This window comes from Phaseolus vulgaris, chromosome 2 (genome assembly GCF_051622355.1).
Source record: "Phaseolus vulgaris cultivar YP4 chromosome 2, ASM5162235v1, whole genome shotgun sequence".
In the NCBI taxonomy this organism is placed as follows: Eukaryota; Viridiplantae; Streptophyta; class Magnoliopsida; order Fabales; family Fabaceae; genus Phaseolus; species Phaseolus vulgaris.
Window position 1 is genome coordinate 14,960,971 of NC_143499.1, and position 72,089 is coordinate 15,033,059.

Consider the following 72,089-nt stretch of genomic DNA (forward strand, 5'->3'; position numbering starts at 1 on the left):
AACAGATTTGGGTTTTTCACAACTTACTGATTTTGAAAGAGTTGAGATTGCTTAGAGATTGAGTTTGATCAAAGAGTGTGAGTTAGGATTTTCTCTTGTATTGATTTCTGATTTGTTCTGTAACAAGTGTAATCCTTGTATCTGTTGAAAGAAACCTTGTGTGTTCTTGAGGGGATCAAGATCAACATTCTTAGTGTTGGTGTGTTTGACCAAGAGAAGTGTGTGTCTTGAGGGGATCAAGGTCACTTCTTTGGTTGTGTTGTAAGTGATCTAGGGTTGATTGCTTAGTGGATTTGCCCATTGGTTTCTGGGAGGACTAGATGTAGCTCTGGGTTTAGAGTGAACCAGTATAAACCTCTGTATGCATTCTCTCTATCCTTAATCTCTTTAAATTCAGTTTTGATATTTGCAAACTGGTATAAACAACCGATTGTTTATGCGAAACAACCGATTGTTTTTCTGGTGCTGTTGTTTTTGCTTTGTGTTTTGGCAAACTGGATTCCTTATCATTTGTTTCTTGAAGTAATTTCATTCTTGGCTTAAAAGTTTGCGAAAACTCTCTTTAAACCATTCACCCTCCCTCTAGTTTAAAGCCATCCATTCTAACAGGGAACACTCGACATAGCAATGCATCATCTGCGGTATACAAACTGACTTGAGTTATGTAGGCGTCGACATGCTCATTTGGATCAATGGTACCATCGTACTTGTCTAGTGTGGGGTTCTTTGTGGTACTCGACAAGGGACTTCCATGATGGCTTCCACTAATGGGCTTTGTCGGGAGCTTGTTCCCAAGGTGCTTACCGATGTTTGCCAAGTATTTTCTTGATGAGAGCTCCCGACTTCTTCAGTTATCTGGATTGTGTGTTGGGTGGTCTTAGTCGAGGGGTTGTCCCCTTCTATAGTTACTTGAAGTGTTGGAGTCTCATTAAGTTTCTGCTTCATGAGAGCATTCTCCTTCTTCAAGGCTTCAATCTTTTCCTCATTTTCCCTCTTCATTCCTTGGATTTCTTCCTCGTTTTTCCTTTTAAGCGTTTCCAACTCCCTCCTCATATGTACTATCATCGCCATTGGGTCAGGTTGGTTGGTCTCCGTTCCTCCCAACGTATGTCTATCATTACTCGTCATGTTCCTCGTTGTTACCATGTGGACACATTGAAAGGTTTCTTCTCGACCTCATGGTGGATGCCAAAATGTTCTTACAGGGCTGGATTCCTCCTAGAATGACTTCTTTATCCTCTGCTTTCGGTCTTCTCGATCTTCAGATTGAGTGGTCCTTCATTCTCGATCCTTCCACTTCTATAACCTGCAAAGATATTTTGATGCTCAAGTTAGTCTGAATAGGATCTGCAGGTTGTGTTAAAAGTTACATGTGACGCTTGGTTGTCTTTGCTATTTATACCTTTTGGTTGGATCCTCACTATTATAAACCTGCTCATAGGATCCAATTACGCCTTAATCATACTTTACAGATAAACTAGCTTAATGCTAATTAAATCATGTTTAAGGGTTTTGTTTGGATATAAGAGAACATAAAGTTCGTTAGCTATGCAACCATATATATATATACACTTTACACAAATCCCGTATCCAGAAGCATAATTATTTTTCTTTGAATATTTAATCACCAAAAAGGCAATTACTAGTTTTATACTATTAATATATTTAGATCTGGTTTGGCCCTTCTAATTTATTAATAATTTGACATATTTGAATTATTTTAAACTGTGTTTCTTATATTTAAATCCACAAATACTTAATGAAAATGTTTTTGGGTGCCCCGGCATGTTGTAACGGGTAGAGTCACAATAATTGAATCAAGTGTTCTTATAGCTGGCACAAATGTACAAATTATTAGGTATATAGACATAAATGCTTAGTTCAATTCAAACTTTAAAGTGATGCCAATAACACATGTGTATGAGAATTTTCTTATGTCTCCATGACATGTATATGATGTATACATGACAAGAATATTTCTTACTTTCAAATTTAAATATAAAAAGAATATCTTATTAATTATAGAGTATTTAAATAGATTATTTATCACACACTTTATTTATTTCCTAGAAGAAATAGACACGTTACCTGTTAAATATATTTTAAGAAAATTAAGAAAAATATAAATGAAGAGACATGTAATTATAATTACGGTTTATATATCTACACTCCATATGTTCCAATAAGAAAAAAACAATAGTAAGTTACTTTGAATATATTTTAAAAACATTGTTTTAAAAATCATACTTCAAATTTCATATCTATAAAAACATTTATTGTTAGTTTTATGAAATAAAAAAGACATCAATAATAGAGTTGTCAAATAATACTATCTGATTTAACGGATAGTCTAAAATTTTGTATCGGGTTGATCCAATACTACATCATAGAACAAACTAAAAAGAATATTTTGTTCTGCTTTTAAAAATTATAAAATAAAAGATTGAATACATTTAAATAAAAATTTAAATATATATTTTTTAAATTAAAGTTTTGAAATGAAATTTTAGATATCAAAATTTGATATATAAATAAATATAAATTATAATACATTATTAACATTATTCTTATCATTGTTATTAATATTATTGTTATGAATATTTTAACAATGATAAAAATAATAATATTATTCATATTTTTATTATTATTAAAATTATTATTAATATTATTATTAGCATTATTAATATTATTATGAATATTATATTAATAATAAATTTAATAATATTAATATTAATAATAGTAACATTAAAAATAATAATAATAATACTATTATTAAAAATAATAATATTTGTAATAAGAAGAATAAAAATAAGAATAATAATTATAATGTGATTAGTGATTAAAAGTTCTATGTTATTAATAATAATAATATTATTATTATTATTATTATTATTATTATTATTATTAATAGTAATTGTAACAATACTTTCTTAATTTTTTGAATATATTTTATTTTAAACTAGATCAGTCCATAAGTTTACGGAAGATTTAAATTCACTGAAATCATATTTTAATTTAGATCACAATTTTTTGTCTTCTTAATTCATTTTGTAGACTATTTAGACCATTTGGTCAAGTTAAACTTATTTTCACGACTCTTTAAAAAACTCTAACTACTCACAATTTTCTTTTACTAGGTTGACGAATTAAAAAAAAAATCTAATGAATTACGATTTTATTTTCCAATAACACATTTAGAAAAAAGAGTGTATGTTAGAAAAAATCAAGAATTAAATTACTAAATTCAAAAACTATTTAAAAAGTTATACGACTATTAGAAAATTATGCTAATATATTTTTACTTTTAATTATTTAAATTCAACATAAGAATTCAAAATTAATGGTTTTTATTTGTATAATATTTAAATTTAAATAGCGTGACCTAAATTAGGCAGAGAACAATTAATTCCTGAGAGAGGTGAAGAGGTGAAGTTGATTGTATGGGCCTGCCTTCAGTAGCTTTCACTCACTTGATTTTTTGTGCAGCTATAACGATGTTGAAAACTGCTCCCAAACACACCACAACCACACCTTATTTATTTATATATATATATATATATATATATATATATTAGTTAATCATCAGCTATGGTTTGTTTTAGAGTTTAGAGCTCCAATTTAATTTTGTCTTTCATTTTATTTTTAAAAGATGTCTTGGAGAGTTAAAATAGGAAAATGCATTTAAGTTATCCTTGAGCTAGACTCCTAATTCATATGAATACTTTGATCTCAAAGTCATTGAGATAACATTATTAAGATCGATCACCGCATCTGAAGTCCTTTTTGGAGCTTCAAGTTCCATCACAATTTTATCCTTAAAAGAAACTTCGGGATTAAGGAAGAAAGATGTATCTAAATTACATTTGGCTTTGACACCTAATTGAGGACTAAGGGAGTGAGAGTTTCGTCAAGACTAAGAGAGCAAAAATTCGTTTTTCGAAACACTTTTTCATTCTCAGGCACACGTCAATGTTCCAATCTCAAGTCTATTGAAATAATATCACTAAAATCAATCAAACACTCCATTTGAATTATTGTTTGCTATTGTTTGCTTTAGAGTTTCATCAAGATTTATTTTAAAAGACGTCTTAAGATATAAATGAAAAAGAAATGTATTTAAATTATATTAACCATAACTTTTAATCGAGGTGAAATTATTAGGGGAGAAAGTTTGTTAATAAATGAACTTGTAAAATATTAACTATTTTTTTTGTATGTATTATGAACTTGTAAGGCAAATTATGGCCGGAATTGGACTTTTAAAAAGTTAACCCGTATTCAATATTAATTTAATAAAATAAATTGGATTTAAAATTTAGAATAGTTTAATTAAATCAAATTAATTTTGGAATTTTTAATTTAGATTAAATTATTTTTCATTCATATTCATTTGAACTATTTAGTGTATATAAAACTGATATTAAAACTGAAACTAAAAAAATTTAAAATTAAATTTTATTTGAATTAATTTAGTTGATATATACATTTTCTTTCTAAAGAATTAAGATCATTTCTAGGGTTAAATTGTTGGTTTTAAGGTAGATGTAATCATATACTGTAACTAATAAAATACAAATATCAGATGATTTTGATTAATTTTTTCAAGTGTTAATTTTTAATATTTTAAACTTATAAAACTTTTTTGTTATTTGTTTTATCCATGATAATAGGAGTACATGTGTATGTTCTGCGTGTATTTCCATTTAATAGCCTCATATTTACTAACTTATTTTAATATTAATCATTAAAAAATAAAGAATAAGTTTTATGATGAACAAAACTAATTGAGGTAGTTAAGTTTATTGACTTGTTTGTAGTTTTTTATTTATTTATAATTCTAACCGCGTAAACAAACTTTAAGGTCAAGTTAGACTTTAAAATAAATCATACTTAGACTCTAAAAATAAGTTTGTAATAAATAAATTAGCTAACCATATTAAGTTTAAAGATATCTTGATCAAAATCATAATGATGCTTATTAGTTTGAGACTACGTTAGAATTGTCTCAATTATGATCCAACTCAAATAGATATTTTGTAAATCAATTTAAAACTATCTTGACTAAAATCAACAAAAGTTTATCCCAATTAAGTGTTTTAAAGATGAAGATTAGTTTTGGACTTTTTTAAAATATAAAAATATTCAATTCATATTTGTTTTAAATCTAATTAATTAGATAAAATTTAAAATAAAAAAATATAGATTTGAATTTCAAACAAATTTAGATTATTGTAATTATATATGGATCCAATTTTGAATATTTAAATATTGTTGAACCCATTTTTTATTTAGCTGTCATAATCACAATCATGGAGTAGGAGGCATGCTATTTTAAATCGTATTGTTTAACAATACTGAAAATGAAAAAAAGAAATATTGGAAGGAAGGAAGATAATGAAAACAATTATGTCTTATGTCTGCAATAATTGACATAAATGATTTTTTTTAAACTGAAGGTTTGTGATTGGACGTTGGTTTATTATTGGTGCTTCTTCTGAAATTGAAATGAGTGAATTCGATGGATATTTTTAAATAAGTCTTTTTAAGTTGAAAATTTTCAAAAATAACTTTTTGTTAATATTAGTGTCATATAATCACATACTTTTTTCCTCCTATTATATCAAGAAAAATGGTGTGTGCGTTAGTTTAGATTATATATTTCTTAATTAAGGTAAATATTTTAGTTTTTACTCAAAAAAAAAATAATAAATTTATAGAAAATATATATGTTCTCACGGTTGAGAATAAACGCTACGTCAATCACTAGATCTGAAATATTATCTTCTTTGAAATTTGGAGTTTCATCACTTGATCTCGACGTTTAGGTGATATAAGACTATATTGAATGTACCGGAATAAGTCATCTAGTCGAGGGTTAAGAGAACGAGTTTTTAATATGTTTTGACCCCAAGTCCGTTGAAAAGACATCAGAGAATCAATCACCGCATCCGAGATATTGTCCAAGATTTAATAACGATAAACATTAGAAAAAAAATATTCACTTGTAATTATTTTACTTTTACAAAATTCAAAACAAAAATATCTTTTTGAGAGAGAAGTTTAGAAAAAGAAAAAAAAGGAGTCTAAACCATAACTAATAAATCATAAACTGAATATGATTAGTAAAACGAGGACTCAAGTGAATGAATTAATCTTCAACTAGTTCCTTTAATTAAGCAATATGTGAAATTGCAGTAGATTATCCCATTTTAACAAATATTTTATTAACTTAACCCTATCTTAACGAAGATTAAACTTTATACCATTTGATCATAGAATTCCTGACATAAGCGAGTTTTCTGTAAGTTTTTATAAAAAATAAAAATAAAAGTAACTTATTTATAGGTTAAAATCAGTTTGAATATAAACTAATTTTAGATAAATTCTCATATAATTTTTAATTTTTATTAATTTGTATAAAAAGAGAGCCTTGTTTAAACAGTTTTAGATTTCTTTGGACATATTTCTTTATTAGGAGAGAAATAAGAAAAAGTAAAATAATATTTTTCTAAAGATGAAATTAGATTTTGTGTAAGATATTACAAAATTATTTTCATATTATTTATTGTACTACCCGACCATGTTTAAGTGGAGCCGTTAACAGCATAAATATTAACTTGTAGTTCATCTCATCATATATTTTAATATATTTTGTTGGTAACCATTTTAAAGCATTTATAGCCTGCAAAAGTTCGGCACCACTACTTGTAAAATAAGCATTTGTAAGTCTATAAATACAATTATATATGTAGAGTATTTTTTTACTAATTTAATATTTTATATTCACTTATTATTAAAAAAATGTTATATTTTTACGAACTTGAGTGTTAAAGAATTTTATAAATTTTTTTATGATAAAAATTCGACAATCATTCAAGAAATCAACTATTTATTTTTAATAAACTATTTATTTTTTTAGTTTATGTATGAATTAATTTCACTTCATAAAAATATTTATTTAATTTTGTTATTTTTCTCTTGAAATATTTATAAAAAAAGGTTGTCTAAACATATCTATAATATAATTAAGAGTATAATTTCCAAATACACATAAAATATCTACAAAGATGATTTATTATTTATCTCCAAAAGAACAACTTGGAAAAGAAAATTAATATCTTGTTCTCAATTAAAAACACAGTAGAGAAGTTAATCTAAAAATTAAAAGGGTGTTGAAAAACAAAAGGGAAGCATGATTGTACAATTGTACTAGGAGATTCCCTTCTGATCCAATATAAAAAGTGAACAGAAAATAACCTGAAAACCTGTCTTTACATAGATATGGCAATAGCAAGTTATTGTGAGGACAAGTGGAAGACACCATTATCACATTCTGCATTATGCTATAATGACATCTACCAAATACACTTCAATTGCTCTCTCTAATCATATCCCCTCATGGCTAAGTCTACTCCCAGCATTTATTATAAATTAAATGTATTTTGTATAGATATAATTTTTGTTTAAGTTAAATATAAGTGTTACGAATCATAATTTTCTTCTTTTATGTGTATTTAAATCAACTATGTATACAAACTCAAACTCTATTAGTTTAAAGTAAAAACACCCTATACTAATTCATACATGCATAAAATGATTGCAAGCTTTGTTTGAGTTCATAGTGGCAAATCTATTAGCTCTACCCATTATATTTTTTTGAACTAAGAATATAATACGCATCACCACTATCAATTATGCAAACTCAATAAAGTTGACTTCAAATTTGATCACACATTTGTAGCATAATTAAAAGAACAAACAAACAAATATGATAAGATCAAATCACTTTTCTGTGATAAATTTATACTTAAAATAAAAGAGGCTTATTTTTTACAAATTGATCCTAATAGTAATAGGCATCTATAATATAATTCCAACAAAAGGAGATGTTTTTTACCAAGTTATTGATCCCTATAAGACTACTCAATGCATCTATTTTCTTCTTAAAAATAATGTAGGATATTCTACAATAAAAATATGAACAAATTTTAAGAAAACATAACCATCCTTTTATACATGTATGGTCAAGTACACCCACTTTATAAAAAACATATTGAATAAGAAAGTTTCTAAAATTTAACATTCAAGAGTGACCTGGATGATTTCCTGTTGTTTCATCCCAATTCTACTACTTTTGGTAACATAACAATTTAAGTTAAAGAACTTGAAGATAGAAAAACCTCACATACAATTATTCATGCACCCCCTTGGACCTTGTTTTAATTATGTAACTTGCAAATTGTAAAAAGAAGAAGCACTAGAAAGTAAGATGTCACGGTTCTTTCACCAATTGAAAGGGAAACCCATCATCTCAAGGGATTTCCCTTGAATAATCAATTTATAAAAGAAATAAGATAACACATTTTTTCTTAACATGTTTTTGTTATTAATTAAATTTATTTAAGACATAAATAAAGTTTATTAAATTAAATAAGAAGTAAATTCACAATTTTTTTTTTAATATTGTTGGTTATTGATTCTGATTTTATTATTATTAATTCTGATTTTATTATTCTTAAACTATTTTACCGTTATTATTGCATTAATAGTCAGTTTAAGTCTCTGTTAGTATTTCTATTTTATAGTTTCTAGTAATTGTAATTTTATTATATATATTATTGAAGTAAATCAAAATGAATGAATCAGTTCAGCAGTTTTGCAATTTTATGCAATTACGTTCAATTAGTTTATACAATATTTTGCCTTTTGTTATTTCCTTCAATTAGTTCCTACAACTGGTGTCAAGAGCCAGTCTGTTATCATGAACTCTACCCAATTATCAATCTCTATCCTTGATGGAAAAAATTACAATCGGTGGTGTGTGCAAATGAGAATTTTGTTTGATTATCATGAGTTATGGGATGTCGTTGAGAGTGGAGTGTCTACATTAGCTGATAATGCAACTGAGGCGCAACGAGTAGCGCATCGTGACCAAAATAAGAAGGACAAGAAGACTTTGTATCTCATCCATCAAGGGATGAATGACGAGACGTTTGAACAGATAGAAGGAGCAACAACTGCAAGTGAGGTTTGAACCATTTTGTCAACCAATTATAAAGGTGATGACAAGATCTGGAGGGTGCGTCTTCAAACCCTAAGACGCCAATATGAACTGCTGCAGATGGAAACCACGAAGACTATTGATGTCTATATAAATAAAGTTCTTGCCTTGACAAATCAGATGAAGAGCAATGGTTAAACACATTCGGAGCAGGCAAAGGTGGAGAAGATTTTGAGATCTTTAACTCCCATATTTGAACATGTTGTTGTCGCAATTGAAGAGGCCAATGACATTTCAACAATGACAGTAAGGTTATTGTCTGGTTCCCTACGAGCACATGAGCAACGAATGAATGACAATAAGATTGAAAAACCAATTGAACAGTCTTTACAAGCACAAGCCTCAATTGGTAGCTCCAATCCTAAACACGGTAGTTCACAAGGCAGAGGATGGGGACATGGTGGTAGTTATTCCAGCAAAGGTCATGGTGACCAAAATTATGGAGGCGCTGAGCAAAACAACACTGGTTTCAATCACAATCCAAGTTCAAATAACTCTTGCCGCGAAGAACGTGATCGCGGAGGACGAGAAGGCATTTATAATAAATCAAATATTGAGTGTTATAACTGCCATAAACGCGGCCATTATGCAAATGAGTGCATATCAAAAGGTGATAATCATGCTGCCAATTGTGCTCAAGAAGACAGTAATCACGTACAAGATGAAGAGGATCATGCAGTACTAATGGCAACCACATCAAATGAAACACCAAACAATCAAACTTGGTATTTGGATACAGGTTGCACGGATCATACGTGTGGTAAGAAGGAGTTGTTTGCATATTTGGATGACTCATTTCGCACAAAAGTGAAATTTGATGATGGCAGGTTCGTTCCGGTGACTGGAAAATGGCGAATTCTTATCACATTGAAGAATGGTGATCACAAGTACATCTATGATGTTTTCTATGTATCTGATATGAAAAGTAATCTATTGAGTATGGGACAGTTGGCCGAAAAGGGTTACGTGATGCACATAGTTGAAAATAAATTCTCAATTTTTGATAAAGGAATGCAAATCCCAATGACAATGGAATGCAGCAGCTGAAATAGATTAAAAAAACGATATATTTAAGTTTTGAACAATGATGTGGAAGATGAAGTTACTCTTGAAGCACCTACAGTTCAACCTGAAGCTGCAGTTCAACCTAAAGTTGTAGCTCCAATTGCAACTATGATGGAGCGACCAAGAAGGCAGCAACGACAACCTGTACACTTTCAAGATTGCGAAGTAAATCTTGATGATGAAGTTGATGACAATGGAGATTAGTTCACTTTGCTTTTCTTGCAGAATCAGAACCTGTGAGACTTGTAGATGCCATTCAACACCCCAAATGGCAAGAGGCTATGAAAGAAGAATTGATGGCAATTGAGAAAAACAATATCATGACTCAAATTGGTTTTAATCTAGATGTTCCAATTAAGATTTATGTTGACAATATCTCTGCAATTAATCTTGCAAAGAATCCGATTTTTCATCAAAGAAGTAAACACATTGATATTCGATATCACTTCCTACGAGACCAAGTTGGGAAGAACATGATCAAATTGGAATACTACATATCAGAAGATTAGATTGCAGATATTTTCACTAAACCATTGAAGATCGATATTTTCATCAAGTTAAGAGATCTGTTGGGCATTAAGGTTGTTCCAAATCAGCCAAATCAGAATTAAGGGAGGATGTTGGTTATAAATTCAGATTTTATTATTATTAATAATTCTGATTTTATTACCCTTAAACTATTTTACCGTTATTATTGCATTAATGATCAGTTTACAGGCATGTTAGTATTCCTATTTTATAGTTTCTAGTAATTGTAATTTTATTATAATATGTTATTGAAGTAAATCAAAATGAATGAATTAGTTCAGCAGTTTTGCAATTTTGTGCAATTACGTTCAATTAGTTTATACAATCTTTTTCTTTTTGTTATTTCCTTCAATTAGTTTCTACAACTATATTAAAAAAATTTGGTATTAAAATTTTCCTTTAACTTAATTTGGATTTTTACTCAAAAGAATTATTTTAGTTCTTTAAGTTTTAATTCCAAAATTTACTGTAATGTGAAATTTAAACTCACTTTGATAACATATCCATTTTAAATTTGTTTCCAAAGAAATTTTCCTCTTTCTTTTGTTTTTGCTTTTTGGTTGTGACAAAAAAAAATTAAACTCACTTCCTCGTATCTTATTTTGAAACACAAAATCACTATAACATTAATTAACTTTGTTTGTATATATTATATATGTTGAAGATGGTTGCTGCCCCTTCAAGATCGTGTTTGATGAAGACTTCTATGTACATTTCATTTGTATTTTGCTTTGCTTTAAGTGTGTCTTAGGTAGTGCTTAGAGGTTGTCTAAGAGTGGGCTTTTTGCTGAGTAACTCACCTCATAACCACTGGCCATGTGATAAGAACAAGCATAAGTTTTCTTAAACTGTTTTTCACATGTTTTACTAAAAACACGTTTACTGCATAAAAATAAATCTGTTCTTTCCTAAATAAACAGATTCATTTTTACACTGATGCCTTGGCTAAGTCTTGTGAAAATTTGATTTTGTGCATCATGTATTTTGACTAAGTCTTCTATCTTTCAAAACGACTGTGTTTCAAACAGTTAAACTTTTCTGTTTTCGTTTTGAAAAATAAATCTGTTCATCTGTAAATGAATAGATTCTTTTTGTCTCTGGTGCCATGTCAAGCTTAAACGATTTTCAGTTTTATCTCAGCACCAGAATGGTTGACTAAGTCTCCTCACTTAACAAATTCTCTAACCGCTTTTGAAAATAAATCTGTTTTTTTTATTTTCAACCTGTTCATTTTATAACAGCTTTAACTGTTTTTCAAAATTCTGTTATAAGTTGGTTTTCTATAAAATGAAAACTTGTTTCTGAGTTTATAAATAGTTCATACATTTGCAAAAACAAGTTTTGACAGCAGAGAATTAAAAGTTTACAAAGGATTAGCATTTGTTCTTCAAAGATTTCGAAAATCACAAAGTGCTTGTTCTTGGTTTGGTTCCAAAAGCTTGGTGTGAGGTGCTGCTACTGTTCTAGCAATCTTGCCTACTGGTATAAGGCAGATCTTTGTATCCTCAATCAGGTGTAGTCGTTTCACTTCTCATTTCTTGTAATAGTTTGGTTGAACACTCTTCTTGATAGGTTTTCTTGAAGAGTGTGTGTGAGCTGAAATAGGTTTTTTCAGCAAGAGTACCTAAGTTCTTGTGGGTTTCAAGAACAGTGGGAATTGTGTTTGTTTGTATTGTGATTTAGTGAATTTCACCTTGGTTTTAGGTGAAGACTGGATGTAGCTCAGTTGAGTGAACCAGTATAACTGCCCTGTGTTCATTCTCTCTCAATCTCTGCAATTAGGTTTCTGCATAACTGTTAAAACAACAAAGAAATAAATCTGTTCAATCAATAATAAATCTGTTCTTTCTGGGCTCAGTTCATACTGTTCTTAATTTCTGAAAAAGTTGTTTGATTCTGATAAGAACATATAAATTTTTTTAAAAGCCACTGGAACAGATTGACTGTGATAGGTTGCTCAAGAAATTGTCAAAGCTATTAATTGAACCTTAAACAATTGCTTAAAATTGAAGCTTGCTGTTCTGTGATTCATTGTTCTTAATTTCTGGAAAACTGTTTGATATCAAAAAAGAACACTCATAGTTTGTTAAAAGCCACTGGAACAGGTTGATTGTAAAGGTTACTCAATTAATTGGCATGCTATCAATTGAACCTTAATCACTTGCTTGAAATTGAAGTTTGCTGTTTTGTGTTTCACTGGTTTTCGTTCTAATATCAGTGTGTGTGCATATGGAAAATCTATCTGCATAATCTTGTGATTAACCTTGCTGTATAAACGATTTTCAAACAAAAACAGTGCTGAAATAAATATGTTCATTTTCACATAAATCGATTTATTTTTTGTAAACTGTGTTAAACACTGTTTCTGCGAAAAAGTTTTAAAAGGTCAATTCACCCCCCTCTTGAACTTTGACACTATTAAACCCAACAATATATACATATGCATACATACCATATATATATATATATATATATATATATATATATATAAGTAAACTAGCTACTATTAATAAATAATATTATAAGGACTTATGTTTTATTTAGTAAAATAGGAGTATAAAATAATTTAAAAGAGTCAATTAATTTTAAAATATACTTAAGAGTTAATATGATAAAACATTTATTTCTTTTTTATGTGTTTGAAATTTGTAAGACTTTTTATCTCAATAAAATTCTTTTATCCAAACTCAAAACTATAAATTCAAAGAATATTCTAACCAGGGTTAATTATAAAGACATTTTTTATGTTTGACACTTTCAATTTTTTTTATGTGAGTTAAAACTCTAATGTGGATTTCAATGATGTAAACATATGTTAAACACAATCTTTAACATAAAAAAATTGATATTTAGGTTGAATCATACATTATTGACATAAATTTGTACAAGATTAAAAGAATAAAAGAGTGACAAATTTCTGTCAGTCCAAACACCGCTTGACATAAATTTGACACTTTTTTTTTTAATTGGTTTTGGTTATAAACCACCAAAACCTAACAAATAGAAAATTTCTAAACAAAATATATTTTTCAATGAAAAATTTAATAACAATGTCTAATCTGACCTAAAAAGAAACTAAACAATAACATAAAGCCTAAACCCTAAAATTTGAATAAAAAGATCTAATATAAATCTAATTAGAAAACAAATTGAACAACCAAATAACCTAAACTACATTATGCTTGTAAAAGGAAGGTTGTTCATTGTTCTCTTATTTGGTTAATGTCATGCTGTAACAATGAAGATTGATCATTGAAAACCTGAAACATTTTACTTATGTTATTATGCAATACTCATGAAAATGAAATATACTTCAGTCCATGTTATAAGGTATTACCTCTGTCCATGTGTCAGTAATACCCTTCCAAATGATGGTTTTCATCTAGTACATGATGTAGCAGTCACATTCAAACAAATCAACTTTCCTATTACACTAAAATGACAAAGAAGTGAAGCAAATTAATTTCATACAACTTGTACATAAAATAAAAATTGACTATATCAAAATATGTCTAACCTTAAGGTACACAAATTATAGGGACCTTGTTAGGCCCCTTCCACGTAAAATGTTTGTCTTAGTTACAACTCTAATTAAAGTCAAGACATATAACGAAAAATATACCATTTACCCTTATAATAAATTTTTCAATTCATGGTTGGGTTTTCTTTGAAGAAAAAGAACCACACTACTATGTAATCCCTAGGTATAATTACAATTAATTGCCAATAGGACGGGTGATTGACAAACAATTAGTTGAAAAATTACCAATATTTAATAAAATATAATATCATTAAAACTGACCCTTCAAAGTATGAAGTCGGGTAAATATGTCTCTGTGAGTCACTGATCCATGTTTGCAAATATTGTTGGATCTAGACCTTTGTGTTCTTAGATTTCAGAATGGACTAAGGCTCAATACATCCATATATTTTGAATTTCCCTTACTCCAAACTCAATTTGTCCATGTACATAACAAAATGAATTATAAGTTAGATGTAATCATTGTAACATGGTAAGTATATATGACATAGTATGACTTACATGGCCTATAGTTGAATGACAAAAATGTTTAACATGGATGTTTCTCCCAACAACCTCCAATGTATCAGGTAAGGAAATGTATAGTGGGACATGAGTAGTATCAACTCCAAATAGTCTGAAGTCCCATTGTAGCTTCACAAGTTTTCTCATCAACCTAGGTAATATAGTTTGAAGCTTTGAAATGGGATCATCCTCCACGTTTATCATGTCATCATCATTAATATCAGGTTCTTACAAAACCTGCTTATCACAATGGGAAAAATCATGAGGAAATGAAAAAATGTTAGTTCAACATTGATTTAAATTATAACAATAAAAACTAAACAAAAACACAATGTAATACACGTTCCTGTACTGAGACTGGCATGTCTAAATGTTTAGGCCAAGACAAAAATGTGCCTATAGCCTCCCCTACCAATTGAACCTCTATACTGGGCAACATCTTGAGCTTCATCAACCATTACACATGTCCAATTGAACTACAAAAGGATACCATTGATGGTTAACCCTCCTTCTATTTGTTGTCCGATTATGACTAGACACAGGGGATTATCTTGAACATATAACTCGTACTGGTTTGGTACAACAATGTGAGTGTAATACTGAGGGATTTGCAACAACACATGAGCCTTTGTTGCTTACTCGAAACATCTAAGAAACAATATAACTTATTCCTTTAGTTTGTTGTGAACGAGCTAGAACTCTAACTTCTAACCAAACTCTTGTTGCAAGCACTACCAAATTCGATTCAATTTTTCTTCAAAATGCATATTCGTCTTTCATAAGGCATCCTGACTACTAAAGGATACTTCTTAGTTGTGGTGGACTGGAGTAATCTTGAACTCTCCAATAACCACAAGTGCCACAAACACATCCTAAATGTTCTAGTCTCCCAATAGTCGTCGTTTGTATGTTGTCTCAACCATAATGAATAAATGAGCCCCATGTGACCTGCTCAACCAAGGAATTCTACAATATATGTTCAATAATTAATTCTAAACCTAATTGTTTCACCTATGAATGTCGAGAAATGAAAATGTTAATATGTATGTTTATACATACGATTTTTTTCATAAATGAGTGCAAACTTCAAAGTTATTTGCCCATTGGATTTAGTACGAGCAGCCTTCCACATATCATATCAAGGAGATTGAGATACAAGCCTAGTAGACTTAAACTTTTGTTCATTTACTCGAGCCCTCATTAGGCATTTCTGCAATAAATCATACCCCCTCGCGATAGTAAGTGGGTGAATCATTCAACTTCTCGCATTCCTAGGGGCTAGTCCTTTTTTCTCAACACAAATTAAACAATGAGACAACAAAAATTTGTAAGTACAAATTTGTGTCATTATAAGAATTATGAAAAACAAGCCATTCAAGAAGCAACCAGTCGCTGACTAGCACAAAATGCCATCCAATCCTGCTTAGTGATAAGTGTCATAATTCAGTAATATTTCATACAAAAACATTGACACTTAAGAACTTTAATTGATAAAATAATTATAATTCAACCCCTAATTTAAGAACTTGAACTTTTTTACCTATTTTTGGATTATAAGATGAAGGTGAATAGTTTATTCCCAAATTTGTGTTAATTTCAGGATTCTAAAAGAAAATGTAGAGAAAAGGGCTAAAGGAGAATGAAAAGAAAAAGTTAAAACATTGAAAACTTGCGCAAACCCGCCCAAGGCTCGCTTAAGCGAGTTCACTCTAGAAAAATTTGGCTTTTTCTTGTGAAACTCGCTTAAGCAAGTAATATCTCACTTAAGCGAGATGTCACTTAGCCCAAACCCAATTAGGTTAAATAGAAGGCACGAGGCATAACGCTAGACATCATTGGGGAAACCAATGAAAGGAAACCCTAAAGGAGGCAACCGTCAAAGAGAAACACTCTAGATATTCTTTTCTTGTTGTCCATGCTTGTAATAGCCACCATAAGTGAATAATTCTTTCCTTTGGGATTGAGACTAATATGTTTAAACTCTTATATATTAAGGTGATATGTATCTATAATATTCAGTTCTTGATTGGTATTATCATTTTATTCTCAAAGCTTGAAACTATTCATGACTTTGATCCTTAGATTTGATTGAAAAGTACTTCTAAGCATCTAACCTAAATGATAATGCTTAACATATTTGAATGCTAGGAATAGATTTGAAATGTTAATTGCTTTATAACATTTGTTCGTAATAAGAAAGAGTTTTTATAAATATCTGAGGAATCGATATTTAAGAGACTCTCTTAATAATTTTGTACACAAGGAATCAATATGAATGATTTTTATATGTGCATCAATGTCAATGAAGATGAAATGTTATATGTTTAAAACTACAGACGAGTGAGAATGATTAATCGCATGCACAATTTTCTTAATTGAAATCTTTTACTCATTTACTTTACTTTTATTTAATTTTCATGCAAATTATTTTTAATATCAAATCAAATATTGTACATATTCTTATACTTAGTGAAAGCTACTATTAGGATTTAAATAATTGTTCCTTGTGAGTTCGATATCCATCCTTAGGGACAAATTATTACTTCTAACTAGGTACACTTGTTGTAAAAGAGTCACCACTTAGTGATATGGTACTTCTTCAGATAGAGGCTATCATCTTTATGCTTTTCAAAAACATATTCTCATGTTTGAAAAGTTTTAAAGTTCCTCCATCTGGTGGTTATAACAGGTAAGACCTTCTTTCTAACCACCAGGTCTTTGAAATGTTGAAATTTTTCTATACAAAACAAACATAGGATCATATATATATATATATATATATATATAGGTTAATAGTGAAATTAACTAATATTAAATTAATCAATAAAATAGTCAAATGCCTGAATATCCCACCATATGAGGTCTTTCTCTGTCTCTTGAACCTCATCCTATGCTAAAATGACAATAGAAACATGTCATCGAGCTATGAGTTCAAAATAATTGATAAAATTAACAATATTTGTGATAGATTTGTGCCTTCTTCTTTGCGGTTTTTGAGTGAATTTGCGGAAGCTCCATGGATTGGTGGTGGACCAAGGATCTCATGTAGAGAGCTGGACTCCTTGAAGGTGCATGCTAAGTATGAAGAGTGAGTGGTGAGGCCATCTCACTTGGAAGGTGACAGTAGGAAGATTAAAGGCCTAATCCTAAGAGGTTTTAGGCAAAGAGTGAGAATGACACAAAATTGGCAGCATTTCACTAATGAATTAATCTTGTCAAAACAATAGCCAAGGCACTCCTTATATAGAACTTTGGAGGTCGGTCTTATAAAGAGAAAAGAGAGGGGAATTCAAAAGGTTGACATGTGTAAGTGACGCCTAAATTTCAACTCATGTGAAGGTAGGTTCTAGAATCCTTCCATGTGTGAAATGGTCTAGAACTTACACTCCATGATTTCTAGGTGTGGGTCAGACCTTAGTTTAATTAGGAAATTCTAATTAAACTAAGGTTTAGCCTTCTAGGTACCACTTTGCATGTTTCAACACAATTACAAATAGAAATTAAACTATGCCACTTTGACAAAAAGTAAAATCTATTCTACGCTTGATTTAGGACATCTTGGAACATGTAGAGGTAAGTCTCTCTGCCATCAGTAGCAGTGTTCCAATCCTCCTCAAGCCTCTTAGCCATGGCCTTTGTGGTTGGCCCAATATGTCTTGGTGTTTGGCTCTCCTTTGGGTTGGTGTTAGGCCCTCTTCCATCAATTTGGGTCTGACGGCTTACCAGAATGAGAATCTATGCCATTTAGCATATTCTCTTTAACAATCCATCTTATAGATATTCGAGGTAATCGGGTGACAAATCTACCTGGTGTGCTCTTTCTGCTACCTAATTTGGAGTGTTCTATACCTGAAAAAATAATGTTATAAATTCATTTGATAAAAATTGTAAGAAATACACTATAATAATAAAAAAAAATAAAAGCAATAATAGACAAAGACCAATTAGAAGCTATGTTTTCCCATATCCCTTCATTATGATCACTTCAATTAGCATGCATGTCGTCAACTACGTTGTCTGCATCAACAAGAACTGTTCTTAATGAGAAAGACAAAGTCTCATGAATATCTACATAGTCTTCATCGTGAATTCTATGCATGATTCTTCCTTTCAGAACAACTAACCATTTCTCGTTACATGGATCAATGACATAGAATATTTTCCTTGCTTGATATGCCATAATAAATGGTTTGTCCTTATAACCGACCTTTTTAAGATCCATTAAAGTAAATTCCAATTCATCCATCCTCAAACTCAAATTGTTATATACCCATATACACTGGCAAATTAATAGATTAATTTTGTAATCAAGAAATAATGTTAGAAAAATTTAAACCTGTTAAAACAAGAAACAACAAATTGAAATTTTTTAAAGCCTTTTTCAACACACAAAACAACAAGCACAATCAAACATAACACCAATACAAAGAAAAGGAATTTTACAATTTATAAAGCAAATACAAATTTCAGAAAAAACAATCAATTATTTCATAAAATAGACAATTGTATTAATATCAATGTTTATTAACCATTAACTAATACAAATGATAGAAAAATATATCAAAGAGTCAATGTACCCATCAATACTAATTATTTCAGTAAAACTAAATCAACATTTTTTTTTAAATAACTGATTGATTGTATCAAAACAAATTGTTATCTAGACAATTTTTAAAACAGAATAGAGAACACAGAAACACCAATAATTTTATATTGGTTCACTCTTTCTCAAGAGTTATATCTAGTTCCACCTCACACCAAGGTGGTTTTCACTAAAAAACGAAATCCGTTTACAATAAATATGCCAAATTGTTATTGAACACTACAAGAATAAAAATACACACTGCAATATCCTATTATAGCATAACTAACTACCAAGAAACTTTATCTTAGCCAACAATACAATATAGTAAAGAGTGGAACGAATTAACTTGAATTGTGAAACCAGAAACACAACTGGATCTTTTAATTTCACAAAAGTAGTGAAATATCCTTGTCTTCAACAAGATGATGAAATTTTTGCTCCAAGAAACCTCAAAGAATTTTCAAAAAATAATTCCTTGCAAACTTGATTCGCAAAAGTTCTATCTCAGATGTAAAACTTTGAAAGTGTACGTGTAAACTTTTCGTGATACAATGCATACCCTTTTTATAGAGAATTAGCAATGCAGATTTGTTAAAGGTGTGAAGTTTAGTAAAATAAATTTGTTACAAAAACTCAAAGTAATTTGTTGATTTTACTTAAAGGAATATAACTTGCATTATGAATATATTAAAACATGGTTTTCAGTATATAAAAATATTTCAAAAAGTTATAATTTTTTTAAAATATTTTTAATCAATTGAGCTAAAAAATAACATATTAAAAAACTATAACTTTCCATAAATCAATTTAGAAGCCAATTGAAAACTTTTTAACCAATTAAATTTTTTTTACTTTATTCATCATCTCATAGATCAAAAGATAACTCACACACACAAGACAAAAAAAAAAAAAAAAAACTTGACTACCTAAACATGTAAGGCAACAAAACGCAAGGCTTCATCAAACACATAAGTTGGATCCTTGAGATTCCCAACACATGCATAATATATGTTCTTCTAAATGTGGAAGATTAAGAAATATTTATCTTTTCTTCCAAATGTTCTTCTTAATGATCTTCTTTTGTGTCTTTCAGTGTACAATATTAATATTTTGTACCTGCTCATAGGGTGTCGATGCAACTTCATCATCTTGCCATCTATTAAATACTTTCTTCATTCTATGATAAGGATGACTATAAGGAAGGAACTTTTGATGTCTAGTGTACACGGTCTTTTACCCATGCTTCAATTGAGTATAATGAGTGTTTCCTTCAGATATAGGACACACATAATAACCCTTGACATTATAACTACTCAAGTTACCATATGCTGAAAAATAATTTATTGAGCAAAATAACATTGTACGTAAACGAAAATTATCTTCATAGCATGCATTATAGACATCAACCCACATATATACCAACATCCTTAAATTATCAATCTAATGTTTGAGATACACATCAATGTTATTTCCTGATTGTTTGAGTCCTGATATTTTCATAGACAACATAATATGTTTTCTCTTCATGCACAATCAAGGAGGCGGGTTGTAATCATCAACAAAACTAGTCATGAATTATGTGTACTACTTAAGATTATTCATAACATCTATAGCAAGTACCAGTCTCAAGTTTCTTGACTATGTACCAAATGCTAGAAATGTTTTATCAATTTTCTTTCATTGGAGAGAATCAATTGGATGTTGAAAAAGATTGACACATTTTCTTTCATTTGCATGTCATGTCAATTTCTTTGCATCGTCGAATAATTATTTACATATAAGTATTATTGACAAGTATCACAACACTCTAGCCGATAGACTCTCTCTTTCTTCCTCACCTCTACTTCCATTTAATTTTTTTAAAGAAAACACAACTTCAATGTAACAAACTCATTTTTGTACAATACATAACCATTAATGTAATAAGCTCATCTTTGTACAATACATAACTATTAGGACATGTAGGTATTTTTTATCAATTTTAATTTGTCAAATTCTTAATTCAAATTTTAACCATTTTTCTTGATCACTATTTTCTTTCCGTCGAATTAAATGGAGCCCTAATTTTAAATTTCTGTATTATATTTATATCATATCATATTTGATTGCAGATTTTCAACATATCAGAAATATCTAAACTGTTGTGCTATCGATATCATTCTGAATTCAAATAGAATAGCTTATCGTAATATCATGAAGCATGAGCAACTTCCACCTTCTTGATTGCAAAAGTTTGAAATATTCTTTGCTGTCTTATTCAGCAACATTGTCAGCGTTTCGACATCAATTTCTGCAGCTTTTATAATTCCATTATAAATATATAGATTAGTACATTATTACAAGATGTTTACAGTTCATTTTTTAGCAATTTAAAAAGAAATGAATGATTATCTATGCAAATATAATCCCTACTGAAAATATAACATATGTTGTAATTTAATAAGCATAATATTAACCACAAATCAAAATTAAATTTGAAAATTTAGTGTAAACTATGAAGTTTATTTAAAATAAATTTAAAATAAAAAATATTCGAAAGTGTATAAATAAAAATTAAATATTCATTTCTTATTTTATTATAAAACAATATTTTTCTAAAACTCTTTTAGTTTTAAATTTTTTAAGTTTAAAAATTACCAAAGATTTTCTTGTGCTGTCAAACACTACAAGAAAATCATGAAATAGAAACCAATTTTTAGAGACCAAAATAATTAGTTGCAATAGTAACTAAATTAGAGACCATTTTAAAAACTAAAAAAAAATTGGTTTATTAATTAGTTTCTATTATTGTTAAATAGTTTCTAATTTGGTATCTAATTAGCAACCAAGATTTTAACTACCAATTATTTAGTTTCTAAATTTGGTAGTAAAAATTTTGGTTGCTAATTAGATACCAATTTAGAAACTATTTAACAATAATAGAAACTAATTTAGAAACCAACTTTTTTTTTTAGTTTCTAAAATGGTCTCTAATTTAGTTACTATTGCAACTAATTATTTTGGTCTCTAAAAATTGGTTTCTATTTCTGATTTTCTTGTAGTGAAAATATAACTCCATAGAATGATATAGTTCTATAATTCGATTCAATTTAAGTTTTGATAAATATATCATTTTCTACCTTAAGTTTAAATTCTTTTCCTTCAACTCTCTAATGATTTATTTGGATGGGATGAGAGTGGAAAAGGGAAAAAAAGAAAAAAAGGAGACGAAAAAAAAATAGAAAGTGAAATTGTTTAAATATAAGAGAAGTGAGTACAAAATAAGTGAAAATAGTGAAAAGTTTGTAGATGAAGTGATTAATGTAAGTGGAAAAATAATAAGAATTAAATGTTTAATTTAATCATTACTTAAATATCTTTAGATTTATTTTATTAAGATTAATTTTTAAATAATTAAACTCAACATGTACTTTTATAAATATATATATATATTATTTTATTTTTGAAATAGAGAAAAAATTATGGAAGCAATATTACAATTTAATTTTCAAAATTCGTTTTCCCAGAAAAATTGAATATACATTTAGTTAAAATTATAAAATTTTATATGTCACCACTAAAATTTCATAACACTGTAAGAAAATCATTAAATAAAAACTAATTATAAAAACTATAAATAATTACTTGTTATATTGAATAAATTATGTATTATTTTTTACTAAAAAATTTATTGGTATATAAATTAGGTTCTATTATTGATAAATAGTTTCTAAATTGGTATCTAATTAGCTACAAAGGTTTTAGCTAACAACTTTAGAATCTAAATAATTGATATATGTTTCTATGAGAATTTTTCATAATGTATACATTGATAAGATAATTATATATGTTTAAGATATATGATTGATAATAATACGCGTGAGAGTATGTGTATGATGAGTGTTGAAAATGTGGTATATATGTATGACGTGAAATGTGTATATGTGTGTGTTATAATATTAGTACATGGGATAGTCTCATACCTTATGTGACAATATTAATCATGTTACTTCATTAAGAAAAACGTATATTTTGGCTTAACTAGTTATCCAATCACATAATTTAAGACATTAGGTAGTGAGAAACTAAAAGGAGATTTGTACATTAGGTTTCGATAAGTAAATGCATAAGTTACCCTAACTCAGTAATAGGTGTTAGTTTCAAGTAGAGCATTTCAAGAAAAGTTATGTGATAACTATATTATGAAATGGGATGTGACTATGGATTTTGACATATTATGACAATATTTCAGTTGATCATGTTTACCAGAGATTTTGTTTGAGAATACAATAATGTAACTAGCAATGTGATTTATATTATGTTGATATTAAAATAGTTCATTCGTACATGTATGCTTGTTTATTGGTATAATCGTATTGGGTATAGTAGTGGAGAATCTTGACCAACAATTTTGAAATAAAAAAAATAGAACATAATTTAATATAACTAAAACTATAAAAATCACATATATTTAAAGGACATCCCTTCATTCATTCAAATTCTTGAACTCATCATTAATTCAACCAAAACTAAAATTTTTAAACACTACAAAAAAAATTACTTTTAGCGACCACCAAATTCAGTCGCTAAAATCACTATAATCGGTCGCTAATCATATCTGCGACCGAAACAGTCACCAAATAAAGATGGAAGCGAAAACCCTGGTCGCAAAGCTGTTAGCGACCGAATTATAAAGTGGTCGCTAATTTGCAACCGACATTTCAGTGGCTAAATCGGTCGCAGGAAATTTGGTCACCAAAATTTAGAAACTAAATTAGCCACCAAAAATTCGGTTGCCAAATTTGTCGCAGATAAATTTAGTCACCAAAATTTGAAAACCAAATTAGCAACCGAAATTTCGGTGACTAAATCGGTTGCAGAAAATTTGGTCACAAATTCAAAACCCAAATTAGCTACCCAAATTTCGATGGCTAAATCGGTGGCTGAATTAGAAGATGATAGCGACCACCATTTTCGGTCGCTAAAAAGAAATCTTTTGGTGACTATTTTGGTGGCTAAATGGAGACTTCTACAGCGATAGATTTGATTTTGGTGGCTAAATAGCCACCAAATCAATTTTCGGTGGCTATTTTTATTTGTATTATTAATACCTATTTAAAATGGGATTTTGACCATTTTATAAAAATATTCAGACCTGCATATAGAGATACTAAAAATTCAATCAAACTAAATTGTAATGAACTTCAAATACATAGTTTAAGAAGAAGTAGTGCTCAAATTAAAGGTAAATCATACTACACAACTAAAACTGTTGAAAACTAGTTAAAAGAGTCAAATCTATGATATAATTCAACATATAACTAATCTTCTTCTGAACTGTCATCTCTACTCTGGTCTCCTTTATGATGTCCACTGGTAGTAGGATCTGAAGAGCTTGATGCGGGATTATTCATTTGAATGTGTTGTAGGATGAGTTGCATCTTCTCATCTTGTTTGCGCATGCGTTCACTTTGCTCTTCATGAGTTTTCATCAATAGCTCCATCTTTTCTTCAAGTGTCCGCTCCTTGACACGTTTTGTCATAAGTTCATCATTTAGCTTTTGAATAATCTCACGCATTTCTTCTATTTGATGGACTACTGGAGCTTGACTTGCAGCAGAGTGAGCACTTGTTGAACTATTAAACCTTTTGCTCAATACACCAAGACCATAGACATTCCCTTTTTTATTTCCACTTCCAACAACATCGATGTATATTTCATTGTCATCAATAGAGGCAACATGAGAGTTTTGCGAAGATGCGCTTTCAAGCATTTGCTGTTGTTGGGCTTCTTCTCGACGTTTCTTATATTTCTCCTGAAAATGAAGTCAAATTGATTATTGCGAAGAAAACATATAGTAAAAATTAAACCATAACAAATTTTAAACATACCGCAAGGTCGCGAGTCTTGTCATTGACCCATTGTCCAGTCTTCAATTTCTTTGTTCTTTCTACAACCTCCCAAGCAGTTGGTTGTCGTTCAAGCTCTTTAGTCTACATAAATTCAATAAAAAAGATATCATAGATTGTATTTAAATTAAATATAGAAAGAGAAGAAATATAATAATATTACCATTTTCTCAAAGTGAGTTGCGGTAGATATGGAACCACCACAGTAGGCTGAGGCTCCCTTCTCAACAGCCCGATTCGCCTTGGCAATAGCACTCTTGTTCTGGAATTCTGTAGAACTCCAATGCTGGTCCAAGGTTGCTCGAACAAGTTGTGGAATCCAGGTCCCCTTATCTTGACCATGCCTAACTTTACTCATAGCATTTTTAAAGATACGGGAGGCTTTTGTATCAAAAATGGATCTAATGAGTTGGTCTTGTTCCATATCCCACCTATACTCTTTCTGCATGTAAAATAAATTAGAAAAAAAACATTGTAGAAAAATAAAATATCATTTTAAATGTAATCATAACTCAAATTACCTTGAACTCTCCAAACCATCTATCTCTAAGCTCAAGACGAACCTTCTTCCAAGTGGGACTGGGTTCATCATATTTTTGCTTGATGATTCGTGAGATTACATTGGAAGGTCCATTTGCAGGTGAAAAACTATGTTTAAAATATATTGTCAAAATGATATATGAAAATTAGATCATATTTACGAATTACAATTAGATTAAAATATACTTACTCTCCTCTTTCTGCATGAAGCCAGGGTCTTTGATAAACTACATTGCCAGACTCATTGTCAGGTGTAAGAGAGTCTTGTATCGGTGAAGGTTGATTCATAGTTGGCTTTGTAGAAAAGGTAGTAGGATTTGATTCTCCTACATGATGTTCAATATCTTGTCCGTGAAGTGTAGGAAGTGGGGCGGCTCCTTCATAAATAGGATGTGTAGACTCCATAGTTGTTGGAAGAACAAATGAAGGGGGAATGTTGGTATTGGGTAAAGATATATCATCAACACGAACACCTCGACCACCACGATTAGGTGGTCTACGACCACCACCTCTACCCCTTGGTGTCATCTGCAAGTAAAAAATATTACATATATAAGATGTAATTAATACAATAATCAAAGTGGATCAATCAATTTTGAATAAACAAATAAAGTAATCATGATCAAAAGACTCAAACCTGATTGTGTTTTCTACAACCAAATATGTCAACCAAATATGTCAGTCATCTTCCCTGTTATTCACTACAATTATGGGAAACCACAATAAAAGTAATGTTAAACATAATTTGGACAAGGTATACAATCAATTTTAATGCATGAATTACCGAAGAGGTATCTGTGTCACTGAAATCACTCTCAATGTTATCCTCACTTGAAATGTATTCCTCCTCGTATTGTTCATCTATGTTTGTTTCATTTAGTAATTGTATATCTACTTCTTCTCCCCCCCCATCAACATCAGCAAGAGAATCATGAATGAATTCTGGATCAACATGTAGCACTACTTCAAGTTGTAGAAGCTCATCATCTTGGTATGGAGTGTCATGCTCAACCTCGCTTACTGTGTTATCAATGATTCTAATACGAGCTTTTGTTTGAATTACTCCCAACCAACCTTGATGTCCCTCTGGATATTTGGTGTAATAAACTTGCTCTGCCTGTTGGGCAAATATGAATGGATCATATGCTTTATTATATCTCCGTGATTCTTTTACTTGAACGATCCCATAGTTCTTATCTACTTTGGTTCCTATATTAGGAGTATTATCAAACCATTCACACTGGAAGAGAACTACATTCATTATTGGAAAGCCAGTATACTCCAATTGAATAATATTAGACAATATTCCATAAAAATCTGACTCTGATTGACCATTGGCTCCTCGTACATAAACACCATAGTTAGTGGAATTCATGCCTTCACTCCAAAGAACAGTGTGAAATTTGTATCCATTGATAACATAAATAGACCATGATTGAACTTTTCTCTTAGGACCCCATGCTAAGTTAACCAATAATGGATCTTCAATATTATTTTCTGGATTTAGAACCTAAACAAAAGATTATAAAATTACACAATGTTTATCTAAAATTAAAATTTGTATAAAAGGCAAATTAAAAACTTACACATTGTTTGAACCATGTAGCAAAATAGGATGAAATGTATTGGCCAATTTGAGCTTCTGAAGCAGTAGGACTAATCTCTCTTAAATATTCAACATAAATACTGCAACAAAGAAATTGATTATTCAAACCTCATGCAACATAATTAACTTTCTTTTCAAATGAGTGAACATTGTCTTACTCAAAGTATGGTTGAACCTCTTCACAGTTTTGAAGAACATACAATTGGGCAGCATCAAAGTCTTTTTGATTTAGATAATATGTCATGCATTTTCCGATTTCTCTTCCTGGATAATTGAAAATTGAAATAGGAGGAGCACGTGAAGAACCCTCGCCTACTTCAAGATTACGAGGGATCCTAGTCCTTCTTGTTTCAACATGATCAAGATAATAAAATGAGGCAAATGTAGATGTTTCCTCCACCAAGTAAGCTTCACAAATAGAGCCTTCCACCCTCGCTTTATTTTTTACTTTTTTTTTTAGGGAGTGTAAGAACCTAAAAATGAATATGGATGTACATAATTTTAAATATTAAATAAATAAACAACAAATATTATAATAGTGATTAGTAATTTTATACCTCTCAAATGGATACATCCAACGATATTGGACTGGACCACCAACTTTTGCCTCGTAAGGTAGATGAATTGGAAGATGTTCCATGGAATCAAAGAAGCTTGGTGGAAATATTTGTTCCAATTTACACAATAACACATGAATATTTTCTTCCATAACTCTTAGGTGTTCAACATTTAGTGTTGTCGAACTTAATTCTCTGAAGAAAAGACTAAGTTCAATAAGAACTTTCCAGATTGATTTTGGTAATGCGTCAAATGCAATTGGAAGCAAACGTTGCATGAACACATGACAATCATGACTTTTCATGCCATGTAACTTGCCTTGATTAAGGTCAACACATCTACCCAAATTGGAAGCATATCCATCTGGAAGCTTCAGTTCTTTAACCCATTTACAAATAAAGACTCTTTGGGATTTCGTAAATGTATATGCTGCTTTTGGTTTGATAAGTTTGCCACCACCAATGTCTTTCAACTCTAGCTCTTTTCGATTGCATATTTGTGCTACATCCAATCGAGCCTTGTTTGTGTCCTTAGTTTTTCCTTTGATATCCATCACAGTGTCAAACACATTCATAAACACATTTCTCTCTGTGTGCATAACATCAATATTGTGACGTAAAAGTTGAGTTTTCCAATATGGCAACCTCCAAAATATACTTTGTTTCTTCCAATTATGTTTAATACCATATTCAGGAATATTTGTTTGTTCTTGTAATTCAGTGCAAACTGGTAAGTGTGCAACCCTATTCCAAATGTCAAGACTAGACAAACGTGGAGGAGGGGGATCAGTCTCAACAAACTTCTTCTTGAATGCCTTTTTATTCTTCCTAAATTGATGATCAGGTGAAAGAAATTGACGATGACAGTCAAAAAAGGATATCTTGTGGCTATGACTAAGATAAAAAGCCTTTGTTCTTTCCATGCATATAGGGCAAGAAAGTCTACCAGAAGTCATCCAACCCGATAACATGCCGTAAGCTGGAAAGTCATTAATTGTCCACATCAAAGCAGCTTTCATCATAAAATTTTGCCTTAGTGACACGTCATAAGTCAATATCCCTTCAGTCCACAAGGTGCATAAGTCATCTATAAGTGGTTGCAAGAACACATCAATCTTATGCTTTGGATTTGAAGGACCTGGAACTAAGATTGTCAAAAACATAAACTCTCTCTTCATGCACATGGAAGGCGGAAGGTTGTATGGGGTTAGGATAACTGGCCAACAAGAATAACTTTTTCCATATTGACCAAAAGGATTAAACCCATCTGCACATAAACCTAATCTGACATTTCTTGGGTTTTGACTAAAATCTGGATGCATTCTATCAAAATTCTTCCAAGCTTCTCCATCAGATGGATGAGACAAAATAGACGGGTCCCTTTGATTCTCACTATGCCATCTCATGTGAGGTGTAGTTGCCATTGAAGAGTATAACCTTCTAAGTCTAGGAATGATGGGAAAGTACCACATTTTCTTAATAGCAATTTTCTTTTCAATTCCCCTCCTAGTGACTGTCTTATAAACCGTCACTAGGAATAGGAATAAACCGTGCATGCACTATGCAAGTAAAAGTGGGATTTTCGTAGATCTTCACTTACTGTTCATTATGAAAGGTTTCTCTTTAGGACAAGGAAGGGTCAAGTGTGGAACGATAGGGCACTTAATTATCAAATCATCAAATAAATACTCCAACAACTTCCTCAAACCATACATGCTGCCCCTTAATTGCTATATATTAACTCATTTCTCTAACACTATAAAGTCAATAGTATTTTATAAAAGAAATATCATAACAGGTAAAATATAAATATAAAAAGTATTGTTAATTAGATTAAAGTAAACTTATAATGATAAATACACTGAGTATAACACTTTAGTAGGAAAGACGTAACATTGATCACACAATATACTAGAAAAAATTGACATTAATGAACCATCAACTGTTTATATAATCACATTATTTCCAACTCAAAATATAATTTTTTTAATATATAATAATGTTTAACTTTCTCACTTAACGTGACTTACTAATATATAGATAAACATCATCCACATATTTCCGACATAGTGCATGACAATGAAATGTAGTCGTGAGTTTTGATTAAAATAAAATTCATGAGTGGAACATATCCATGCTGCAGCCAACGTAAGCATGATCCAATAAGTATATATTATCCCTTCTGCACGTTTTAAAGACACAACAATGAGCTTAGACTGTTCAGAGATATAATAATGATATTTTAAAGTGATTAATTACTAAATGATAATTCAGTTTTTCTATTTGATTTAAGATTTTTTCCCAAATATTGATTTCTATAGGGAAATTAAGACAAGCCATTAAATAAAATAAAAAATGACATTTTAATCCATAATATTTCCAACTTTTCTGTTACTTCAACATTTAAACTTTTATTTGTGAGACCTTAGAAAATTGGGTTTTAAGCTTGTTTTAAACAATTTTTTATAAATAATATGACTCCACTACAGAAGGCTACAAAGGAAACAAAGGGCATGATTATAGGCCACAAAAAAGAGCACTGGAGCACTAAGTACTCTTTACAACTGTTGGAACTGGATGCTTCTGGAAATAGACACATCTAGAAGTTGATGCAGTTGGAGATTTGACACAGCTAATATTGGAGAGATAGTGGTCAACCTGTGACTGGATTAAATTGGGCCTAAACTCTAATTGCTGGGAAGGCCCAAGCTAGACAACTTTAACCTTTCTACTCCTCAATGTAATGACAGAAAAAATGAAGCCCATAAAAGGAGTCAAACGGCCATATCACACATGTAGGGGAATAACAGAGAACTGGGCAGAAACAAGCTTCAAATGCACACTAGAAAGCTTGAAAAAGGTTCAGGCTGCAGACTATTAACCTAAGGTTTCACTACCAAACTCACAAATCCCAGAAGCAACTGGCTTTCAAAAAATTTCAACAATGACTATCACTATATCACCAAATTTCAGTTTCCTCACATAACACACTAGTGATATCATTAGTTTTCTTTGGAATAACCTCATAGCAGCAAAGCCAATATTATGCAAGGCTTGCTGCATAATTTTGTACACTGTAAATTTAGTGATTGAAATATTAGTTATAACTTATATGTATTATTACAAGGTGAGACATATATCTAAAAACTGACAGCAAAATCTGCCCAACCCCACCTTTCCATGTGGTTTGGGTGGAAGGAGCTTGTTGAGTCCATAAGGTAGGCCAACACACATACATTGAAAGAAGATCTTTTACTCGAAACAGAGCAACACAATACAACTACAGTTGAGAACATAAGATTACAACTTATATAAGGTAGACTTGCTCAAAACTACTAAAACCCTAAAACACTGCAAACAATAATTCACCCAAACGGCCTAGAGCATATGCATGCAATGTGAGATCTTAAACAATGAAACTAATAAGTAATAACGCTCATTAAACAATGAAACTAACAATGAAACATACTAAGAAATCAGAAAGAGGCAGAATTGATGGAAACAAGATTGGTAGAAGGCAAGCTAATCCATTTGGGGAACAAAACTATCAAACATAGAAAAGAGTTAACAAAACTGAGAGGAGAAATATCCTCTGTTCGTACCTCCGCCTCCGCTCACCTCCGCCTCCGCTCACCTCCGCCTCCGCTAACCTCCGCCTCCGCTCACCTTCGCCTCCGCTCACCTCCGCCTCCGCTAACCTCCGCCTCCGCTCACCTCCGCCTCCGACCACCTTGCAGCTTCCTCCCCACCTTTGCTTACACCATGGACCAATTTTGAGTATTTGGTGCCCTAAGCATCTGCAACTTCAAAATAACTTTGAAACTTAAAAAAAAAACAAATCTCCAATTTTATCTAATTATCACATTCTTTTTTACTCCTCTTCATAAATAATATTAAAAAATGTAAAATTAAAAAATAACTATTAAATAAGTATTTAAATATTCATATAATAAATGTGGATATTTTAATCAATTAATTATTTTTCATAATGATACATTTTATAATTTCTAAGGCAGATACGTTAATAATTTTTAATTAAACAAAAATAATTTAGAAACAAGTGATAAAATTGTTATTAATAAAAGAAATTAATAATTAAAAAATTATTTACAATTTAATTTGGAAAATATATTTATTTTTAAAAATTAAAGTTATTTTAAAGAAATCATTTTATTTAAGTTTAATTATATAGTGTAATCTATTTTTTTTAAAGGATTAATTTTATTAATAATAATATTGTGTTATATAATTTTATTTAGAATTTTTATTTGAGCTGCTATTATAAAAACAATATTTAATAAATTTTATTTAAATTTAAGAAATTACAAATATAATAGACACATATTTTTTAAATAGAAAAAGAAATTAGTAATACAACTAATTATTTTTTAAAGGGATGAGTACGCATTAATATTCAAAGTGTATGTGATCCTTCTATAATTTTTTAAATATAAAAATGAATTATTATTATTACTATTATTATTATTATTAATAGTACTAGTAAAATAAACAATTATATTTAGCGACCAAAAGAAATTCGGTGGCTAAAAAATAAACGTATTTGGTGGCTAATTCAGGGGTAAAAATAAACAATTATATCTAGCGACCGAAGCAAAATCGGTGGCTAAAACATAAATAAATTTGGTGGTTGATTCGGTAGCAAAAATAAACATTTATATTTAGCGACCAAAAGAAAATCGGTGGCTAAAATGTAAGAATATTCGGTGGCTAATTCGGTGGCAGAAAAAAGCAATAAAATTTAGCGATCGAAATAACAGCGGTGGCTAAAAAATAAACATATTCGGTCGCTAATTCGGTTGCAGATATATTTTTCCTAAGTTATTTGAAACAGCCACCACTTTAGCGACCAATGGTTTTGTCACTCTCATGTTCGGTCGCGGATTTGGTCGCAAAACTAACTAACATAATAAATAATTCATTCGGTCGCTATTTCGGTCGTAGATTTGACACTACAGTTATTTGGTGGCTATTTCAGTTGCAAATTGCGACCACTACTTTTCGGTCGCTAAATTCGGTGACTAAATTGTTATTTCCTTGTAGTGAAAACCATAATTATTAAAATGTAAATCTATGATAGATAAATCACACTTAAAAACTAGTTATAAAAAAATATATAATATAAGATTTCATTTTATGTTCCTAAAACACTCCAAGAAAATTTACTTTTGACGAGAGTTATATTTGGAGTTTCTGACAATTTTAACCCCCGTTAAGTACGCTATCCGCGATTTGTTTTTCCTCTGGAAGATCTAGTGTCGCTAACGGATTATCGACGGTTTTTACAAACTCCTGGAAACCCGTGTTATTCCCAGTGGTTTGGAAACCCCTGTTATTCTCGGCGGTTTGGAAACTCCCGTTATTCCTTGGTGGCTGGTGCCTTCATGACCGAATTTCTTTATTGAATTTTGGATGGAGTTTGCGGAAGCTCAATGGAAGTGGCGGACAAGGATGGCTCCAATGGAGCTATGGTTTCCTTGAAGGTGCATGATAGGTAGGAAAAGTGATTGGTTGGCCATATCACTTGGAGAAGGTGAAAAAGAAGATTAAGAAGTTTATCCTAGAAAGGCAAGAGAAGAGAGTGAGATGGCTAGCAATCTTGGCAGCAATTCACTCATTCATTAATCTTGAAAATTCACGAGTCAAGCACCCCTTTATATAGGTTTAGAGGTTCGACCATTCATTACAAAAATAGGTGAGAAAATTAAATGGGTTTGAAAATGGTGCCTAAAATGACCTCACAAGACAAGCATGACAAGGTGTGCTCCATGGGACTCTTTTAGGTCTAAATGATCGACCTAGGTCAATTAAGAGGTTTCTAAAAACCCTAATTTAACTAAGGTTAGTTTTTAGATGTCTAAATCCAACCCTAATTACAATTAAGAAAATTACAAGTAAAGTTCATATTCTACTTTTGACAAAAATAAATTCTACTCTACACTAGGTTTATGGCATTTTTGAACATGTATAGGAAAGTTTCTCTGCCATCAGTAGCAGAGTCCCAGTCTTCTTGAATCGTCCTTTCCATTGACCTAGTTGTTAGATCTGAACTTGGGCTTGAGCTTGGCCTTCTTCCATCATCCCTTCCCTCTTGAAGAGGATTTGTCCTCAAATCACATGTTTTTGCCTCTTCATCTTCACTACCTGTAAAAGGTGTTAGTTCCATAACAGTAAAGATAGTATGTACTCCATATTCCTGGGGCATGTCTAGTTGATATGCATTATTATTGATTCTTTTAAAGACTTGGAAAGGACCATCTCCCGGAGGACTAAGCTTAGATTTCCTCTGATTAGGAAATCTATCTTTTCTAAGGTGAAGCCAAACCCAGTCTCCCTCTTTAAAAATCATCTCTCTCTTCCCCATATTGCTATATTTCATATATTTGTTTGTTTGTTGTTGTATTTGATTTTTAATCCTCTCATGCATTTTCTTTACAAATTCGGTTTTTGTTACTCCTTCCTTATGCACAAATTCTTATGGATTAGGTAGAGGTAACAAATCCAAAGGAGTAAGAGGATTAAATACATACACAGCCTCAACTGGAGAATAGTAGTTTTATGAACTACTCTATTATATGCAAACTCAATATGAGGAAGGTACTCATCCCAAGATTTGTGGTTTCCTTTCATGACTGACCTAAGCATAGTGGAAAAAGATCTATTTACAACTTCAGTTTGTCCATCCGTTTGGGGATGACAAGAATTTGATAAGTTCAACTTAGTTCCTAGCCTTTCCCAAAGAGTTCTCTAGAAATGGCCCACAAATTTAGGATCTCTATCCGAAACTATGGTCTTAGCCAAACCATGTAATCTTACAATTTCTCTAAAGAAGAGCCTAGAGATGTTGTTAGCATCATCCACTTTATGGCAGGGTATAAAATGAGTCATCTTGCTAAACCTATCCACTACCAAAAAAATGGAATAAAAACCTCTTTGTGTCCTAGGGAGTCCTAATATGAAATCCATGCTTATATCTTCCAAAGGAGAACTTGCAAAAGGTAAAGGAGTGTAGAGTCCATGAGGAATTGTCTTAGACTTAACTTTTAAACATGAAATGCAACTATCACAATGTCTTTGAACATCTTTCCTCATGTGTGGCCAAAATTTGTCCTTTTAAAAGCTAAAGAGTTTTATCAACTCCAAAATGGCCCACGAGTCCTCCTTCATGTGATTATTTTACAAGGAGTTTTCTATTTGTTCCTTGGGGTATGCAAAGTTTACCTTCTTTAAATAAGTACCCCTTAGAAACATAAAAACCTCCTTGTGCTATATGTTGGCACTTTGCAAAAGTGGGTGCAAAATCCCGATCTTCTTTATAAAGTTCATGTATGTTTTCAAAACCCCACATAACTTTCCTTTCTCTCTCTCTCAATCTCTATAAGTCTCTCCCTTCTCTATTCATTTCTCATTTCATAGCTCATACCTCATCTATTGTAGAATTTGATTGTACCACGTTGTAGCTGAGGAGTTAAGGAACATTTCTACTCGAACATATTCTCAAATAGGGTAAGTTCATTTTTGCTCTAAAGATCCTTTATTATATGTTTTTCTTTAGGATTTAGCCATCAATCTTGATGGGGTCAGTTGAGAAAAGTAACCCTGACAACATATTCTACTATTTATTGAATGTTTGTTCTGTTTGGATAACTTGCATTAGGCCCTTAAATCTTGAAGCTTATCCAGTCTGAGAGGATAAAATTCTAGAGGTGCTTGGAAAGCAAGCAATTAAGGTAAGGGAAGTTAACTATAATTTTTAATAGCACCCTAGGCTAGAAGATCTGGATGTGGAGGGAACGTGGTCCCAATATTCAATTTATCTTGCAGAGATGTTGCTTGTTTATATATTGTTTAAACTTGTAAAAATATTATATTTTTTAATATTTAAGTTTTGTTTGTTATGTTAAATAGGACTTTTAATGTTGTAGATTACGTTTTGAATGGTATTGTATGATGAAAATTGTATGGAATTGAAGTCATACATTTGGGATAATATATGGAGTAATGTTTGTTTGTGTATTAAGCATTGATGCATATGTGGTAACAGAGATCCTCAAGCTTCACTGAAGATCTAAGTCACATAGACTAAGTTATCAAGTGGTGAGAAGCTAACGGGAGAGCTCATGCACACCGTCACATATGAGATGCATGACTTAGGTTGTATTGAACTTACCCTAATCCTTTTTCTTTGATTTGTTGGTTATCTAAGTCTTGGGTATTGGATCAGGTGTTAGTCTCTAGTAGGATTTACTTAATATCGGTCTTCCGAAAGACGTCAGTTGTTATTCTGTTTGTTGAACATCCTGGATGTATATATCCATGTTGGAATTTGAAGAAGATTGAGTAAAAGAAAAATTGATCCATGTAATTTGGTTTGCTCTTTTGATTGAATTGTGTATATTATAAAATTTTATTTTCACTAGCTTACCTTTGTTTTTCTTGTTGTGTTGTGAACTGCAATGATGGTAATATGTACACCAGGAGATGATCATAAAAGTGTCAGAGGTTCTGGAGAGTTATAAGATATGATTTTGAATCTTATATTATAAATATTTGTATTTCTATACAAACATATAAAACTTGTATAATAATATAAACATCTAAAGTCCATAAAAAAATCCTTTCAAAAAATATAACACCAATTATAACAATAATAAAAATAATATATTAATTTTTTGGCCATTTAATATTTTATAAAAATACATTAATTGTTTTATAATTTATATTACTTTATTATTTAATATAGCCTACGGTTTCTAGTTTTAACTTTGAAAAATTATAATTGAACAATCAATAAATTCGTACGGCAATATGTTAATGAATCTAATGTCGGTCTAACTTTCGAACATGAAATATAACATTAAATACCGAAATACTTCTCCTCGTATATTTATTTTTAGATTATGACATTTTTGTTGCCTGTATGTTAATAATTTTTTTTATTAAATACTTATTCTACAAAATAATATTAAATAAGATTAACTTATAAAATTAATTATGCGACAAAAAAAATTAAAATACATAAGTGTTTCCCTTCTCTTTTTTCACAACTCAAACAAATATAATGCCATTTTTTCAATTAGAACAATATTAATAGCATACATTTCACTTCGCACTTAATTAGTTATTATCTCTTAAATTTGTAATCTGAGGTGTCCTAATATCAAAAGTAAAATAATCCCTTATTTATTTAAGATTAATCTTTCATAAAATAATATTATTTTCTACATGCAAACTAACAATCGAGCATCTAACCATATATTTAAGAAACAAGGTTATTCGTCAACCATCTACTACATGTTACCACTCAACCAATTATTTATTCCCCTATGTCCCTTCACCTCTCTTTCTAGCTAACAAACTGTTTGCTAATTTTTTGCATAACTATTGGTCAAACATTATAATTATTAATTAAATTTATTTTGAATAAAAAGTTAAAACAATTCTTATAAACACAAATAAATTCTAATTGCATATTGTGATTAAATCTATAAGTGTATTTTAATTACAATTATTTTATAATAATAATAATAAAGGAATTATATTTATTTGGAACACGCTTAATAAAATGTTGGATTTAATAGTAAAAATGTGTATTCTTGTGAAACATATGTAACACCCAGAAAATAACGTCTAACTATTACAATACAGGTTCTACATATTTCTCTACAAGCTTAGAGTTTTTCAAACCTAATACATGATTAGGACATATAGAAATACAAATATTTACAATATAAGTTTCAAAATCAACATCCTAAAACTCTTCATATCCTCCGATACATGTAAGATCATCTGCTCGTGTACGTAGTACAGTCATCGCAGTTCAAATACAACAAGAAAAGCAAGGGTAAGCAAGTGAAAATAGAATTTTATAATATACCCAATTAAATCAAAAGAGAAAACCAAATTGCATGATCAATTTCTCAAATTATTCAATATTCTTCAAATCCCAACAATAAAATAATCACATAGATCTCACATGGATCAACACATCCAGGATATTCAACAAACAAAATAACATATGACGCCTTCCGGAAACCCGTATTAAATAAGTCCTATCAGATACTAACACATGATCTAAAGATTACCAGCGAATCCAACAGAAAGGATCAGGGTAAGTTCAATACAACCCAAGTTGTGCATCTCATATGTCACGGTGTGCATGAACTCCTACATCAACTTCTCACCACTTGATATCTTAGTGTATGTGACTTAGATCATCAGGAAAGCTCGGAGATCTTTGTTACCACATAGACATCAATACTTAATACACATACAAACATCAGTCCATACATTATCCCAAATGTATGAATTCACTTTCATTCCATTTTCATCATACAATATCATTCAAAACACAATCCACAATATTCAAAATCCTATTTAACATAAAAAACAACACTTAAATACTAAATCATCAGAATCTAATATTTCTACAAGTTTAAATAATATATAAACAACACAATATATAAACACACAACATCCCTGCAAGAGAAATTGAATACTTAGACCACGTCCCCTCCATATCCAGATTTTCTAGCCTAGGGTGCTATTAAAAATTAAATTTAGCTTCCCTCACCTTAATTGCTTGCTTTCCAAGCAACTTCTAGAATTTTATTCCCCACAGTTCGGATAAGCTTCAGTAAGATAGAACAAATAAAACAAAAATTCAGTATATAGTAGAATAAGTTTAGAGGATTAAACTTCTCAACTGACCGCGCCAAGATTGATGACTAAATCCTAAGGAAAAATAGAGAGCAAAGGATCTTTAGAGCAAAACTGAACTTACTCTGTTTGAAAATCTGATTGGGTAGAAATATTCTTTAACTCGCTAGTTACAATGTGGTTCGGTCAGATTCTAAAATAGAAGAGGTATGGAATGAGAAATGAAGAGAGAAAATAGGAGAGACAAAGAGGTAAAAAAGAAAGAGGAAGAAATTGTGGTGCAGGGGGTTCTCTGCTTTTATTACGTTGTAACAACATATAAGTGTGAAGTAAATTAAAGGTGTTAATTAAATTAAATTTATCATTAAAACTTAAATTTATTTAATATATTTTTTTTAGGTGTTTGTATTATAAGAAAATTATTAAATATAAACTAATTTTAAAGATAAAAAATAAATAGTTATTATATATAGATATTATTTTATAAACTTAAAATTTATTTATATTTAACTTCAATTATTATGATTTTAGTTACTAATTACTTTATATTTTTTCTATTGATAAATACTATTTCTTGTGATGTTTTAAATTTATGAGATTCTTACGGGTTTTCAAAGTATACTACAATGATTTGGCTTGAAGAAATAAAATTTGTACCTAAGATAGTGTGGATTAACCAAAATTATATCTTGATGAGGCTAAATACTTGGTCATGATGAGAATTGAATTAGTTTTTAAATTGGATTGGTTGGTCATTTATGTAATTTTATATGAAAATGTAAATTGAATAAAGTTATGTGATTCAATTACTACAAGAAAATCATTAAATAGAGATCAATCTTAGAGACTAAAAATAATAAGTCATATTGTGACTAATTTATAAATTTTATTTATAATATAAACTACTTTAGATACTAATATTTTTTTAGTCTCTAAAATAATATTTAATTTAGTCAATATAATGACTAATTATTTTTTGTCTCTAAAATTTGGTTATATTTAATGATTTTCTTTTAACGAATTATTGGTTTTGATGTGCTTATATAAAATTATAATTTTTTAAGGAAGAATGGTATGTTTTGGATGACCAAATCAATATACTTTGAGAGTGTTAGTATATATATATATATATATATATATATATATATATATATATATATATATATATATATAAAATCAATTAGGTGATGTGTCAATGTATAGAGGATGGGAGGTCTCTAATCCTAGGACTTCTTGTTCAAGCAATATACTATTTTCACTTTAAAAAGGCGACTTTCTAGTCGAATTTGATGTACACGTAGTCTTAAATCCAACAGAGAAGAAGACGGCTATGGTAAATAGTTGCATTCTTATATGCTTCTGAATGATTTTTAAAAGGGAGGACTAATGCATTTAAGAATGCGGCTATTTACCGTAGCCGCCCTTATAAATCTTTGCGCTGCATATAAGAATGCGACTATCGTAAATAATAGTTGTTGTATATGGTTATTTTTTTTAGTACATTTTGTTTAATGTTAATTCTCATCTAAATTGACCTGTTCAATTATAACCCAGCCAGAAAATACATAAATTCAGATAATCAAATTATATATATTAATAAAAATGTATTACAAACACTAATAATATATTTATCTATCTAATTCCTACATTATTCATTTGCTATCCTGGAGTTATAAAAATATGGTCACTCATTCATGAAGAACTACATTACAAAATAAGGTTCACATAAATTAGTGTTAAGATACATATATGTTAAAGAATTATAAAAATAATTTACCATCATGTTACCTCATCCCAATCACTTTCAAGGCCTAGTCTTACAATGGTAACCATCCATTGCATAATGTAATAGTCACGCTCATAGATTCCTGGTTTCCTATTACACTATAATTAAATAAAAAGTAAAAGTTAATATTGATAAACAATGAAAAGAGAAAGACAAAAATTACAAACCTTTAGTGTCATCCACTTCAGATTTTGAAAATTTGAATTGGATTGACCTTTTAGGATGTTATATCCATGCTATGAACTGATTAATACAAAAAAACACGTTAGTAGATGCTTAATTAGTAACATACGGAGTTAAGTTTGTAGTGTACTTACTTATCAATGATATTCTTCAAATGTGTGGATGGTTTCTTATGTAAGGAACAAAACCACATAACAGTTTTATCAACGGTTGATAAGACAAGTAACTGCCAATGACCCCTGTATCATCCATGAAAAGAGTTAGTAAATATTTAAAACATTAAATAGTAATAATTTACGACTTATAATTAAACTTACTCATTAATATAAGGGCATCAATAAATTTGTTTTCCCTCTTTTTCCAAGGTGTTAGTGATGTATGATTGGGTTTTAGTTTTCTTTGTTCCACTGGGATTAGTATATGAGGGATCTAAGAATCCATACACATCTTCATTCCCCTCAGTGATAGAAACTCCATGCAAAAACCTACAAGTTATTAGTTAAAGCATAATTAATAATAATTTAACATAAAGTAAATTGAAATATAGGTAAAGATACTTACATCATAAAAAATTGAATTATATTTATATTGAGCTCTTGATCCCCAACTACAAATTCTAACAAATCTGACATGTATATGTATAGTGGCATGTTAATGTTTATTTCAAAAAATGTATCATCCAAAAAAACTTCCAAAGGGTCTCGACCAATCTCTCTAGCAGCTACAGCTAAGGAAGCTATAGGATCGTCAATCGGAACCTCATGCTTCATTTTCGGACTTGGTTTCTGACAAGGTTTCTACAAAATAAAGAACATTTGTATTAAATTAGATGTAATATATAAATATAAATTAATATAATGACATGAAATTATTACTAGAGGTTCTGGTATAATTCGAATGATTTTTCTAGGCCAGGCTATGAATGTCTGAAATGCATGGACCAAAGTTGTTACCTCATCTGAAGGTAGTGGAACACGAACATCACCTACTCGTACTCTTTTAACTGTTACCTTCGTCGCATCACGGGAGAGAGGAACGTTATGTAAGGTGGTGGCCTCTTGATAAACTTTTCCAATGGCCACCACTTGAGGAAGCATGTTGCCCTCCACCAGTAACGCACATTGGCTCGTCTGGCCAATGATATCCTCCTCTGATGTTGTAAGAGTCGCACAACTCCCCTATGTGCTTTTGGGAGCAAGACTAACAAGCGCCTCAACCGGCTTATCATAAACTTGTTGTGATAGAAACTCATGTCGCAACTCTAACCGCATCCGATCAGCCTCCTTTCTCATCTCCTCCTTTAATTCTTGACATATCTTACTTGTCATTTTTGCTTTGGTCTCTGTGGGGGAGGAGAATGAGTGTCGTGGTGCAACTCCAAAATATAGTTTAATTCCAACCCCTTTTTCCAGCTGCATGAACGCGACCACAGTGCTCAGGTCGTCCATTTGCTTCAATTAGGATATCGCGACGACCTTTAGGGACAAAATTACCTTGGGAGCTTTCCTCAACCAAGGAATCCTACAAGAGACCAAAATCATATAAGTTTTTAATATAATTAATGCTTGCAAAAGAGGATAAAAATAACTTACAAATTTTTCTAAGACTATCTTTGATTGCTCTGAACTAAATGCACCCGACTTTTTAATTCGGGCCATCTTTCACTTTACGTGGCGCAAAGGTGGTGATGGAAGAGAAGTGACCCCTGTATCAATATCAGACCCAAACCCATGTCTGGATTGCTCCTTTTCCACCATTAGTGATTGCTCAAGCTTTCGATACCCCGAACGAGACACTACGTTCAGGATAACATTCTTTAAAACTATCTCTTAAGCTTTCTTCCAATGATCTTATCATAAATGAAATAAACAAAATGAATTAAATAATATTAAGTTATTAATTTTATATAAATAAAAATAGTTAAGTAACTTCACTTACCTTCCAAGCTTCACATTCACGGCTTTGAACAAAAGGACACCATGTCTCTTCATGTTTGTACTTTAAACAAGGATTTTCTCCTTTAAGCTTGCTAAAAATATATTTCGTCGTCAGTGTTAACTTAAACTGACATCATTTAAGTTTGATATTGGATATAATCTTTGATCGAAGCGGTTCCACATTAGGGATTTCAAAATTTGTCTGCAAAATAATATCACCGAATTAAAATTAATCAATGAATATTAAAAAGCATTATATGATAATGATAATAATGTAAAGCTTACCCGAACATCCTCCTAAACCATGTTCCTATCGACCTCTGACACTTCATGCCATGAATTAATCAAAATGGAGGGTCTTTCACGAGAAACAACTCCAAGATAGTTGTTACATGCCTCAACATTAGGATCAGAAGTCACTCTAGTGTTGAAGTTAATGCCAACATGTGTCTTCTCACCAGCAACACATCTCAATGAGAGATGCTTCAATCTAGTAGGTCCTTTGTTGCCTCGTCCAGATCGGGGTTTGATTGGGGACTGATTGTCATCCATATCTGTGTTAAAAAATTAGATAACAAACATTAGTTAATCTGCATCGAAAGAAAATCATATAAAACAAATACAAAAAATTCTAAATGCATATTATCAAAAATATTTCTAAATTTATTACCATAGTCGGTTGTGTAAATTCCTTCATTGTGGTCTTTACGGGTTGCATGTACATCATTAACGACATCGTCATCTTTATTAATTCCCATTGGTGTGAATGAACGGGGGTCACCATTTTCAATATCATTTATGGCTTCCCCTTGTTTTTCCCGTGTAAAACGACATACCAATGTTCTGACGTAGGATCTTTGACGTAGAAAACCTGAGATGCTTGTGGAGCCATTATAGTGGGTCATCTCGATACCTTATCTTTAGAAAGTCCACTTGTGTGAATCCCGATTCATCAATTTTAACCCCACTTTTATTGTCAACCCATTTACACTAGAAAATTGGAACGTAAAACTTAGTATAGTTGATGTAAGTTGATTTTAGGATTGTTCATTTAGGTGAAACTTTATATTTATGATTGAGATTGTTAGACAATTAATAGTGAAAACCTAAGGAAAATTCCCATTGGACATTAACTTAACCAAGTGGTTAAGTAGATGTGAAGGTTCATTTCTCAAAGGCAAAAGGAAAACACAATTATAAGGTGAAGATGATGACAAGATATGGTACGGAATTAAACAATGAAAACAATAACAAAAGGAAATGACCGAATAGAAACAAAGAAGCAAAACAAGAACATATTTATGAATTGAATGGAACGATAATGGAAGGAAAAGATGAAGGAAAAGGAAGTTTATGAGAAATGGAGTTTGAGATGATGAACACGCCACTTGGATGATGAAATGACTCCAAGATAAGTGTTGGAAGCCGCCACTTGAGAGCTCTCAAATTCTCACAAGATAAGACTAAACACTAAGAGGAACAAGCCTCACTAGCATCTCACACAAAATGTGCAGAGTAACTTTTCTCTATTTCATTCAACTTATTAAATACACTAGGTAGGCCTCCTATTTATAGGTGAAGGAGCCTTGGAGAACAAGCTAAAGGGGTAGGATGGGAAAAGAGAAAAAATGGGCAGCCTTAGGGTTTGACTAAGTCAAACCCGCATCCTAGGCTTGTCCTTCTATAAACTAGGTCAAAATGCCTTCCAAATGGACTAGGAACAAGCTAAAATGCTACTCACACCCCCTATTATGCTAAAGGTACCTTATTCTAGCATATATTTGCTATTTAGACCCCTAAAGTGAGCCCAATTTATTTAAAACATATTCTAAACATTAAGAAGACTAGCAGGAAGAACTTTAGATGCTCTGGTCCTTGTCCAATTCTCCCTCTGGTGAGGTCTCTACTTTGAGATGACTTCTCATTGTGTAAATTAGCATCCTTAAGCATCTCCTTGTTGACTTGATTCGCATCAATAGTCAACCTCACATATCTCTTATATATACCCACAGTATGTCATTGATCCAAGTATAGGATTTGTATCTTTCAAAGTGGAAAACTGCATTGACTCGGCTTCAAGAATAACACCAAAATTTTGAACTGTACTCTTTTCATCCATAGACTTCATGTAAAATATACAATTGTTCACTTTGTACGTTGTACAAGAAATGACATCAAACTTGAATCCAACAACCAACCATGTCAAGGTTTCCAATGTCGTTGAATCCTTTAACACCTCGTCTTTATACCAAGGCATGAAAGTTTTATTGTGTTCCATCAATACTCATTTCTCTGCTTGTCTTGGGTTATTTTCCTTCACAATGGCGTTGTGAGCATCTATGTAAGGTATAACTTCATCTGTGTTATTCAATATATACAAATGTGCTTGCAAGACTTCTGATCGATATTTGCTTACAATATGTACACCACGTAAGCATTTACTTGTAGAACGCCTGTGGTGCCATGAATTAGCTGGAAGACCTATTGGATATGCTTTTGACATGTACTCTGAACAAAATTCAATACTTTCTTCAGCTATGTACCTTTCAATCATTAAAGCTTCTGGATGATAATGATTTTTCACATAACCTTTCAAAAAATTTATATACCGCTCAACATGATACATCCATCTTAAGTACACTAGTCCACACAATCTAATCTATTTTACCATATGCACAACTAGATAACCCATGATGTCAAAAAAAGATGGAGGAAAAAACATCTCCAATTCACACAAGATAACAACAATTTCATCTTCATGTTCTTCTAATTTTAATGGATCAATAACTTCAACAGGTGGAAGAGAAGAATGAGCACAAACGTGTTATGGTATGCCTAACATTTTTTGGTAAAATCCCACGAATAACTACCGACAACAACTGTTGCATCAAGATGTGGCAATCATGGGACTTCAACCCAATTAACTACAAATATTGCATTGACACTAGGCTCTTCACATTTGAGGAATGTCCTTGTGGAACTTTCACACCCTTTAAACATTGACAAAAACATATTTTTTTTTCATCTTTTGACATGGTGTAACAGGCTGGGGGTAAATATGTACGCTTACCCATTTCTATCGGTGCCAACTCGCCTCGTATGTTCATCTCAATCAAATCTAAATGAGCATTTAGACCATCCTTCTTCTTCCTGTTAATGTTAAGAAGTGTACCAATTAAGCTATCACATACATTCTTATCAACATGCATTACATCTATACAATTTCCGACTTCTAACCTCGACCAAGACGGAAGATCAAAGAAGTTTGATTTTTTCTTCCAAATGTTTGTCACGGATGACTTCTTTTTCGACTTACCGAAGGTGTGGTCTATGTTATTTACCTTTTCATAAACCTTAATATTAGTTAATAAAGTTGGTGGACTACTAGTCTCTTGATGTCCATTAAAGGCTTGTTTCAACCTCCGGTAAGGATGATCACTTCTAAGAAACCTCCGATGTCGAAGATATACAGTCTTTCTTCCATGTTTCAATTCTTGAGAAGCGATGTCTTCTTCGCATATTGAACATGCTTTATGACCCTTAACACTATACCCTGATAAGTTACCATATGTCGGAAAGTCATTGATGGTGCAAAATAACATGGCATGCATCTTGGAAGTTTCATTAGAAAATTCGTCAAATGCTTCAACACCCTGATCCCACATTAACTTCAAATCTTCAATTGGGGGACTTAGATAAACATCTATGTCATTTCCTGGTTGTTTTGGACCGGATAACATCATAGACAACATCATGTATTTTCGCTTCATGCACAATCTAAGAGGTAAGTTGTAAATAACTAGTAAAATAGGCCATGAACTATGACTCGTACTCATATTACCAAACTGATTCATTTCGTGTGTAGCTAAACCAAGTTAGATATTTCTTGATTCTTTACCAAACTCTAGAAACTTATCATCAAATTTCTTCCATTGAATAGAATCAACTGGATGTCGATACATGCCATCACATTTCTTATCATCTGCATGTCGTATAAGATTCTTAGCATCGTTTGGGTTTACAAACAAACGCTTCATCCTTGGAATGATGGGAAAATACCACATAACCTTCATTGGGGGTCCATGCTTTAATATCTCTTCAATAGTATCATCATCTTTTTGTTTCAACTTATAACGTGATAACCCACACCTCGGACAACTTTTCAAAATTTTAAAATCTTTCTTGTATAATATACAATCATTAGGACATTTATGTATCTTTTTATACTCCATACCCATTGGACAAAAAATCTTTTTGGCCTCATAATTACGATTAGGCAGAGTATTTCGTTATGGAAGCATGCCCTTCAACAACTGAAGCAGTTACATGACGCTTTTATCAGTCCATCCATTTATTGCCTTCAAATTCATCAATCTTAACACCACCGAAAACCGTGTGAAGTTAGTTGATCCAGGATACAATGGAGTCTCTACATCGCTTGACATACTTCCATATCCATGCACTTCTGCAAAAGACTCAGCTCCCACATCACAAATCATGTCCTCCAATTGATCATCATCTACATCATCATGTATTGCATCATCCATGGTGGACCCCACATATTCTTCAGTTACGGAAACACGTGGTAAATTTAATAATTCACCATACCATGTCCAAGTTGTATAAGATTGAAGAAACCCATCACATAGAAGGTGCTCCTTGATTTTCTTAACATCCAGTATCCTTCCATTCAAACAGTTAACGCATGGACACCTAATCATTACTCCATCATGACCACTATTATTCGCGTTATGTTGTGCAAATTGTATAAATTCTTCTACTCCTCTTTCGTACTCATCACTTAAGCAAACAAAATTAATCCAATTTTGATCCATTTTATTAAGTAATAGTCATTCAGGTGTTTACTAATGAGTGTGAAATATCACGTTTGTCGAGAGTCGAACACCCCCAGACTCAATACCAGCACGTATCAATTGCCAAGGGTCGAAAACCCTCATACTCAATACCAAAATGTATCAATTGCCGATGGTCGAACACCCTCAAACTCAATGCCAACACGATAATTATATTCTAACCTAACAACTAACATAATATAAATTAATAATAAATACTAAATATACAAATTAAAAATCATTTAATTAATTATGAATATTAAATAATATAAATCTATCTACCATATAATAATTTAATAATTCTATTCTAACCTGAAAACAAAAATGATATAAATTTAAAAAATACAAATAAAAATAAATAAAAAATAAACAAATTAATAACATTATAAAAATTTAAAAAAATTTAAAAACACCACCAACCTTATGAGGCAACGATGGTGGTTAAGAGCAGCGCAGGACCGACATTGACGGCGACAGCAACGACGAAGCAAGGCACAGTAAAAACCCAAACAATGTTAATGAAATAGTGGTGACTTTCTAGCAATGGCAGAAAACAAACAAATAAGAGAAATGGAAAAAATACAAAAACCAATGGTGAAAAAGAAGTAGAGAGCTCGAAACGACTCACCAATGGCACGAAGACAATGCAGGTTATGTGCATACAAGAAGAGAGGAAGCACCTAGCAGAAGAACATAAGAGAAATGAAGCGCCATAGAAAGGAAAGTATGAAAGCGTAAGTGGCGCGCTTTTGTGTTAGGGTAAAAAATGTTTTAAGAATGCAACTATTAGGTAAAGCTGCATTCTTAAACAAAGCACTTTGTTTTAAGAATTTTGTTATTAGTTAAAGTCGCATTCTTAAATAAAGCGTTTTGTTTAAGAATGTGGCTATAACAAATAGTCGCCTTCTTAGAGGAATTAATTTAAAAAATGTCACCGCATTTTGAATGACTGCGTTTGACCGTAAAAACGCATTAAATGTAAGGTCGTTATTTTGATATTTTATACTAGTGGTCATCTCTCAAACGAACACTCATCATTTGATTGTGCCGATAAAAAAAACTCATCATTTGATTGAGTGAGCAAGCTATGTTTACTAAAAGATACTTTACTCAACACTAGAAAAAAAAATCATGAGATAAAAATTAATTTTAGAGACCAAAATAATTATAATTACTATTTGACTAAATTAGATGTCATTTTATAAACTAAAAAAAAGTTATTGGTATCTAAAGTAGTTTTTATTATTAATAAAAATTTATAAAATAGTTTCTAAATTGATATCTAAACATTATCTACCAAAGTTTTAACTATTCACTACTTTATATTCTAAATTAGTCTCTATTACTATTTATAATCTAAAACATTAGTAGTTAAAACCTTGATAGTTAGTTTCGATACCAAATTAGAAACCATTTTTATAATTTTTTATTAATAATAAAAGCCACTTTTTTTAGATACGAATAATTTTTTAGTCTCTACAATAAAATCTAATTGAATCAATATAGTAATATAGTGACTAATTATTTTTTGTCTCTAAATTTGATTGTTATTTAATGATTTTCTTGTAGTACAAACAATATTCTTCCTTTACATATAACATGTTTATTTCTTAATAATGTTCTCAATATTATATAATGGTATTATAATGTATTATTTCTTAAATATCGGTTATGGTTGTTGGCTATTTTAGGAAATATGTATGTGCTTGATAATTGATTTAATGAGATAAGATGTGGTTATGAGACATGTAGTTACTTGAGAGGTATGTCAAAAAAAAAAAAAAGACTTTACCGAGAGGAGGGTGAATGTATGTTTTCAAAACTTTTCTGTTAACTAATAAAACTTTAGGAAATTTTCTTGAAACAATTCATATAAATATTAGAACATAAAGAGTTTAAATATAAAAGAGAAGACAATAATGAATGAAACTAATATTTTTATAATGCTTCAATTATACCTAAATATACCTTCAGTTTCAATCACCACAATCTTATTGAGATTGTTTCACTGTCATGAAATTCAAATTTCAACTACACCTTCACATATAAATTATGCAATCATTCAAGATATACAACTTTCTTAAACATCTATCAGAAAAGTTACAAAAGCATGTAGAGACCTACTACATGGAACACCAAACCTAAGTGAAAATAAATAAAAAATATACAAAAAGATATCAATCGATGTGATGGATATTCCAAAAGGAATAATGACAAGGTATTTTCAAAGAATGTATGATGCAAGTTGATTTTAGATTGACACATTTTAGAGGCTCCTCTTTTTTTTATGATTTTTGAATAACAATTTAAGGTGAGAACCCAAAGAAGATTCCCACTGGACACGAACTTAACCAAGTGGTTAACTAAGTGTGAAATTTCACTTCTAGAGGGCAAATAGAAAAACACAAATATATGGTGTGGATGATGCAATGGTGCAAAAATAAAGAACAAATGAAGCAAGAAATGAATGAAGATGACCAAATAGTAAAGACATAAACAAGAACATAAAGATAAAAGGAAAAAAAAAAAAAAAAGGAAGAAGCAAAAAGAATAAAAGGAAAAGATGAAGAGATTAAAGAAAACTTATGGAGATGGTGTCACGCCACTTGGAGGGTGGGAGGGATAAGTGGTGCAAATCCGCCACTTGAAGTGTATTGCACTCAAGATAAGACCCAAATAAATGGAGTACTCACACTCACAAAAACATTCACGCAGTGTTTCTTTACTTCATTCAATTTCAATGTGTAAAACATGAGGCAAGACACCCTATTTATAAGGAGAGGTGACTTGGAGAACAAGATGAGGGAAGGGTAGAAAAGTCCATGAAGAGGGGCGGCCCTAGGGTTGACCGACGTCAATGTCGCACCCTAGACGTAGTTTTTAGAAGCTAGGGTTTCCCTTCCTCAACCTAAGTGTCGTGTCTTAAAAAGGTGGACTTGGACAAGCCCATTTCGCTAAGTACACTCCCATTTATGCTATGTGAACCTATTTTAGCCTATTATTCTATTTGGACCCCCAAAGTGAGTCCAATTTATTTACATAACTTCTCTTGTCGAATGATAAGAAGGAAAAACCTCTGATATTCATGTTTATATCTGGTTCTTCTTCTGTTGATGCTCTCTTGAGGTTTGGTGGGGCTTGACTTTGTATACTGAGATAACTGACCTTTTTGTGAAGTACTTGATGTATCCTTATTCATATGCTGGTTGTTGTGGTTTGTATCATGACCCCCAGGTTGGAAAGAATTCATCCTCGAATTTAGAACTCTTGAAAATAACATAGTTAGTTTGTTCACTCAATTTATATATGTGAGTTGTGAAGCAAACTTATGTTCATTGATTTTTAAGAGTTTGGGTGGAATGGTTCTAGTTACATGTATGTTTCTAGAGAATGTGTAGGATCAAAGGGATTTTGGTGTGAAAAGCTTCTTATAAGGTGTAAACCTTTAGAGGGATTTTGAAAAATATTCCCTAACTTTCTCTAACAAATGTTGCATGTAATTATAGCTATGAATAGATAAACAAGAGAAGGAAGGAAAGTACTGAAGTGAGCCGATAGTTTTTATTTTTGGACGGATCAACATTACAGATTTAACCACGTTTGGTGAGGTGATGAGACCCGTTTTGTTATTTTCATCATTTTTGCTTTGTTTTATTTGATCTTTATTGACCTCTTTTATCATTATGGTTCTTTTGTTTGGACAATTGACAGCTATGTGCCCAAAACCTAAACATTTAAAACATTTTTTGTGTTGACGTTTTGGTGGGTGACTTAGGGATAGAGATGGAAGGTTTGTCTTTAGAAACTCTTTGGTCAAAAGTGGTTTCTTTTGAGAAAATGGAAGGAAAAGTTTTTGTAGCAATTATTTTGTGTATCCTTCCATGAAGATTTGTAGAAACCATCATTATGAGTATTTTTAAAAGTTGTTTTCTTCAAAATTTGTGGTTCCACCTTGATGGCGAGGTGAACCAACTTCTTTAAAGAAGAATACTCATATAATTCTACAATATCTTGAATTTCTCTCCTCAAACCACTCACAAATCTAGTTATCTTTGACTCTTCACTATCATGCATATTAATTTTAGTCAAAGTGGTTTCTAAATCCTTGAAGTATTCATCTACCGTCCTAGGTCCTTGATGAAGTCGTTAGAGCTTCAACAAGAGTTCCTTCCTATAATGAGGAGGAACAAACCGTGCGCGCATGCATAACTTTAAATCACTCCAAGAAACCACGATTAGCTTCTTGTTTAGTCCAATGTCCATTACAGTTGATGACTTTTTACGGCAAGTGCACCGCGTTTGTCAGAAGTAATAATTATCCCTACGGATGGATATCGATCCCACAAGGAACAGTGAATTATCAAGTACAATAATCGCTAAATATAGAACAAAACAATTAAAAGTGTATTGAGAGTGGTTGGGTTGGCGATGATCAATAAGAAAACAGACAAAGAATTAATTGTTTCAATTGAAAAAATAGAGAATAGGTTTCATCTCTCTCACTCTAATGTATTTTGATTAGCATGTCAATATTAAGTTCTTTAATTGAAATTGATGCCCGTATAAAAATCATTTATATCGATTCCTCGCATATAAAATCCTTAAAAATGTTCCCTAACTATCGATCCCTCGCATAATTATAAGAACAACTTAGAACGAAGCTCAGACGTTAATAGCAATTAACATTTCAAGTCTATTCCTAGCACTTAAATATGTTAAGTATTGTTGTTTAGGTCCGAACCCTAAAAATACCTCCCGGTCAGATTTAAGATTCTCAATTTGTCACGGAAAATTAAAAGTAAAACAACAATACCAATAATCAATCAAGAACTGAATATTAATATATAAAATATCACCTCAATACATAAGAGTTTGAGCAGATTACTCCCAATCCCAAAGGGTAGAATTAGCCACGCATACTTCTATCACCTTCCATTCTCCCAATTGGGTTACAATTCACTCTATGGTGTTTTCCTCTCAATCTGGCCCTTAAGGTTGAGCCTCTAGCCCTCTATTTATCCTATTTTTCTAGGGTTACGCTAATGGGCTAAATGATAAAACATAAAAAAGGCCCAATCTTTCTTTGTATCTTTTTTCCATTCTGGGACCTTCTATCTTTATCTTTTTAGCTCAAATCATTCATCTTTAATCCAAATCTCCAATCTTCCTTAGAAATATGCAATTAACACCAAATTTGGGAATAAAATACTCTTATTCAAATAAAGATCATAAAAAATGTAAAAAGGTATAAATTCATAAATTAGAGATTATTTTATATGTAAATTAGCAATAAATCCTCATAAGTGTCTATCTTTTAATATGAAATATTATTGAAATTAGACACTTATCAACAGTCTGATGCCACATTGCATGGCATAATCTGAAAATTCTAGGGAAACTAGCCTAAATTTTTGGTCCTCTTCGATCTCATACACATTAAATATTTGTTATACTTTAGCTTCCCATCCTAAGTATACATTAGGGTCACTTTTCCCACTAAAACTAGGTAACTTTACACACGGAAAAGAATTCTTTGGTTGATGTTTGTGTTGATGGCGCCTCTCTTCAAAATTGTGTGCTCTCCAATCTTGTTCTTCCTCTTGACTCCTATAGTGCATATGATGTCTAGTAGCTCTTCTAGGCTCCCATCTCCTTTCTCTATCTTACCTCTCTTGAGCATCCTCTAGCCTTTTCATTCTTTCCACTAGTTGCCGCATTTTCTCTTCTTTGTGGGCCAAGATCCTCTTAGCATGTGTAAGCTCTCCCAAAAGACGTGCCTTTTGAGGAGATTGTGGTTTATAAGATTCTCATGAAGATAAATGATACATGATATTGCAAAAGAAAGCAAACAATTAGTGAAAATAATTAATGCACTCACTTATGTGTATCCCTTGGCTATTTAGTAAAGGATGGAAAAAAGGTTAACTTCACCCAAGAAAGGTTTTGCAATTTTTCCAAAAGGTCTACACTTGGTAGCCACACTTCAAGTGAAAGAGGTCAAAGCTCTTAACACTTTCTCACCAAAGAAAACCCCATTAAAACTTAAGAAAGATTTGAAGACAAGCAAGAAAAGTTTAAAGAAAGAAAGCTAAACCAAATTGGAATTAAGATAATGACAAAATTGAAATCAAGACAAATAAGAAAACCACTTTTAAGACTCAAAGAAACTTACTTAAACTTTTGATTATGAAGTTTTGATGTCCTTAGAAATTGTAAAAGCATGAAGGATAAAATTCCACAAAGATGAAAACAATTTGCCACATAAAAAGAATCATCTTTTTAGTAATTTTGAACTTGAAAAGTGAATTGCACTAACTTATTTTTTGTCTTTGCTTTTGTTTTATGGATTCAAAATGTCCATAATCTTGGCATGCATATTTTATTTCACTTTCAATTTTCACAAATAGATTGGGATTCAATTCATATGATCACTTGAATTCTTTGTTTGGAACTAAATCAACTTCTACTCAAACAAATTTCTAGTTGCTTTTAGTTCTTCACAATTAAAATCAAACTAAGTAGAAAGGACTTAAAGATTCCTAGAACACTAATAATACTTAAGCAAAATAAGTAAGGAAAGAAAAAGAAAGACACAAATAATTCAAAAACAGAATTTAAAGTGCTTAATGAATAAAAAGCGGAATTGTAAATGACAAGAATTTAAAGGCGAAATTGAAAGGTGTTTAATTGTAAAACATAATTAAATTGCTGGAAGATAAAAGCAATATTGAAATGTATTGGAATTTAAAGCAAAAAATCAACTTTGAAAATATAAGCACAATTAGAACGATGCTCTAATTACCACATGTTGTGAGTTGATTTTAGGATTGCACATTGTTATGGTTTTCCCTTTGTTTATGATTTTTTAATTAAGTAAAATATGGTGATAAACTCAAAGAAGATTGTCAATGGACACAAACTTAACCAAGTGGTTAAGTAAGTGTGAAGGTTCTCTTCTTGAGTGTAAAAGAGAAAACACAATATAAGGTGAAGATGATGATGATTGCGAAATTAAAGAGCATAAGATAGAAATGACCAAATATGAAAAGACAAATAAAGAACTTGAATGGAAAGACAAGGCGTAAATGAAGGAAGGAAAAAGAGAAGGAGTGAAAGAAGCTTATGGAGATGACTATGGAGGGGTAATGCCACTTGGAATGGTGGATGGTTCCAAGATGAGTGGTGAGGAAAGAAAAAAAGAGTTTCCTCTTTTGTTTATGATTTTTGAAATTAATAATTTAATGTGAGAGCCCAAAGAAAATCCCCACTGGACACGAACTTAACCAATTGGTTAAGTAAGTGTGAAGGTTCACTTCTAAAGGGCAAATAGAAAAACACAAATATATGGTGTCGATGATGCAATGATGCGGAAATAAAGAACAAATGAAGCAAGGAATGAATGAAGATGACCAAATGGTAAAGACATAAACAAGAACATAAAGTTAAAGGAAAAGACGCAAGGAAGAAGCAAAATGAATAAAAGGAAAAGATGCAGAGATTAAAGAAAGCTTATGGATATGAAGATGATGTCACGCCACTTGGAAGGTGGGAGACTCCAAGATAAGTGGTGCAAAGCCCCCACTTGAAGTGCACTGCACTCCAGATAAGACCTAGATAAATGGAGTACTCAGACTCACAAAAACACTCACGCAGAGTTTATTTACTTCATTCAATTTCAATGTGTAAATACATGAGGCAAGACACCCTATTTATAGGGAGAGGTGACTTGGAGAGAAAGATGAGGGGAGGGTAGAAAAGTCCATGAAGAGGGGCGGCCCTAGGGTTGACCAAGGTCAATGTCGCCCCCTAGACCTAGTTTCTAGAAGCTAAGGTTTCCCTTCCTCAACCTAGGTGCCTTAGTCTTGAAAAATTAGGCTTGGCACAAGCCGATTTCGCTAAGTACACTCCCATTTATGCTATGTGAATCTACTTTAGCCTATTATTCTATTTGGACCCCCAAAGTGAGCTCAATTTATTTACAAACTTATGATATTCATGTTCATATCTGATTCTTCTTCTCTTAATGCTCTCTCGAGATTTGGCGGGGCATGGCTTTGTATACTGAGATGACTGAATTTTTTGTGAAGTGTTTGATGTATCCTTAGTCATCTCCTCGTTGTTGTGATTTGTATCAATAACAGATGTGTTTAAGTAGAAACTTCTTTCAAATATTTCAAAAGAAAAACTCATTTATGTTCTTAGAGATTCTTGAAAGCTAAAAAAGTTATTGTATTTTTTTCACTTCTTAACATAGAATTTTGCAACAAAACTTTTATGTAAATTTATATATAACTGATATAAAATATAATTGATAATATTGTTTGTAATTGTATTTAGGAATAACCTAATAGATTATTTCAATAATAATAGATCATCAATGAAACTTTATTTGAACAAAAGTCTACATATAAATTTTTTTATAATTGACTATTTCCCTATAGACAGTCGATTATGACATAAGGTAATAAACTATTTATAAAAAGCAGTGCAATGTGTAATCACAAGATGATTAATTATATTTTAACATTATTAACTAATATGTTTTAAAACTATTTGTAAAGCAATTTCATAAAAGGTTTAAGTTCTACCAAATGCAATGGAATAAACATTGCATGCGTAAACTAATGCATGAATTATAGTCGTTCACACATGAAAGAAAAAAAAATTAAGGTACATCATCAAAACCAAACTACATTTTGTTAATTACGGTACACAAAGATTGAAGGCTACTTTTAAAACTCTTTTCCTATTAGTTCTGTGTTTATGTAATTTGAGCAACAAATTAATTATTCAAGCAATGTAAATCTAAGTGACTCTCAAGTGACAATGTTAATTACTTGTACTAGTCAAATTAATTATCTCTTCACTTAGAAGATTGTTGCTCAAATACTTATTTGACACTCAACCAAAGGATTTCAATGAGTGAGTCATGATATAATTGTATCAATTCTTTCTCCTACTTAAGAATATGACTCATCTCATTCAAACGGTATATTTAGTTGTATTGAAACTAATATAAAGAGAATAATAAATGTTGTATTTCATAATATACTTTATAAGTATAAAGGATTTATATGTTTGTATATGTAATATTTATATTTTATTTTAATAATGATAATGATTTCGTTATACTATTGAATAGATATTAAATATAATATATAAATATTATAATTATTCATTACAAATTTCTAAGATTTGGTTTTAAAAGCATATTCATATTCATAATCCAATTTAATTTATTGAAACAATTGGAGATGAGTTGCTCATGTATTGATTCGAAGACTAGGGGACACATTTCACTACAAGAAAATAATTAAATAGAAATCAACTTTAACAACTGAAAATAAGTAGTTGTTATATTAACAATATTAGATACTATTTTAGAGACTAAAAAAATTATTGGTATCTAAATTAGTTTCTATTATTGATAAATAATTTTTAAATTGATATCTAAGTAGATACCAAGGTTTTAGATACCAACTTTAAAATCTAGATAATTGGTAGCTAAAACTTAGGTAGCTAATTAAATACCAATTTAAAAACTATTTATCAATAATAGAAACTAATTTAGATAACAATAATTTTTTAATCAATAAAATAATATCTAATTTAATCACTATATAAACTAATAATTTTTGTCTTTAAAATTAGTTTCTATTTAATATTTTCTAATAGTGTATACTAATTAATTTCAATTATAAGTTTTATTTTCTTAAAAGTCCTTAATATAATAAGTCATCTCTTGGTCATCTTGATGGGGTGATGTTGTGTTAGATATCTATTTTTCATCCCTAATGAAGATTCTGGGTAGGTTTGATGGTGACTTTAGGAGCTAATGGTAGGATAAACTTACATTTGTTCCATCCATGACTCCAATCATGGTTATATATTTGTTTTTTATTCTTTATTTTTAAACTAAAATAATGCTAATAAAATATTTAGATCAATTCGTAAGATAAGTGAGTTTATGCTTCTACACTTGTTAAATATTATAAAGATAAACTATAATTTGGAAAGGTTCTTTTAACAAGGCATTATTCAGGCCACATATAGTGTTCTGAAAAGGAACAAATATGTTTAAGAAAAATAACACCATTTAACTCACATCTAGATTGAATTATTTTCTTATGCAAATATCTAGCTTTGACTTCTAAGCCATTTGAGAAAAAAAAAATATTTAAATAAACAAAACACTTGTAAAAGAGAAGTTGGTTCTGGTTTATATTCTGTTCATAATAATTATCATGATTTTAGTTCAAATCTAACATTTTCTTTTCATTTTCTTTCGATTGATCAGGGTAGAAAAAGAAAAGGAAAAGGAAAAGTGTGAAGTGTGTAAGAGGTTTAATGGCTCGTATAATTTATTAATATAATGATCGGTTTAAGTAATACACGTTTGTTTCTCTTAAATAACATTTGTTATGATTCTCTTTAATAAATGTTTCCCATATGAATATATTTGTGTAAAAAAAAATATATGTTTTCTTAAATTTGATTTAAGTTTACTTTTAGGTTTTAAAATTAAAAATTGATTTTTTAATCTATAATTTAATCATTTTTGTTTAAACGTAGACATAATGAATTTTTAAAATAAAAATAATCATATAATGAAGAGTTTAATGATAATAACTAGATTACCAATTAAACAAATTGCAATTGTTGGATATATACAAGCAGAACCTTTAACAAAAAATAACGGAAACAAACTTTTTTAAATTATAAAAAAGTAATTTTAAATTTAGAAACTAAAAAAAAAACTGATTTTTAGTTTGATGAACTAATTCTTTTTTTTAAAAAAAAATTAACTTTATAAACACAGAAAATTTCCTATTTAAACAAGTGTATTTTTCACACAACAAAATTAATAAGGAAGAAGTAGAAGACAATTTCAAAAGGTGATAAAACATCTATATTTATATATAACTGCTCTCAATTTTTTTTTTTATGTTATTCTTATATTAATATTTTATTTTATTTTATTATCATGGATATTGCATCATTTTTTATTTTTTTTTCTAAAATATTTGGCATATGAGGAGGACGGTTTTGAATTAAAAAAGAGATAGATAAACGATTTTTTTGATATTTCAGTCATTTTTTATTTTTTAAATGTTTACTAAATAACTAACTATTCTTATAATTATTTGAAAACTATTTAAAAAAAACTAATATACTATCATTTCGTAAAAAACAGTTATCAATGTGGAGTAGTTTTTCAAGAGTGAAACGAGAACACGTGAAACAATTTTTTTTTCATATCTCTTAAAAATTATAATTTTTATCTCTTCTTATTATTTAGTTTAGTTGACATCTTTTATTTAATTTTTAATATCAAATATAAATATATATAAATGATAAAATTATATAAATGCGAATAATAAACATTAACTATAACTATATATAACTATATATAATATTTATATGTATATTTGGTTTGTAATAATGGAGAAGTTGCAATGAAAGAAAACAATGGTTATAAAAAGTCCACGTTTATGAATTAGGTTGCTCCACTCAAAAACAATTGTTCATTGAAGTAATTAGTAGTTAATGAAGCAATTGTAGGGTCATGATTAATGAATATCCAAACACCTAAATTTATTATTATTGAGCATATGATAACCTAAGAGAAGTTAGTGTGATTGAGAGAGAAAAAACAGAAGAAATGTAGAAGAGAAGGCATATCCAAATCCACCAATTGTTTATAGGTGTAGAAGATGTCAACGTTATTTATTATTCATTCATGTGTTTCCTCTACCGTTCATGTCAAATCAATTCCATTATTTTCTTATCACAATCACACCATATTTGTTTACTTTAAAGAAGAAAATTTATGTTGTTCACGTGTATAGTTTACCATCATAATATCTCATCATATAATATCTTCCTGCACTTTCCCAAACCTACCAATATAACCAACACATTTATTACTATATATTGTTAAGTATGATTAAAATACTCAATTCTTTCTTTTTAACTACCAAAATTATTTAAACACCACACTTAAATATGTTATTTTTTCTACCTAATAAAATTGATTTTTAATTTTAGTCTAAATTTTATATTTTTTAGATACTTATAGTAAGAAATTAGTAGAATAAATTTTTACTGTAAATGCAAAAATATTCAGAAAATCTAAAATTTAAACTAAAAAAGAAAATTAATTTAATATAAAAGTACAAGAATGAAAAATATAAAATATACTTAATTCAATAATTAATTATTATATTGATTAAATTAGATATTATTTTATAAATTAAAAAATTATTAGTATTTAAATTAGTTTATATTATTAATAAAAATTTATAAATTAGTATTCAACATTAATTACTAAAATTTTAGTTATTAACTATTTTAAATTCTAAATTAATTAATTAAAATATTAAAATTTAATGTTAAATACTAATCTATAAATTTTTATTAATAATAAAAACTACTTTAAATATTAATAATTTTTATTTTATAAATAATATTTAACTTAATTATTATAATAATTAATTATTTTTTATTTAATTATTTTCTTGTAATAAATATATATAATATTATAATAATATTTTTATACACGATTATATATATATATATATAAGAAAAATATGAAATAAAAATTAATTTTAAAGAAAAAATAATTAGTTGCTATAGTATCTAAATTAGAGATATTTTAGAAACTAAAAAAGAGAATTAGTTTCTAAATTAGTTTGTAGTAGTGTTAAATGATTTTCAAATTGGTATCTAATTAGTTTCTAAATTTGGTAAAAAAACATTGATTGCTAATTAAATACCAATTTAAAAAGCATTTAACAATAATAGAAACTAATTTAGAAACCATTTTTTTTTTTATTTCTAATATGATCTCTAATTTAATCATTATATCAACTAATTATTTTTTGTCTATAAAATTGATTTCTATTTCATGATTTTCTTGTAGTGATATATATATATATATATATATATATATATATATTTTTGTTATTTGAGCAAATATATAATTAGTTTAAAATAATAAGCACTGGTATATAAGATTTTAATTAGTTTTAAATGTATTTTAGATGATTATAAAATGGCTTCCTTTCGATAATTAGGAAATATATTTTATGTTTCATATTAATTGAAGAAAATTGAACATGATTTAAAAAGTTTTGAAAAATATCTTAAACGGTTGACTAATTGAAAAACTATAACCTAATATAACTCAAAAGTAGAAAACTAGGTGTGATGGAATGAAAAAAATGCATATGAATATTAGGAGAAAAAAAGGTAATAATTATTTTTTATTGCAATAAACATGATAAAGTCGGTGTGAGGTAATGGATATTTTGATAATAACTTATAATTGTTATTTTCAATACGTTAAGCTCGTTCTGTTTGAGCTGTTAAACTGTTGAATAAGATATAGAAGGGGCAAACAGTCCCTCGGTATTTTTTAAAAATTAAAATTAAATTATTTTAAAAATTAACTTTTCATATTATATTATTTAAAATATATAAATATGAAACAAAATGTTGGTGATCCCGTAATTTTATAGAGTTGAGTTAGATTTAAAATTTATTTTATAATATAAAATATTATAATTTTATAATATAAAATATTATAATTTTAAAATTAGTTTTTATAATTCAAACTAGACAAAAAAAAATATTTTTATATTTTGTAAAATCTATGATTTATGAAGTAACTGTGTACAGGGTCAGATCAAAATAAGCCACCCCTACTAAAATTAGCCCACAAATGGCAAAGGCTAGCTCAAAGCCCTTATAGTGAGGTAATCTCACCACACTAGAATAATAGTATTAAATATCTTAATTAAGATATAATTCCTTTCCCCCTAACTAGAATTGGAATATTTTATGTATTAGGCATATAATACTAGATGAACTATTTTTCTTTATAAATGAGTATACAAAACAACACTGATTTTTACTAATCATATTCAAAACTATTCCATTATTCCAAAATTTAATTTTGGTGTCTTTTTCAAATGAATGAAATATAATTTTAATAATATGTTTTGAAAACTTATACATGATAATCCACTTTAACAGAAAATTTAAAATATTTTTCAATAAAATATATATTGTTTGAATGGAAAAAATTAAATTTAAAAAAGTGATTTGATTATTTTGAAATTTTATAAATTTATATTTGATCTAAAAAATAAGAATTAGAATATTTTCATACTTTTTCTATTATTTGTTTATACTCTTTTGATTTGATGGATAACATTTAACTATTTTTTTATTTGATTGATAACAAGTTGGATCGATTTTGATCCAGATGTCATTATTTTGGTCACGATATTATTAATGTACCATTTTCTTTTCTAAATGACGTTGGTATGATTTTCTGTAAGTTAGAATCGATTATAATTATTTTTTATTGATATTATTAAGGTGATTAAGCTGAAATCAATCAAATATCTTTTTTAATGTTTATTAGAAAATCTGTATATCATTCTAAATTAGGATTATTTCTGATTAACCGAAAAAGAGAGAAGAAAAAAAAGTTTTAATGTTGAAGGTGTAAAGTATAAGAATGGATTTTGAAAATGTAGTCTTATTAGTTTTAGTTAAAAAAAAAATAGATTGTTAAAATAAGAAAGAATTAAAGATAGGATTAATTAGTGGAAGAAAGGAGTAATGTGGTTGTGCAGTATTGAATGCAAAGGGTGAGATTGTGGGTGAAAAAGAAGGTGTTGTTGATGATAATTGTTGTGATATGATATGGATAATGTTGTAACATTTGATTTGAGAAAGATTGGGATGAAGTTGTTGGGCAATCTAGGTCACACATATGTGCAATGTTTTTGTGAGGGTTTAAATGGGGACAAAAAGTAGGAGTGATGGTGAGTCAGTGGTGGATGGATTTTACAGCTTGGCCATTACTAAGGCATCAAAAGGAATCCCACCATCACTAACTCATTTAGCTGTCACTGCACTTTATGCTATACTTCATCATGTGCCATCACTCTCTCCACTAAATCATACCATACAAATTCTAAAACCAATATATTTCAACTAAACAAAAATACTTCAAAGATTTAAATATGTTTTCTTTTTTTAATTTTCTACATGTTTTTTACCTTTAAATTTCAAGTTTGATTTTTTCATTTATAATTTAAAACCACATTGTTTTAGTGTATTTTTTAATACTTTTTCAGTTAAGGATGATGTTATTATGTTTAGTAGATTTAAGAATAAAAAATGTGTCATGGAATTTAAGTTTAATTTAATATTTTAAATGGATTGATTTATAAAGTGAGATTTTAAATGTAATTGATGTGGAATTTTTGAATAGTATAAAAGTGGAAAATCCTAAGAGGTGATGATGAATTGGGCAAGGATGAGATTGTGAAGAGATATTAAGGTAAGTGTAGTTTGAGAGCTGGGAAAGCAAAAAAAGGAAAATGTTTTGGTTTGAGTGTGTGGGAGATAATGGTGAGCACGTATGGTTGATCCTGTGTGTTGAATTGGGATTTTTAGGTGGGTTGTCCTAAGAGAGATGCTCATGTGATTGATTGGTCATAATGTATAGTGGCACCAAAAAGAAGGTTCTGGGGATCAAATTGCGTTTCTTTCTCTAACACTATCCATACAAATATACTCCCACGCATTTCGTCTTTTTCTACTTTGCTATTCCATCACTATTCTACTAACCATATTTTATTTTATTCTCAGGTCATAAATTTAAATTATAATAAAACATTCAAATCATCGAATAAACTATTATGAGAAACTAAATTATTTTAATCAAAACATATTGTCTTAATATTTCTTAACTTATTTTAACTCAATTTAAACCATATATATACTATATGTAACATCTTATTTATAATTATATCATTCCTTAGTTTTACCATATAATTATATATATATATTTCTTTTAAAGTCTTTCAAACTTTTTTTTTCATACTTGAGAATTATAACATTATATTATTTAAATAAAATAACATTTTATTCTTTCTTTTCTATTTATATGTTGAGATTGTATGAAACATAGTTTGTTTTTCTTCACACTATCATCAGAGTTGATAAACCACACACAAAATATGGTAAGGTAAAGTTTTTAAAACAAACTTGTATACATGTATTTATTCAAATCATAAATATATTGAAGGTACAAATTCATACATTTCATTTACATCTCATTCATATTTTCTCATGGAGATAATCTCAATTCATTCATTAAACATCTATCAAAATCAAGCATCTAACTTTCAACTCATTGTGTATCTCTCATATCATAAGTTACTGACATCAACATCACAAACACTTCACATGTCATACTACATTCACTAAGTTGTCACCATAACATAACTACATACTATAAACGTAGTCCACTCATATGACAAGGTAAATCCCTATGACCTACTAAATATTTATAATTGAATCTTGGAAACTAATTATTAACATTAGTTAAAAGTTAAATAATCACTAAAAATTATACTATTGATTATATATATATATATATATATGATTTTGCCAGTTGACTTCGGTCGGTCTCCAAGTTGAACTCCGCTTTGACTTGTCTCAACTTGGTGCTCCAAAATGCCGTTCCACTGGGACAAAGAGGGCTCTACCTGTTGATCACACTCCGACGATCAAGTCAATGAGAGCATTCAAACTATAAAATTGCTTCAGTCTAGAGTATTCAAAAAACTGTACCTTTGCTCGGGGTCTCAAATCCCTTTTATAGACATTCCCTCAACAATTTTCATCCACGAGAATATAATCTCAACATCCAGAGTATAATATTCAACTACAATTTGTTCATCGTGTACCTGTTACTTTTTGGTACAAACCTTCTTAACCGTGTTTACTTGCATTTAATAATATTCTTCAACCAATTCAGTTATTCCTATATTTAATAATATTCCTCAACCAATTTAGTTATTTCTTCTAATATTTTTAATTATCTTTCCTATGTAAACTTACTAGAAAAAACTTGGTTGACCTTGTAACGAACTTTTTGGGCCCACGTCCGGCCCAAGGCCGAGCTAGGCATAACTCACACAACCAAACTAACCATACCTAAACGCTTGGGCCGAGGTCCCGAGCACTCTTGACCAGTACACAAGCCCCACAGGCTCAAGTCGAGCTAGACTAGGCGAAGAGGCTTTCCAGTACTGGCGGCTAACATGACGTTTCCCAAAGAGGGTAGATGGGGCACAATTGTCGAAGAATTTCTTGACAAGACGTCTCACCATACTAAATTTGGAGCGTCCATGTGGCATTTGCATAAACAACGAGGAAATGTTGTCGCTTCATCTCCCTTTTTCAAATTATATATACCCATTTCTTCTTCTCCCTCGTAACTCACTTGCTTCCAAATCTTCCTTTAACACATCACCGTCACACCAAGTATTCCTTTTCCACCAATCTCCATTGAAAGTAATTACTTAGCTTGCTTATTGTATTGAAATGGAATGCATATTATCTTATTTTGATTTGCTCATTCTGCCTAGCCTGAAATGTGCTCATATTTTGTCTGTGTTTATGCTTTAGTTATATCAGCGATGGATTATAGTTCCATGTATCCCTAGACTAAAAAAAATCTTTTAAAAGAAACCTCCTATTATACCACCCGCTTGCGTATTAGAGAGTTAAGGGAAAATGGGTTGTGTTTTAAGCAAAAAAACATGGGGGGTTCAATAAGACAGTAGAGTGTAGGGAAGGTGAGCCTGTTTGTTGTGACGAGTCGTCGGACCCTGACGGTCTATTTTGCTTCTTTTTTATGCTACTTTTTCCAAGAAGGTCCTCCTTCGTTTTCCTCTATCTATATTCGAGAAAGAGCTATTAACCAAGCTTAATGTAGCCCGTGCCCAGCTACATCCAAATAGTTGGGCATTTATTCGTGCTTTCATTATCTTGTGTTCACAGCTCGACATTTCGCCAACTATTGAAGTTTTCCTGTATTTTCTTTTAGGCCAAACACTCAGGTCGTCAACTTTGGGTTTCCCTAAACGATGCCCCTGGAAGAGGTTTGCTTACCCTCTTCCAGTTGTCATACCAAAATTTTAAAGGTAAATTTCTTAAAATCGGAGCTTCAACAGGAGATCCGACCCTATTGGACGAATTTCCCTTTTACTGGACCCTTGAACCTAAATTCTAGAGTGCTCGGAGCTTGGAAGATCTGTCACCAAAACATCAAGGGATCTGCGAGTTTCTAATGAGCTTGAAAGTAGTTTTTTACACCTCTTTTCTATTGACCAAAGAATACCTCCCTAGTGCCCTGGAAGCCTACACTGGTACTCCTCATTTCCTACCCTTGATAAAGACATCTATATCACTATCATTAATCATTTACTTGTTTTCTTTACAAAGATAGTTTTGTCCAATATTAGCAAGACCAAGATGGTTGAGCGCATCAGAAAAATGAGACCAGTCGTCAGCATGAGCAAGGACTCATTAGCGCAAAAGAGCAAGTCCCTCGTCGATGTTGCTCCAGTCCAATCTGATTATGACGAGCAAACCAACTCGGGCCTTGTTTTCAAGAGGAAAAGGAAAGAGATAGCTCCCCCCGCTAATAACTCCAACTCAGATGGTTGAGCTCCACATCAGGAATGATTACCATCAAAGAGTGCGAGGTTGAAAGCTCGCGGGGGGAAAGCCTATGGGACCCTGACTTTGACGTCCCGGCTCACGGCAGAGCGTTCTTCCTGCCAAGAGAAGACAAAGCTAAGTTAATGGTTCATGACAAAGACCACCTTTGTTATGGCACCTTGAAGCTGCTAGGCCAAGCATTTGCCTTAGCTTGCCTAGTTGACGTCAAGGCATAGGATGAAAGGTGTCCGAAGATCAAAAGACTAAGGAAATTATGGAGCTTCGCAAAGGCAGGGAACGTCTCCAGTCAAAGGTTAACCGATTGAGTGACCTGCACCAAGAAGCTAAGTGACTCCATCAAGAAGCCGAGCATATCCGAACGGAGAAGACTCAAGAGACCCTGAGCCTATCCGTAGAGAGGAGCAAGCTTTTGGGTGAGATTGAAGGTTTAAAGAAAGAGATGGATCTCAAGGAAGAAAATTCTACAAAAATCGTTGAGTCTCTCAAAGAGGATGCTACCCAGTCCTTCCTAGCCGATTTTGAAATCGCCTTAGAGCAGGAAGCAATAGTTGTAGAAAATGAAGCTTTGCTGCCTCCAAATCTGTGAAGAAAGCTTGATCCCTATGCTGCTGTGTTTGGGGTTTAGTTCTAGGTTGTTTAGAATTTTTAAAGTTCATTCTTAAACCAATGCACAACTGAATCAATCTGTTTTGAAAAATAAAAGTGTTTTTCTAAGCCAAGTGAAAAACAACCGGTTGATTTCTCGGTTTAGTCGGTTGTTTTACACCCAACTTGTTTGAGGGTTTTCAAAATTGTTTTTGACCTGGTTGACTAACTGTCAAAACCAATTCAACCATTTGATTTTTGAAATTCTTAACAGCTTTTCAAAAACCTGTTAAATCTGTTTTTAGTTGATTTGAATCTGTTTTGGGTCGTGTTTAACTGCCTAAAACGACTAGATTGAATAGCTATAAAATTGGTTACCCTCCATATTTGAAAACACACAAAAAGTGAGATTATACACCAGGTGTAATAGGAGCTCTGTGATTTCCTATACACCAGGTGTAATCTGTTCCTTCTATTCTTGTAATTGTTTTTCATTTTGTATACCTATAAAACATTGAATCTGTAAGGTCAAAGGTTTTTCTGACTGTGAGTGTGTGAAAAGGCAAAGAGGGTGTGTGTTCTTTTGGGATCAAGATCACCTCTTTGTAGTGTTGTGTGATGGTAATCTGTTGTTGGTTACTTAGTGAATACCTAGTGGTTTTCTGGGGACTGGATGTAGCTCTAGTAAGGAGTGAACCAGTATAATTGATTGTGTGATCTTCTCTTTCCCTCACTCATTTAAAATCTGATTGAATTATGATTTTAACACTGCTGCCATAAACAATCGGTTAAAATGTAATTTCAACCGGTTGTTTTTCTGATAGCTGGTTTAACAATTATGTTTTCTTGGCTGATCTGATTTGTTTAACCCTAAAACTGCATAATGTTCATAGGAAAAGAATAAAAATTCAAATGTCTTAACTAAAATAAATCTTGAGATTTTTCGCGTTCCACATTCGTGGGATGGCTCCTCCCTCCAAGGTTTCCAGCTTATATGCGTTGTTTCCTAGCGCCTCAACTACGCGGAACGGGCCAGTCCACTTTGGAGACAACTTGTTCTCAATTTGATAGGGGTGGACCTTCTGCATCACCAAGTCTGCCACCTTGAATCGTCGAGGCTTCGTTTTGGTCTTATGCCTTACTTCCACCCTTCTCTTCAAAGCTTTCGAGTTGATACGGGGGTGATCACGTACCTCGACCAGCAAATCCAGATTCACCTTTCTTCCCTCGTTGGATTCTTCAACAACGAAACTTTGGAACCTAGGACAACCTTCTTATATTTTGATTGGTATCATGGCATCCGACCCATATACCAGATTGAATGGCGTCTCCTTCGTTGTTGACTGCGGGGTGGTTTGATAAGATCACATTATTCTCAAAATTTCCTCTGACCAATTTCCCTTTCCCTTTTCCAGCCTCCTCTTTAGTCCCCTCAAAAGGACCCTATTCGCCAACTCTACCTGCCCATCTGTTTGTGGGTGTTCTACCGAGTCGAATACCTGCTTTATTCCAAGCTTTGTGCACAGCTTTCCCAATTGGTGACTAGCAAATTAGGTTCCATTATCGGATACCAAAGGCTTCAGAATCCCAAAGCGGCACACAATACTCTTCCATACAAAATGCTGGACTTTGTGAGCAGTTATTTGTGCCACCGGCTCAACTTCAATCCACTTGGTAAATTACTCAATGGCGATGATGAAATACTTCATTTGACGTATGGCCAAAGGGAAAGGACCCAAAATATTTATTCCTCGTGTATGGAAAGGTCATGGGCTATAAATAGATCGCAACTCTTTAGCTAGCGTATGGCACCAATCAGCGTGCTTATGAAATTGCTCACAACGTTGGACATATCTCCCGCAATCCTCCTTCATGGTCGGCCAATAGTACCCTACTCGGATGACTTTCAATGAGAGAGTTCGTCCTCCTATGTGGTTGCCGCAAATACCCTCAAGGAGCTCGGACATGATTTGAGTGCATTTGTCCCCACTTACACATGTGAGGAGTGGGTGAGTATAACCATAATAAAATAAGTTCCCATCTATCACGGTGTACCTTTCCGAGTTTTTCTTGACAATTTTGGCCTCTGCGGGCTCATAAGAGAGTATTCCATCAGCGATGTCTTCAACGTTTCCTGGACCATTGAGCGATGTCTTCTTCCTTGCTTCGGACTGACATGCAAAATCTTCAGGTGACCTACCCTCGACAACTCTTTTGTAGTTGTCCTGGGTTGCTTCACGGTCTCTTGGATTACCGACCTCTGCCTACCTCCCTTTCCCGAGCTGACCAATTTGAATAATAAGTCTGCTCGAGAATTTTGCTATTTGAAAACATGAACAAGGTCGAATGCTGAGAATGTCACCCTTAAAATTCTTACGTACCTAATATATAAGGCTAGCTGCGGGTCGTTGGCCTGATATTCGCCTATGACTTCTCCAGTTACGAGCAATGTGGCTTTACCAACAAGCTCTACGCTCCCAATTCCTTGGCCAACAACATCCCCGCTATTAAGGCTTCATACTCAGCTTGATTGTTGCTCGTCTTAAACACAAACTTGAGGGCTTGTTCCATCAAGAACCTATTTTGTCCTTCTAAAATGACCCCAGCTCTGCTTCCTTACTGGTTAGAGGATCCATCAACAGAGAGGACCCATTGAAAATCGTTAGGGTCAGGCTGGGAACTCCCGGACGTAAGCTCTACCATAAAATCTGCATATACTTGGCCTTTGATTGCACTCGTGGCTCATACTGCATGTCAAATTCAGACAACTCAACCGCCTAACGAACCATCCAACCTGCAATGTCGGGCTTCTGTAGTAACTTACGAATTAGCAGGTCAATTATTACGATCACAATAAAGCTTTGAAAATAATGTAGCAATCATCGAGCTGTGAACACCACAACTAAAGCGACTTTCTCAATAGCTTGACACTGAGTTTCTGATACTGAGTTTCTCAATAGTAGATCGACTTTTGGATCTTCTCCTAATCTTGCAAAATGACCGAGCTAATAACTCGATTTGTTACTGAGAAATACAGTTGAATGGGAACTCCTGGAATTGGCTTACCAAGAACTAGAGGACTAGCCAAATACTCCTTGAGCTTGATGAAAGCCCTCTCACATTCATCGGTCCATGCAAAACGGTTATTCTTCTTGAGGTATTGAAAATAAGGATACTCCTTATCTCCACTGGCTGAGAAAAAACAAGATAGGGCGGTCATGCGTCCGGTTAGCTGCTGCACTTCTTTCACATTGGTTGGACTCCTCATCCTTATAATTGTTGTGCATTTATCCAGGTTCGCTTATATTCCTCTCTCGGTCAACAAAAAGTCGAGAAACTTCCATGCTTCAACAACAAACACACATTTTCCAGGGTTTAGCTTCAAATTATACTTTGTTATCGTGGCGAATAGATCCTCCAAGTCGGTAACATGTTGATCTTCCTTCTCCGAGGTGACGACCTTGTCATCCACATATACCTGGACGTTATGCCCGAGCATTTCTTCCTCTGCTATCCATCCTGGCTCTCCAGGCTGGATAATAACTGTATAAGTTCCCCTACGATTTTTCAAGCTACTCTCGTACAACTTCCATGTCATCCTATGATCGGATAGTGATTACCCCTCCTTTCGAAAAGGGAAATTTCATTTTCATGTGGGCAGTTGAGGCTACTGCACCCAACCTGTTCAAAGAAGGTCGCCCTAAAAGTAGGTTGTATGCAGAGGATGCATTGACAACAATGTACTTGACAGTAATCGTTTTGGTCGCGCTTTCATCTAAGAAGGTTGTCTTCAGCTTAACGTATCCTCGCACTTCCACCTAATCTTCTGCAAAACCGACCAGACAACCATCATAAGGCCTTAACGGGTCAGGGAATATTTGCAAACTTGTAAACATCCCCCAGAACATCACGTCGCCGAACTTCCTTGGTCGATCAGGACTCTGTGAACCTTTCGTCCTACCGTAACAATAAATATCACCACTAGATCATCCTCATAGAGGAACACGTCCTCTAGGGCGAAACCTGTGAAACAGAGGGAAGGCTCTACAGGGCGGTTAGACCTCCTCGTATCCAAGGACATTACCGCTCGTGCATATCATTTTCGGTTAGAGGTCGAGCTTTCCCCTCCAGAAAACCCTCTTGCGGTAGTGTTCAACTCCCCTTGGATTGGAGTTTCATGTGTTTAATCTCTGGTTGCAGCTTGTCCTCTTAGTTTTTCTTGGTTAGCCTCTTGATACTACTTTAAGAAACCTTTTTTCACCAAACTGGCCAGTTAGTGACTCAAGGCTATGCATCGTTCGACATTATGCCCAAATGCCTTGTGAAACTCGCACTAGGCATCTCTTCGTGATCCCAAAAATCGATATGTCTTTTAGAGAAACTTCAGCTTATCCGCTACCCCCGACATGCTTAAGAGCTCTTTGCATGATACTCGAAATTTGGTCTTGATCGTCGTCTCCTCCATGACCCTTATCTCAGGCTCCTCCTTCTTAGCAATGTATGGGACATACCTTGGATTTGTTCTCTTCCCAGTGGAGGTTTCATTGCTCCTGTTGGAACGGTCTCAACTTTTTTCCTTGTGCCTGGGTTGCTTCAACCGTGAGCCGCCATTTTTCCTGAGCACGGTCTCCTCATTCTCAATATGGGTGGTAACTCGTTGATGTACCTCGGATAATGTCTCTATCGGGTTCCTGATTAGCGAGTCAGTGAATGAGCTAGCTAACATACCTTGTTCGAAAGCAGTGACCACCATCTTCTCATCTTGTGTTTGAAGTCTTACCGAGACTGCACAAAATCTATTCAAGTATGCCTTGAGCGACCCCCTTCGCTCTATCTAACATTGAACAGGTCACACAGTCGTGGGGGATTAACCTTATTCGTCGAGAACTGATATTTAAACATTCTAGAGAACTGGGGGAAAGAGGTGATATGACCTTCTGGAATCCCACTAAACTATTGCAGGGTTGTCCCTGTGAATGTACTCATGAACATCTTACATCGAATTGCATCAGACCCCCCGGAGAGGATCATTTGAGCTTTGAACGCCTTTAAGTGATTCTCAGGATCCTCTACACCAGTGAATAAGGCGATCTTGGGTGTTATGTAATGGGGTGGCATGGGCTTGTCCATTATTTGCTGAGAGAACAACTTGGGGTTGTCCCTTGATGACAAATTTGGGAACGTTCCCAAACGGGACGTCAACCCTATTGGCGCAAGCTTCTCCGCAGCTCCTCGTTGGTCCTGCGCAACTCTTCATTGGCCTGTGCATGCTCCTCCATAGTCGTTGGAGAGAACACGATCTCAGCCACAAGGCGTGCCTAAAGACGTTCTTGGTCAGCTTGGGCCTCCGCTTGTAGTCGTTCTTACGCTGCCTTGTCCTCTTCTCGAATTTGCTCATGCTCTCTTCGATATTCTTCATTTGCCTCCATTATTTGTTGCAAGGTGGGGTCCTTTAGATCCCAACAATACTTGCCTCGTGTTTCTCATTATGCAGAATGCTCAATTGCGAATATGGGTGGGATCAAGTTTTATCGAGTCCCACGGTGGGCGCCAAATGTTCTCATTGGCTGACTTCAGTCGGTCTCAAAGTAATAATTTTCTTTTTTTTCTTAAAAATGTATTTAAAAGGATAAATAT

General features: G+C 31.4%; 2 protein-coding genes and 1 pseudogene across 2 annotated transcripts; all 3 read right to left on the reverse strand.

The window, feature by feature from the left end:
• Positions 1-14,692: 14,692 nt before the first annotated feature.
• Positions 14,693-15,347, reverse strand: LOC150029017 (uncharacterized; annotated as a pseudogene).
• Positions 15,348-24,475: 9,128 nt separating this feature from the next.
• Positions 24,476-25,937, reverse strand: LOC137810773 (uncharacterized). Its single transcript, XM_068612194.2, has 5 exons — positions 25,904-25,937; positions 25,695-25,821; positions 25,337-25,615; positions 25,156-25,257; positions 24,476-25,079 (listed from the first exon to the last, which is right to left on the reverse strand). The coding sequence occupies exons 3-5, from the start codon at positions 25,595-25,597 to the stop codon at positions 24,585-24,587; spliced, it is 858 nt and encodes a 285-aa protein (XP_068468295.2). The 5' UTR covers positions 25,598-25,615; positions 25,695-25,821; positions 25,904-25,937; the 3' UTR covers positions 24,476-24,584.
• Positions 25,686-29,432, reverse strand: LOC137809069 (uncharacterized). Its single transcript, XM_090297891.1, has 6 exons — positions 27,877-29,432; positions 27,478-27,792; positions 27,300-27,399; positions 26,432-27,223; positions 25,904-26,241; positions 25,686-25,821 (listed from the first exon to the last, which is right to left on the reverse strand). The coding sequence occupies exons 1-6, from the start codon at positions 29,430-29,432 to the stop codon at positions 25,686-25,688; spliced, it is 3,237 nt and encodes a 1,078-aa protein (XP_090154017.1).
• Positions 29,433-72,089: the final 42,657 nt, after the last annotated feature.

Coding starts and splice junctions, on each gene's coding strand:
- LOC137810773 (XM_068612194.2), bottom strand. CDS start 25,597: ATGGAACAAGACCAACTCATTAGATCCATTTTTGATACAAAAGCCTCC. Junction 25,258..25,336: donor CAACTCACTTTGAGAAAATG/GTAATATTATTA, acceptor GAATTTATGTAG/ACTAAAGAGCTTGAACGACA. Junction 25,080..25,155: donor ACAAGACTCGCGACCTTGCG/GTATGTTTAAAA, acceptor CTTCATTTTCAG/GAGAAATATAAGAAACGTCG.
- LOC137809069 (XM_090297891.1), bottom strand. CDS start 29,432: ATGCACGGTTTATTCCTATTCCTAGTGACGGTTTATAAGACAGTCACT. Junction 26,242..26,431: donor TTAACATTACTTTTATTGTG/GTTTCCCATAAT, acceptor TTTTACTTGCAG/ATGACACCAAGGGGTAGAGG. Junction 25,822..25,903: donor CTTCATGCAGAAAGAGGAGA/GTAAGTATATTT, acceptor TTTTAAACATAG/TTTTTCACCTGCAAATGGAC.